The sequence below is a fragment of the Dendropsophus ebraccatus genome, chromosome 1 (genome assembly GCF_027789765.1).
Source record: "Dendropsophus ebraccatus isolate aDenEbr1 chromosome 1, aDenEbr1.pat, whole genome shotgun sequence".
NCBI classification, from domain to species: Eukaryota; Metazoa; Chordata; class Amphibia; order Anura; family Hylidae; genus Dendropsophus; species Dendropsophus ebraccatus.
Window position 1 is genome coordinate 234189635 of NC_091454.1, and position 72089 is coordinate 234261723.

The following is a 72089-nucleotide window of genomic DNA, read 5'->3' on the forward strand; positions in this document are numbered from 1 at the left end:
GTACTATATGTGGTAATACTGTACTATATGTACTATATGTGGTAATACTGTACTATATGTGGCATACTGTACTATATGTACTATATGTGGCATACTGTACTATATGTGGCATACTGTACTATATGTGGCATACTGTACTATATGTGGTATACTGTACTATATGTGGTAATACTGTACTATATGTGGCATACTGTACTATATGTACTATATGTGGCATACTGTACTATATGTGGCATACTGTACTATATGTGGTATACTGTACTATATGTGGCATACTGTACTATATGTACTATATGTGGCATACTGTACTATATGTGCTATATGTGGCATACTGTACTATATGTGGTAATACTGTACTATATGTACTATATGTGGTAATACTGTACTATATGTACTATATGTGGCATACTGTACTATATGTGCTATATGTGGCATACTGTACTATATGTACTATATGTGGCATACTGTACTATATGTGCTATATGTGGCATACTGTACTATATGTGGTAATACTGTACTATATGTACTATATGTGGTAATACTGTACTATATGTGGCATACTGTACTATATGTACTATATGTGGTAATACTGTACTATATGTGGTAATACTGTACTATATGTACTATATGTGGCATACTGTACTATATGTGGTAATACTGTACTATATGTGGCATACTGTACTATATGTGGCATACTGTACTATATGTGCTATATGTGGCATACTGTACTATATGTGGTAATACTGTACTATATGTACTATATGTGGTAATACTGTACTACATGTGGCATACTGTACTATATGTACTATATGTGGCATACTGTACTATATGTGTCATACTATACTATATGTACTATATGTGGTAATACTGTACTATATGTGGCATACTGTACTATATGTACTATATGTGGCATACTGTACTATATGTGGCATACTGTACTATATGTGGCATACTGTACTATATGTACTATATGTGGTAATACTGTACTATATGTGGCATACTGTACTATATGTGGCATACTGTACTATATGTACTATATGTGGTAATACTGTACTATATGTGGAATACTGTACTATATGTACTATATGTGGCATACTGTACTATATGTGGTAATACTGTACTATATGTGGTAATACTGTACTATATGTGGCATACTGTACTATATGTACTATATGTGGCATACTGTACTATATGTGGTATACTGTACTATATGTACTATATGTGGTAATACTGTACTATATGTGGCATACTGTACTATATGTACTATATGTGGCATACTGTACTATATGTGGCATACTGTACTATATGTACTATATGTGGTAATACTGTACTATATGTACTATATGTGGCATACTGTACTATATGTGGTAATACTGTACTATATGTACTATATGTGGTAATACTGTACTATATGTGGCATACTGTACTATATGTGGCATACTGTACTATATGTACTATATGTGGCATACTGTACTATATGTACTATATGTGGTAATACTGTACTATATGTGGTAATACTGTACTATATGTGGTAATACTGTACTATATGTGGCATACTGTACTATATGTACTATATGTGGTAATACTGTACTATATGTGGCATACTGTACTATATGTGGTATACTGTACTATATGTACTATATGTGGCATACTGTACTATATGTACTATATGTGGTAATACTGTACTATATGTGGTAATACTGTACTATATGTGGCATACTGTACTATATGTGCTATATGTGGTAATACTGTACTATATGTGGTAATACTGTACTATATGTGGCATACTGTACTATGTGGCATACTGTACTATATGTACTATATGTGGTAATACTGTACTATATGTGTCATACTGTACTATATGTACTATATGTGGTAATACTGTACTATATGTACTATATGTGGCATACTGTACTATATGTGGCATACTGTACTATATGTACTATATGTGGTAATACTGTACTATATGTGGTAATACTGTACTATATGTGGCATACTGTACTATATGTGGCATACTGTACTATATGTACTATATGTGGTAATACTGTACTATATGTGGCATACTGTACTATATGTACTATATGTGGCATACTGTACTATATGTACTATATGTGGTAATACTGTACTATATGTGGCATACTGTACTATATGTACTATATGTGGCATACTGTACTATATGTGGTAATACTGTACTATATGTGGCATACTGTACTATATGTACTATATGTGGTAATACTGTACTATATGTGGTAATACTGTACTATATGTACTATATGTGGTAATACTGTACTATATGTGGTAATACTGTACTATATGTGGCATACTGTACTATATGTACTATATGTGGTAATACTGTACTATATGTGGTAATACTGTACTATATGTACTATATGTGGTAATACTGTACTATATGTACTATATGTGGCATACTGTACTATATGTACTATATGTGGCATACTGTACTATATGTACTATATGTGGTAATACTGTACTATATGTGGTAATACTGTACTATATGTACTATATGTGGTAATACTGTACTATATGTACTATATGTGGCATACTGTACTATATGTACTATTTGTGGCATACTGTACTATATGTGGTAATACTGTACTATATGTACTATATGTGGTAATACTGTACTATATGTACTATATGTGGTAATACTGTACTATATGTGGCATACTGTACTATATGTGGTAATACTGTACTATATGTGGTAATACTGTACTATATGTGGCATACTGTACTATATGTGGTAATACTGTACTATATGTGGTAATACTGTACTATATGTACTATATGTGGTAATACTGTACTATATGTACTATATGTGGTAATACTGTACTATATGTGGTAATACTGTACTATATGTACTATATGTGGTAATACTGTACTATATGTGGTAATACTGTACTATATGTACTATATGTGGTAATACTGTACTATATGTACTATATGTGGCATACTGTACTATATGTGGCATACTGTACTATATGTGGCATACTGTACTATATGTACTATATGTGGCATACTGTACTATATGTGGCATACTGTACTATATGTACTATATGTGGTAACACTGTACTATATGTGGCATACTGTACTATATGTGGCATACTGTACTATATGTACTATATGTGGCATACTGTACTATATGTGGCATACTGTACTATATGTACTATATGTGGTAATACTGTACTATATGTGGTAATACTGTACTATATGTGGCATACTGTACTATATGTGGCATACTGTACTATATGTACTATATGTGGTAATACTGTACTATATGTGGCATACTGTACTATATGTGGTAATACTGTACTATATGTGGTAATACTGTACTATATGTGGCATACTGTACTATATGTACTATATGTGGTAATACTGTACTATATGTGGCATACTGTACTATATGTTGCATACTGTACTATATGTGGTAATACTGTACTATATGTACTATATGTGGTAATACTGTACTATATGTGGAATACTGTACTATATGTGGCATACTGTACTATATGTGGTATACTGTACTATATGTACTATATGTGGCATACTGTACTATATGTGGCATACTGTACTATATGTACTATATGTGGTAATACTGTACTATATGTGGCATACTGTACTATATGTGGTAATACTGTACTATATGTGGTAATACTGTACTATATGTGGCATACTGTACTATATGTACTATATGTGGTAATACTGTACTATATGTGGCATACTGTACTATATGTACTATATGTGGTAATACTGTACTATATGTGGCATACTGTACTATATGTGGTAATACTGTACTATATGTGGCATACTGTACTATATGTGCTATATGTGGTAATACTGTACTATATGTACTATATGTGGTAATACTGTACTATATGTGGCATACTGTACTATATGTGGTAATACTGTACTATATGTACTATATGTGTTAATACTGTACTATATGTGGCATACTGTACTATATGTGGCATACTGTACTATATGTACTATATGTGGTAATACTGTACTATATGTGGCATACTGTACTATATGTACTATATGTGGCATACTGTACTATATGTGGCATACTGTACTATATGTACTATATGTGGTAATACTGTACTATATGTGGCATACTGTACTATATGTGGCATACTGTACTATATGTACTATATGTGGCATACTGTACTATATGTGGCATACTGTACTATTTGTACTATATGTGGTAATACTGTACTATATGTGGTAATACTGTACTATATGTGGCATACTGTACTATATGTACTATATGTGGTAATACTGTACTATATGTACTATATGTGGCATACTGTATTATATGTGGCATACTGTACTATATGTGGCATACTGTACTATATGTACTATATGTGGTAATACTGTACTATATGTACTATATGTGGTAATACTGTACTATATGTACTATATGTGGCATACTGTACTATATGTGGCATACTGTACTATATGTGGCATACTGTACTATATGTGGCATACTGTACTATATGTACTATATGTGGCATACTGTACTATATGTGGCATACTGTACTATATGTGGTAATACTGTACTATATGTACTATATGTGGCATACTGTACTATATGTGGCATACTGTACTATATGTACTATATGTGGTAATACTGTACTATATGTACTATATGTGGTAATACTGTACTATATGTACTATATGTGGCATACTGTACTATATGTGGTAATACTGTACTATATGTACTATATGTGGCATACTGTACTATATGTGGCATACTGTACTATATGTACTATATGTGGCATACTGTACTATATGTGGTAATACTGTACTATATCTGGTAATACTGTACTATATGTGGCATACTGTACTATATGTACTATATGTGGTAACACTGTACTATATGTGGTAATACTGTACTATATGTGGTAATACTGTACTATATGTGGCATACTGTACTATATGTGGCATACTGTACTATATGTGCTATATGTGGCATACTTTTCTATATGTGGCATACTGTACTATATGTACTATATGTGGTAATACTGTACTATATGTGGCATACTGTACTATATGTGGAATACTGTACTATATGTACTATATGTGGTAATACTGTACTATATGTGGCATACTGTACTATATGTGGTAATACTGTACTATATGTACTATATGTGGTAATACTGTACTATATGTGGCATACTGTACTATATGTGGCATACTGTACTATATGTGGTAATACTGTACTATATGTGGCATACTGTACTATATGTGGCATACTGTACTATATGTACTATATGTGGCATACTGTACTACATGTACTATATGGTAATACTGTACTATATGTGGCATACTGTACTATATGTACTATATGTGGCATACTGTACTATATGTGGTATACTGTACTATATGTACTATATGTGGTAATACTGTACTATATGTGGCATACTGTACTATATGTACTCTATGTGGTAATACTGTACTATATGTGGTAATACTGTACTATATGTGGTAATACTGTACTATATGTGGCATACTGTACTATATGTGCTATATGTGGCATACTGTACTATATGTGGTAATACTGTACTATATGTACTATATGTGGTAATACTGTACTATATGTACTATATGTGGTAATACTGTACTATATGTGGTAATACTGTACTATATGTACTATATGTGGCATACTGTACTATATGTGGTAATACTGTACTATATGTACTATATGTGGCATACTGTACTATATGTGGCATACTGTACTATATGTACTATATGTGGTAATACTGTACTATATGTGGCATACTGTACTATATGTACTATATGTGGTAATACTGTACTATATGTGGCATACTGTACTATATGTGGCATACTGTACTATATGTACTATATGTGGTAATACTGTACTATATGTACTATATGTGGCATACTGTACTATATGTGGTAATACTGTACTATATGTACTATATGTGGCATACTGTACTATATGTGGCATACTGTACTATATGTGGCATACTGTACTATATGTACTATATGTGGTAATACTGTACTATATGTGGCATACTGTACTATATGTACTATATGTGGCATACTGTACTATATGTACTATATGTGGCATACTGTACTATATGTGCTATATGTGGCATACTGTACTATATGTGGTAATACTGTACTATATGTACTATATGTGGTAATACTGTACTATATGTGGTAATACTGTACTATATGTGGCATACTGTACTATATGTGGTAATACTGTACTATATGTGGTAATACTGTACTATATGTGGCATACTGTACTATATGTGGCATACTGTACTATATGTGGTAATACTGTACTATATGTACTATATGTGGTAATACTGTACTATATGTGGTAATACTGTACTATATGTGGCATACTGTACTATATGTGCTATATGTGGCATACTGTACTATATGTGGTAATACTGTACTATATGTACTATATGTGGCATACTGTACTATATGTGCTATATGTGGCATACTGTACTATATGTGCTATATGTTGCATACTGTACTATATGTGGTAATACTGTACTATATGTACTATATGTGGTAATACTGTACTATATGTGTAATACTGTACTATATGTGGCATACTGTACTATATGTGGCATACTGTACTATATGTACTATATGTGGCATACTGTACTATATGTACTATATGTGGCATACTGTACTACATGTACTATATGGTAATACTGTACTATTTGTGGCATACTGAACTATATGTGCTATATGTTGCATACTGTACTATATGTGGCATACTGTACTATATGTGGCATACTGTAATATATGTGCTATATGTGGTAATACTGTAATATATGTGGCATACTGTAATATATGTACTATATGTGGCATACTGTACTATATGTACTATATGTGGCATACTGTACTATATGTGGTAATACTGTACTATATGTACTATATGTGGTAATACTGTACTATATGTACTATATGTGGCATACTGTACTATATGTGGTAATACTGTACTATATGTACTATATGTGGCATACTGTACTATATGTACTATATGTGGTAATACTGTACTATATGTGGTATACTGTACTATATGTGCTATATGTGGCATACTGTACTATATGTGGTAATACTGTACTATATGTACTATATGTGGTAATACTGTACTATATGTACTATATGTGGTAATACTGTACTATATGTGGCATACTGTACTATATGTGGCATACTGTACTATATGTGGCATACTGTACTATATGTACTATATGTGGCATACTGTACTACATGTACTATATGGTAATACTGTACTATATGTACTATATGTGGTAATACTGTACTATATGTGGCATACTGTACTATATGTGGCATACTGTACTATATGTACTATATGTGGTAATACTGTACTATATGTGGCATACTGTACTATATGTACTATTTGTGGCATACTGAACTATATGTGCTATATGTTGCATACTGTACTATATGTGGAATACTGTACTATATGTGGCATACTGTACTATATGTACTATATGTGGCATACTGTACTATATGTGGCATACTGTACTATATGTACTATATGTGGTAATACTGTACTATATGTGGTAATACTGTACTATATGTGGCATACTGTACTATATGTACTATATGTGGTAATACTGTACTATATGTGGTAATACTGTACTATATGTACTATATGTGGCATACTGTACTATATGTGGCATACTGTACTATATGTGGTATACTGTACTATATGTGGCATACTGTACTATATGTACTATATGTGGCATACTGTACTATATGTGCTATATGTGGCATACTGTACTATATGTACTATATGTGGCATACTGTACTATATGTACTATATGTGGCATACTGTACTATATGTACTATATGTGGCATACTGTACTATATGTACTATATGTGGCATACTGTACTATATGTACTATATGTGGTAATACTGTACTATATGTGGCATACTGTAATATATGTGGCATACTGTAATATATGTGCTATATGTGGTAATACTGTAATATATGTGGCATACTGTAATATATGTGCTATATGTGGCATACTGTACTATATGTACTATATGTGGCATACTGTACTATATGTGGCATACTGTACTATATGTACTATATGTGGTAATACTGTACTATATGTGGCATACTGTACTATATGTGGCATACTGTACTATATGTGGCATACTGTACTATATGTACTATATGTGGCATACTGTACTATATGTACTATATGTGGTAATACTGTACTATATGTACTATATGTGGCATACTGTACTATATGTGGCATACTGTACTATATGTGGTATACTGTACTATATGTGGTAATACTGTACTATATGTGGCATACTGTACTATATGTACTATATGTGGCATACTGTACTATATGTGGCATACTGTACTATATGTGGTATACTGTACTATATGTGGCATACTGTACTATATGTACTATATGTGGTAATACTGTACTATATGTGGTATACTGTACTATATGTGGCATACTGTACTATATGTACTATATGTGGCATACTGTACTATATGTGCTATATGTGGCATACTGTACTATATGTGGCATACTGTACTATATGTACTATATGTGGTAATACTGTACTATATGTACTATATGTGGCATACTGTACTATATGTGCTATATGTGGCATACTGTACTATATGTGGTAATACTGTACTATATGTACTATATGTGGTAATACTGTACTATATGTGGCATACTGTACTATATGTACTATATGTGGCATACTGTACTATATGTACTATATGTGGCATACTGTAATATATGTGCTATATGTGGCATACTGTACTATGTACTATATGTGGCATACTGTACTATATGTGGCATACTGTACTATATGTACTATATGTGGCATACTGTACTATATGTGGCATACTGTAATATATGTACTATATGTGGTAATACTGTACTATATGTACTATATTTGGTAATACTGTACTATATGTGGTAACACTGTACTATATGTGGTAATACTGTACTATATGTGGTAATACTGTACTATATGTGGCATACTGTAATATATGTGCTATATGTGGTAATACTGTAATATATGTGGCATACTGTACTATATGTACTATATGTGGCATACTGTACTATATGTACTATATGTGGCATACTGTACTATATGTGGCATACTGTACTATATGTACTATATGTGGTAATACTGTACTATATGTGGCATACTGTACTATGTACTATATGTGGCATACTGTACTATATGTACTATATGTGGCATACTGTACTATATGTGCTATATGTGGCATACTGTACTATATGTGGTAATACTGTACTATATGTACTATATGTGGTAATACTGTACTATATGTACTATATGTGGTAATACTGTACTATATGTGGCATACTGTACTATATGTACTATATGTGGCATACTGTACTATATGTGGCATACTGTACTATATGTGGCATACTGTACTATATGTGGTATACTGTACTATATGTGGTAATACTGTACTATATGTGGCATACTGTACTATATGTAGCATACTGTACTATATGTGGCATACTGTACTATATGTACTATATGTGGCATACTGTACTATATGTACTATATGTGGCATACTGTACTATATGTACTATATGTGGTAATACTGTACTATATGTGGTAATACTGTACTATATGTACTATATGTGGTAATACTGTACTATATGTACTATATGTGGCATACTGTACTATATGTACTATATGTGGCATACTGTACTATATGTACTATATGTGGCATACTGTACTATATGTGCTATATGTGGCATACTGTATTATATGTGGTAATACTGTACTATATGTACTATATGTGGTAATACTGTACTATATGTGGCATACTGTACTATATGTACTATATGTGGTAATACTGTACTATATGTGGTAATACTGTACTATATGTACTATATGTGGCATACTGTACTACATGTGGTAATACTGTACTATATGTGGCATACTGTACTATATGTGGCATACTGTACTATATGTGCTATATGTGGCATACTGTACTATATGTGGTAATACTGTACTATATGTACTATATGTGGTAATACTGTACTATATGTGGCATACTGTACTATATGTACTATATGTGGCATACTGTACTATATGTGGCATACTGTACTATATGTACTATATGTGGTAATACTGTACTATATGTGGCATACTGTACTATATGTGGCATACTGTACTATATGTACTATATGTGGTAATACTATACTATATGTGGCATACTGTACTATATGTGGCATACTGTACTATATGTACTATATGTGGTAATACTGTACTATATGTGGAATACTGTACTATATGTGGCATACTGTACTATATGTACTATATGTGGTAATACTGTACTATATGTGGCATACTGTACTATATGTGGCATACTGTACTATATGTACTATATGTGGTAATACTGTACTATATGTGGCATACTGTACTATATGTGGCATACTGTACTATATGTACTATATGTGGTAATACTGTACTATATGTGGAATACTGTACTATATGTACTATATGTGGCATACTGTACTATATGTGGTAATACTGTACTATATGTGGTAATACTGTACTATATGTGGCATACTGTACTATATGTACTATATGTGGCATACTGTACTATATGTGGTATACTGTACTATATGTACTATATGTGGTAATACTGTACTATATGTGGCATACTGTACTATATGTACTATATGTGGCATACTGTACTATATGTGGCATACTGTACTATATGTACTATATGTGGTAATACTGTACTATATGTGGCATACTGTACTATATGTACTATATGTGGTAATACTGTACTATATGTGGCATACTGTACTATATGTACTATATGTGGTAATACTGTACTATATGTACTATATGTGGCATACTGTACTATATGTGGTAATACTGTACTATATGTACTATATGTGGTAATACTGTACTATATGTGGCATACTGTACTATATGTGGCATACTGTACTATATGTGGCATACTGTACTATATGTACTATATGTGGCATACTGTACTATATGTACTATATGTGGTAATACTGTACTATATGTGGTAATACTGTACTATATGTGGTAATACTGTACTATATGTGGCATACTGTACTATATGTACTATATGTGGTAATACTGTACTATATGTGGCATACTGTACTATATGTGGTAATACTGTACTATATGTACTATATGTGGCATACTGTACTATATGTACTATATGTGGTAATACTGTACTATATGTGGTAATACTGTACTATATGTGGCATACTGTACTATATGTGCTATATGTGGTAATACTGTACTATATGTGCTATATGTGGCATACTGTACTATGTGGCATACTGTACTATATGTACTATATGTGGTAATACTGTACTATATGTGTCATACTGTACTATATGTACTATATGTGGTAATACTGTACTATATGTACTATATGTGGCATACTGTACTATATGTGGCATACTGTACTATATGTACTATATGTGGTAATACTGTACTATATGTGGTAATACTGTACTATATGTGGCATACTGTACTATATGTGGCATACTGTACTATATGTACTATATGTGGTAATACTGTACTATATGTGGCATACTGTACTATATGTACTATATGTGGCATACTGTACTATATGTGGTATACTGTACTATATGTGGCATACTGTACTATATGTACTATATGTGGTAATACTGTACTATATGTGGTAATACTGTACTATATGTGGCATACTGTACTATATGTACTATATGTGGTAATACTGTACTATATGTGGTAATACTGTACTATATGTACTATATGTGGTAATACTGTACTATATGTACTATATGTGGCATACTGTACTATATGTACTATATGTGGCATACTGTACTATATGTGGTAATACTGTACTATATGTACTATATGTGGTAATACTGTACTATATGTACTATATGTGGTAATACTGTACTATATGTGGCATACTGTACTATATGTGGTAATACTGTACTATATGTGGTAATACTGTACTATATGTGGCATACTGTACTATATGTAATAATACTGTACTATATGTGGTAATACTGTACTATATGTACTATATGTGGTAATACTGTACTATATGTACTATATGTGGTAATACTGTACTATATGTGGTAATACTGTACTATATGTACTATATGTGGTAATACTGTACTATATGTGGTAATACTGTACTATATGTACTATATGTGGTAATACTGTACTATATGTACTATATGTGGTAATACTGTACTATATGTACTATATGTGGCATACTGTACTATATGTGGCATACTGTACTATATGTGGCATACTGTACTATATGTACTATATGTGGCATACTGTACTATATGTGGCATACTGTACTATATGTACTATATGTGGTAACACTGTACTATATGTGGCATACTGTACTATATGTGGCATACTGTACTATATGTACTATATGTGGCATACTGTACTATATGTGGCATACTGTACTATATGTACTATATGTGGTAACACTGTACTATATGTGGTAATACTGTACTATATGTGGCATACTGTACTATATGTGGCATACTGTACTATATGTACTATATGTGGTAATACTGTACTATATGTGGCATACTGTACTATATGTGGTAATACTGTACTATATGTGGTAATACTGTACTATATGTGGCATACTGTACTATATGTACTATATGTGGTAATACTGTACTATATGTGGCATACTGTACTATATGTGGCATACTGTACTATATGTGGTAATACTGTACTATATGTACTATATGTGGAATACTGTACTATATGTGGAATACTGTACTATATGTGGCATACTGTACTATATGTGGCATACTGTACTATATGTACTATATGTGGTAATACTGTACTATATGTGGCATACTGTACTATATGTGCTATATGTGGTAATACTGTACTATATGTGGCATACTGTACTATATGTGGTAATACTGTACTATATGTGGCATACTGTACTATATGTACTATATGTGGTAATACTGTACTATATGTGGTAATACTGTACTATATGTACTATATGTGGTAATACTGTACTATATGTGGCATACTGTACTATATGTGGTAATACTCTACTATATGTACTATATGTGTTAATACTGTACTATATGTGGCATACTGTACTATATGTGGCATACTGTACTATATGTACTATATGTGGTAATACTGTACTATATGTGGCATACTGTACTATATGTACTATATGTGGCATACTGTACTATATGTGGCATACTGTACTATATGTACTATATGTGGTAATACTGTACTATATGTGGCATACTGTACTATATGTACTATATGTGGCATACTGTACTATATGTGGCATACTGTACTATTTGTACTATATGTGGTAATACTGTACTATATGTGGTAATACTGTACTATATGTGGCATACTGTACTATATGTACTATATGTGGCATACTGTACTATATGTACTATATGTGGCATACTGTATTATATGTGGCATACTGTACTATATGTGGCATACTGTACTATATGTACTATATGTGGTATACTGTACTATATGTACTATATGTGGTAATACTGTACTATATGTACTATATGTGGCATACTGTACTATATGTGGCATACTGTACTATATGTACTATATGTGGCATACTGTACTATATGTGGCATACTGTACTATATGTGGTAATACTGTACTATATGTACTATATGTGGCATACTGTACTATATGTGGCATACTGTACTATATGTACTATATGTGGTAATACTGTACTATATGTACTATATGTGGTAATACTGTACTATATGTACTATATGTGGCATACTGTACTATATGTGGTAATACTGTACTATATGTACTATATGTGGCATACTGTACTATATGTGGCATACTGTACTATATGTACTATATGTGGCATACTGTACTATATGTGGTAATACTGTACTATAGTCTGGTAATACTGTACTATATGTGGCATACTGTACTATATGTACTATATGTGGTAACACTGTACTATATGTGGTAATACTGTACTATAATGTGGTAATACTGTACTATATGTGGCATACTGTACTATATGTGGCATACTGTACTATATGTGCTATATGTGGCATACTTTTCTATATGTGGCATACTGTACTATATGTACTATATGTGGTAATACTGTACTATATGTGGCATACTGTACTATATGTGGTAATACTGTACTATATGTACTATATGTGGTAATACTGTACTATATGTGGCATACTGTACTATATGTGGTAATACTGTACTATATGTACTATATGTGGTAATACTGTACTATATGTGGGCATACTGTACTATATGTGGATACTGTACTATATGTGGTAATACTGTACTATATGTGGCATACTGTACTATATGTGGCATACTGTACTATATGTACTATATGTGGCATACTGTACTACATGTACTATATGGTAATACTGTACTATATGTGGCATACTGTACTACATGTACTATATGTGGCATACTGTACTATATGTGGTATACTGTACTATAGGTACTATATGTGGTAACACTGTACTATATGTGGCATACTGTACTATATGTGGTAATACTGTACTCTATGTGGTAATACTGTACTATATGTGGTAATACTGTACTATATGTGGCATACTGTACTATATGTGGCATACTGTACTATATGTGCTATATGTGGCATACTGTACTATATGTGGTAATACTGTACTATATGTACTATATGTGGTAATACTGTACTATATGTACTATATGTGGTAATACTGTACTATATGTGGTAATACTGTACTATATGTACTATATGTGGCATACTGTACTATATGTGGTAATACTGTACTATATGTACTATATGTGGCATACTGTACTATATGTGGCATACTGTACTATATGTACTATATGTGGTAATACTGTACTATATGTGGTAATACTGTACTATATGTGGCATACTGTACTATATGTACTATATGTGGTAATACTGTACTATATGTGGCATACTGTACTATATGTGGCATACTGTACTATATGTACTATATGTGGCATACTGTACTATATGTGGCATACTGTACTATATGTGGCATACTGTACTATATGTACTATATGTGGTAATACTGTACTATATGTGGCATACTGTACTATATGTACTATATGTGGCATACTGTACTATATGTACTATATGTGGCATACTGTACTATATGTGCTATATGTGGCATACTGTACTATATGTGGTAATACTGTACTATATGTACTATATGTGGTAATACTGTACTATATGTGGTAATACTGTACTATATGTGGCATACTGTACTATATGTGGTAATACTGTACTATATGTGGTAATACTGTACTATATGTGGCATACTGTACTATATGTGGCATACTGTACTATATGTGGTAATACTGTACTATATGTACTATATGTGGTAATACTGTACTATATGTGGCATACTGTACTATATGTGGCATACTGTACTATATGTGCTATATATGGCATACTGTACTATATGTGGTAATACTGTATTATATGTACTATATGTGGCATACTGTACTATATGTGCTATATGTGGCATACTGTACTATATGTGCTATATGTGGCATACTGTACTATATGTGGTAATACTGTACTATATGTACTATATGTGGTAATACTGTACTATATGTGGCATACTGTACTATATGTGGCATACTGTACTATATGTGGTATACTGTACTATATGTACTATATGTGGCATACTGTACTATATGTACTATATGTGGCATACTGTACTACATGTACTATATGGTAATACTGTACTATTTGTGGCATACTGAACTATATGTGCTATATGTTGCATACTGTACTATATGTGGCATACTGTACTATATGTGGCATACTGTAATATATGTGCTATATGTGGTAATACTGTAATATATGTGGCATACTGTAATATATGTGCTATATGTGGCATACTGTACTATATGTACTATATGTGGCATACTGTACTATATGTGGCATACTGTACTATATGTGGCATACTGTACTATATGTGGCATACTGTACTATGTACTATATGTGGCATACTGTACTATATGTACTATATGTGGTAATACTGTACTATATGTACTCTATGTGGCATACTGTACTATATGTGGCATACTGTACTAAATGTGGTATACTGTACTATATGTGGTAATACTGTACTATATGTGGCATACTGTACTATATGTACTATATGTGGCATACTGTACTATATGTGGCATACTGTACTATATGTGGTATACTGTACTATATGTGGCATACTGTACTATATGTGGTATACTGTACTATATGTGGCATACTGTACTATATGTACTATATGTGGTAATACTGTACTATATGTGCTATATGTGGCATACTGTACTATATGTACTATATGTGGCATACTGTACTATATGTGCTATATGTGGCATACTGTACTATATGTACTATATGTGGCATACTGTACTATATGTGCTATATGTGGCATACTGTACTATATGTGCTATATGTGGCATACTGTACTATATGTGGTAATACTGTACTATATGTGGCATACTGTACTATATGTGGCATACTGTACTATATGTACTATATGTGGCATACTGTACTATATGTGGCATACTGTACTATATGTGGCATACTGTACTATATGTACTATATGTGGTAATACTGTACTATATGTGGCATACTGTACTATATGTACTATATGTGGCATACTGTACTATATGTACTATATGTGGCATACTGAACTATATGTGCTATATGTGGCATACTGTACTATATGTGGTAATACTGTACTATATGTACTATATGTGGTAATACTGTACTATATGTGGTAATACTGTACTATATGTGGCATACTGTACTATATGTGGTAATACTGTACTATATGTGGTAATACTGTACTATATGTGGCATACTGTACTATATGTGGTAATACTGTACTATATGTACTATATGTGGTAATACTGTACTATATGTGGCATACTGTACTATATGTGGCATACTGTACTATATGTGCTATATATGGCATACTGTACTATATGTGGTAATACTGTACTATATGTACTATATGTGGCATACTGTACTATATGTGCTATATGTGGCATACTGTACTATATGTGCTATATGTGGCATACTGTACTATATGTGGTAATACTGTACTATATGTACTATATGTGGTAATACTGTACTATATGTGGCATACTGTACTATATGTGGCATACTGTACTATATGTGGCATACTGTACTATATGTACTATATGTGGCATACTGTACTATATGTACTATATGTGCATACTGTACTACATGTACTATATGGTAATACTGTACTATTTGTGGCATACTGAACTATATGTGCTATATGTTGCATACTGTACTATATGTGGCATACTGTACTATATGTGGCATACTGTAATATATGTGCTATATGTGGTAATACTGTAATATATGTGGCATACTGTAATATATGTGCTATATGTGGCATACTGTACTATATGTACTATATGTGGCATACTGTACTATATGTGGCATACTGTACTATATGTACTATATGTGGCATACTGTACTATATGTGGCATACTGTACTATGTACTATATGTGGCATACTGTACTATATGTACTATATGTGGTAATACTGTACTATATGTACTCTATGTGGCATACTGTACTATATGTGGCATACTGTACTATATGTGGCATACTGTACTAAATGTGGTATACTGTACTATATGTGGTAATACTGTACTATATGTGGCATACTGTACTATATGTGGCATACTGTACTATATGTGGTATACTGTACTATATGTGGCATACTGTACTATATGTGGTATACTGTACTATATGTGGCATACTGTACTATGTACTATATGTGGCATACTGTACTATATGTACTATATGTGGTAATACTGTACTATATGTACTCTATGTGGCATACTGTACTATATGTGGCATACTGTACTATATGTGGCATACTGTACTAAATGTGGTATACTGTACTATATGTGGTAATACTGTACTATATGTGGCATACTGTACTATATGTACTATATGTGGCATACTGTACTATATGTGGCATACTGTACTATATGTGGTATACTGTACTATATGTGGCATACTGTACTATATGTGGTATACTGTACTATATGTGGCATACTGTACTATATGTACTATATGTGGTAATACTGTACTATATGTGGTATACTGTACTATATGTGGCATACTGTACTATATGTACTATATGTGGCATACTGTACTATATGTGCTATATGTGGCATACTGTACTATATGTGCTATATGTGGCATACTGTACTATATGTGGCATACTGTACTATATGTACTATATGTGGCATACTGTACTATATGTGGCATACTGTAATATATGTACTATATGTGGTAATACTGTACTATATGTGGCATACTGTAATATATGTACTATATGTGGTAATACTGTACTATATGTGGCATACTGTACTATATGTACTATATGTGGTAATACTGTACTATATGTGGCATACTGTACTATATGTACTATATGTGGCATACTGTACTATATGTACTATATGTGGCATACTGTACTATATGTGGCATACTGTACTATATGTACTATATGTGGTAATACTGTACTATATGTGGTAATACTGTACTATATGTACTATATGTGGTAATACTGTACTATATGTGGCATACTGTACTATATGTACTATATGTGGCATACTGTACTATATGTACTATATGTGGCATACTGTACTATATGTGGCATACTGTACTATATGTGCTATATGTGGCATACTGTACTATATGTGGCATACTGTACTATATGTGCTATATGTGGTAATACTGTAATATATGTGGCATACTGTACTATATGTGCTATATGTGGTAATACTGTACTATATGTGGAATACTGTACTATATGTACTATATGTGGCATACTGTACTATATGTGGCATACTGTACTATATGTGGTAATACTGTACTATATGTGGCATACTGTACTATATGTGGCATACTGTACTATATGTACTATATGTGGTAATACTGTACTATATGTGGTAATACTGTACTATATGTGGTAATACTGTACTATATGTACTATATGTGGTAATACTGTACTATTTGTGGCATACTGTACTATATGTGGTAATACTCTACTATATGTACTATATGTGGTAATACTGTACTATATGTGGCATACTGTACTATATGTGGCATACTGTACTATATGTACTATATGTGGTAATACTGTACTATATGTGGCATACTGTACTATATGTGGCATACTGTACTATATGTACTATATGTGGTAATACTGTACTATATGTGGCATACTGTACTATATGTGGCATACTGTACTATATGTGGCATACTGTACTATTTGTACTATATGTGGTAATACTGTACTATATGTGGTAATACTGTACTATATGTGGCATACTGTACTATATGTACTATATGTGGTAATACTGTATTATATGTACTATATGTGGCATACTGTATTATATGTGGCATACTGTACTATATGTGGCATACTGTACTATATGTACTATAGGTGGTAATACTGTACTATATGTACTATATGTGGTAATACTGTACTATATGTACTATATGTGGCATACTGTACTATATGTGGATACTGTACTATATGTACTATATGTGGCATACTGTACTATATGTGGCATACTGTACTATATGTACTATATGTGGTAATACTGTACTATATGTACTATATGTGGTAATACTGTACTATATGTACTATATGTGGCATACTGTACTATATGTGGTAATACTGTACTATATGTACTATATGTGGCATACTGTACTATATGTGGTAATACTGTACTATATCTGGTAATACTGTACTATATGTGGCATACTGTACTATATGTACTATATGTGGTAATACTGTACTATATGTGGCATACTGTACTATATGTGCTATATGTGGTAATACTGTACTATATGTGGCATACTGTACTATATGTGGCATACTGTACTATATGTACTATATGTGGCATACTGTACTATATGTGGTATACTGTACTATATGTGGCATACTGTACTATATGTACTATATGTGGCATACTGTACTATATGTGGTAATACTGTACTATATGTACTATATGTGGCATACTGTACTATATGTGGTAATACTGTACTATATGTGGCATACTGTACTATATGTACTATATGTGGCATACTGTACTATATGTGCTATATGTGGCATACTGTACTATATGTGCTATATGTGCATACTGTACTATGTACTATATGTGGCATACTGTACTATATGTGCTATATGTGGCATACTGTACTATATGTGGTAATACTGTACTATATGTACTATATGTGGTAATACTGTACTATATGTGGCATACTGTACTATATGTACTATATGTGGCATACTGTACTATATGTGGCATACTGTAATATATGTGGCATACTGTACTATATGTGCTATATGTGGTAATACTGTAATATATGTGGCATACTGTACTATATGTACTATATGTGGCATACTGTACTATATGTGGCATACTGTACTATATGTACTATATGTGGCATACTGTACTATATGTGGCATACTGTACTATGTACTATATGTGGCATACTGTACTATATGCACTATATGGGAATACTGTACATACATGTCCTCTATGTGGCATACTGTACTATATGTGGCATACTTGCTACTATATGTGGCATACTGTACTATATGTGGTATACTGGTACTGTATGTGGTAATACTGTACTATATGTGGCATACTGTACTATATGTACTATATGTGGCATACTGTACTATATGTGGCATACTGTACTATATGTGGTATACTGTACTATATGTGGCATACTGTATACTATATGTACTATATGTGGCATACTGTACTATATGTGCTATATGTGGCACACTGTACTATATGTGCTATATGTGGCATACTGTACTATATGTACTATATGTGGCATACTGTACTATATGTGTCCATACTGTACTATATGTACTATATGTGGTAATACTGTACTATATGTGGCATACTGTACTATTGTACCATAAGTGGTAATACTGTACTATATGTGGTAATACTGTACTATATGTACTATATGTGGCATACTGTACTATATGTGGCATTACTGTACTATAGGTGGCATACTGTACTATATGTACTATATTGGGTAATACTGTACTATATGTGGCATACTGTACTATATGTGGCATACTGTACTATATGTACTTTATGTGGTAATACTGTACTATATGTGGCATACTGTACTATATGTACTATATGTGGCATACTGTACTATATGTGGCATACTGTACTATATGTACTATATGTGGTAATACTGTACTATATGTGGCATACTGTACTATATGTGGCATACTGTACTATATGTACTATATGTGGCATACTGTACTATATGTGGCATACTGTACTATATGTACTATATGTGGTAATACTGTACTATATGTGGCATACTGTACTATATGTACTATATGTGGTAATACTGTACTATATGTGGTAATACTGTACTATATGTGGCATACTGTACTATATGTACTATATTTGGTAATACTGTACTATATGTACTATATGTGGCATACTGTATTATATGTGGCATACTGTACTATATGTGGCATACTGTACTATATGTACTATATGTGGTAATACTGTACTATATGTACTATATGTGGTAATACTGTACTATATGTACTATATGTGGCATACTGTACTATATGTGGCATACTGTACTATATGTACTATATGTGGCATACTGTACTATATGTGGTAATACTGTACTATATGTACTATATGTGGCATACTGTACTATATGTACTATATGTGGCATACTGTACTATATGTGGCATACTGTACTATATGTACTATATGTGGTAATACTGTACTATATGTACTATATGTGGTAATACTGTACTATATGTACTATATGTGGAATACTGTACTATATGTGGCATACTGTACTATATGTACTATATGTGGTAATACTGTACTATATGTACTATATGTGGTAATACTGTACTATATGTACTATATGTGGCATACTGTACTATATGTGGCATACTGTACTATATGTACTATATGTGGTAATACTGTACTATATGTACTATATGTGGTAATACTGTACTATATGTACTATATGTGGCATACTGTACTATATGTGGTAATACTGTACTATATGTACTATATGTGGCATACTGTACTATATGTGGTATACTGTACTATATGTACTATATGTGGCATACTGTACTATATGTGGCATACTGTACTATATGTACTATATGTGGCATACTGTACTATATGTGGTAATACTGTACTATATCTGGTAATACTGTACTATATGTGGCATACTGTACTATATGTACTATATGTGGTAACACTGTACTATATGTGGTAATACTGTACTATATGTGGTAATACTGTACTATATGTGGCATACTGTACTATATGTGGCATACTGTACTATATGTGCTATATGTGGCATACTTTTCTATATGTGGCATACTGTACTATATGTACTATATGTGGTAATACTGTACTATATGTGGCATACTGTACTATATGTGGTAATACTGTACTATATGTACTATATGTGGTAATACTGTACTATATGTGGCATACTGTACTATATGTGGCATACTGTACTATATGTGGCATACTGTACTATATGTACTATATGTGGCATACTGTACTATATGTACTATATGTGGCATACTGTACTACATGTACTATATGGTAATACTGTACTATATGTACTATTTGTGGCATACTGAACTATATGTGCTATATGTTGCATACTGTACTATATGTGGTAATACTGTACTATATGTGGTAATACTGTACTATATGTGGCATACTGTACTATGTACTATATGTGGTAATACTGTACTATATGTGGTAATACTGTACTATATGTGGCATACTGTACTATATGTGGCATACTGTACTATATGTACTATATGTGGCATACTGTACTATATGTGGCATACTGTACTATATGTGGTAATACTGTACTATATGTACTATATGTGGCATACTGTACTATATGTAGCATACTGTACTATATGTGGCATACTGTACTATATGTACTATTTGTGGCATACTGAACTATATGTGCTATATGTGGCATACTGTACTATATGTGGCATACTGTACTATATGTACTATATGTGGCATACTGTACTATATGTACTATATGTTGCATACTGTACTATATGTGGTAATACTGTACTATATGTACTATATGTGGTAATACTGTACTATATGTGGTAATACTGTACTATATGTGGTAATACTGTACTATATGTGGCATACTGTACTATATGTGGCATACTGTACTATATGTGGCATACTGTAATATATGTGCTATATGTGGTAATACTGTAATATATGTGGCATACTGTACTATATGTGGCATACTGTACTATATGTACTATATGTGGCATACTGTACTATATGTGGCATACTGTACTATATGTGGTATACTGTACTATATGTGGTAATACTGTACTATATGTGGCATACTGTACTATATGTACTATATGTGGCATACTGTACTATATGTGGCATACTGTACTATATGTGGTATACTGTACTATATGTGGCATACTGTACTATATGTACTATATGTGGCATACTGTACTATATGTGCTATATGTGGCATACTGTACTATATGTGCTATATGTTGCATACTGTACTATATGTACTATATGTGGCATACTGTACTATATGTGCTATATGTGGCATACTGTACTATATGTGGTAATACTGTACTATATGTACTATATGTGGTAATACTGTACTATATGTGGCATACTGTACTATGTACTATATGTGGCATACTGTACTATATGTGGCATACTGTACTATATGTACTATATGTGGCATACTGTACTATATGTGGCATACTGTACTATATGTACTATATGTGGCATACTGTACTATATGTGGCATACTGTACTATATGTGGTAATACTGTACTATATGTACTATATGTGGCATACTGTACTATATGTGGCATACTGTACTATATGTGCTATATGTGGTAATACTGTAATATATGTGGCATACTGTACTATATGTACTATATGTGGCATACTGTACTATATGTGGTAATACTGTACTATATGTACTATATGTGGTAATACTGTACTATATGTACTATATGTGGTAATACTGTACTATATGTACTATATGTGGCATACTGTACTATATGTGGCATACTGTACTATATGTGGCATACTGTACTATATGTGGCATACTGTACTATATGTACTATATGTGGTAATACTGTACTATATGTACTATATGTGGTAATACTGTACTATATGTGGCATACTGTACTATATGTACTATATGTGGCATACTGTACTATATGTGGCATACTGTACTATATGTACTATATGTGGTAACACTGTACTATATGTGGCATACTGTACTATATGTACTATATGTGGCATACTGTACTATATGTGGCATACTGTACTATATGTACTATATGTGGTAATACTGTACTATATGTGGCATACTGTACTATATGTGGTAATACTGTACTATATGTGGTAATACTGTACTATATGTGGCATACTGTACTATATGTACTATATGTGGTAATACTGTACTATATGTGGCATACTGTACTATATGTACTATATGTGGTAATACTGTACTATATGTGGCATACTGTACTATATGTGGTAAAACTGTACTATATGTGGTAATACTGTACTATATGTGGCATACTGTACTATATGTACTATATGTGGTAATACTGTACTATATGTGGCATACTGTACTATATGTGCTATATGTGGTAATACTGTACTATATGTGGCATACTGTACTATATGTGCTATATGTGGTAATACTGTACTATATGTGGCATACTGTACTATATGTGGCATACTGTACTATATGTGGTAATACTGTACTATATGTGGCATACTGTACTATATGTGGAATACTGTACTATATGTACTATATGTGGTAATACTGTACTATATGTGGCATACTGTACTATATGTGGCATACTGTACTATATGTACTATATGTGGCATACTGTACTATATGTGGCATACTGTACTATATGTACTATATGTGGTAATACTGTACTATATGTGGCATACTGTACTATGTACTATATGTGGCATACTGTACTATATGTGGCATACTGTACTATATGTACTATATGTGGCATACTGTACTATATGTGGCATACTGTACTATATGTACTATATGTGGCATACTGTACTATATGTGGCATACTGTACTATATGTGGTAATACTGTACTATATGTACTATATGTGGCATACTGTACTATATGTGGCATACTGTACTATATGTGCTATATGTGGTAATACTTTAATATATGTGGCATACTGTACTATATGTACTATATGTGGCATACTGTACTATATGTGGTAATACTGTACTATATGTACTATATGTGGTAATACTGTACTATATGTACTATATGTGGTAATACTGTACTATATGTACTATATGTGGTAATACTGTACTATATGTGGCATACTGTACTATATGTGGCATACTGTACTATATGTACTATATGTGGTAATACTGTACTATATGTACTATATGTGGTAATACTGTACTATATGTACTATATGTGGCATACTGTACTATATGTACTATATGTGGCATACTGTACTATATGTGGCATACTGTACTATATGTACTATATGTGGTAACACTGTACTATATGTGGCATACTGTACTATATGTACTATATGTGGCATACTGTACTATATGTGGCATACTGTACTATATGTACTATATGTGGCATACTGTACTATATGTGGTAATACTGTACTATATGTGGTAATACTGTACTATATGTGGCATACTGTACTATATGTACTATATGTGGTAATACTGTACTATATGTGGCATACTGTACTATATGTACTATATGTGGTAATACTGTACTATATGTGGCATACTGTACTATATGTGGTAAAACTGTACTATATGTGGTAATACTGTACTATATGTGGCATACTGTACTATATGTACTATATGTGGTAATACTGTACTATATGTGGCATACTGTACTATATGTGCTATATGTGGTAATACTGTACTATATGTGGCATACTGTACTATATGTGCTATATGTGGTAATACTGTACTATATGTGGCATACTGTACTATATGTGGCATACTGTACTATATGTGGTAATACTGTACTATATGTGGCATACTGTACTATATGTGGCATACTGTACTATATGTACTATATGTGGTAATACTGTACTATATGTGGTAATACTGTACTATATGTGGTAATACTGTACTATATGTACTATATGTGGTAATACTGTACTATATGTGGCATACTGTACTATATGTGGCATACTGTACTATATGTACTATATGTGGTAATACTGTACTATATGTGGCATACTGTACTATATGTGGTAATACTGTACTATATGTACTATATGTGGCATACTGTACTATATGTGGCATACTGTACTATATGTGGCATACTGTACTATATGTACTATATGTGGCATACTGTACTATATGTGGTAATACTGTACTATATGTGGTAATACTGTACTATATGTACTATATGTGGCATACTGTACTATATGTGGCATACTGTACTATATGTGGCATACTGTACTATATGTACTATATGTGGCATACTGTACTATATGTGGCATACTGTACTATTGTACTATATGTGGGTAATACTGTACTATATGTGGGTAATACTGTACTATATGTGGCATACTGTACTATATGTACTATATGTGGTAATACTGTACTATATGTGGCATACTGTACTATATGTGGCATACTGTACTATATGTACTATATGTGGCATACTGTACTATATGTACTATATGTGGCATACTGTACTATATGTACTATATGTGGTAATACTGTACTATATGTGGTATACTGTACTATATGTGGCATACTGTACTATATGTACTATATGTGGTAATACTGTACTATAGTACTATATTGTGGCACTGTATTATATGTGGCATACTGTACTATATGTGGCATACTGTAAATATGTACTATATGTGGTAATACTGTACTATATGTACTATATGTGGTAATACTGTACTATATGTACTATATGTGGTAATACTGTACTATATGTACCATACTGTACTATATGTGGCATACTGTACTATATGTACTATATGTGGCATACTGTACTATATGTGGCATACTGTACTATATGTACTATATGTGGTAATACTGTACTATATGTACTATATGTGGTATACTGTACTATATGTACTATATGTGGCATACTGTACTATATGTGGTAATACTATACTATATGTACTATATGTGGCATACTGTACTATATGTGGCATACTGTACTATATGTACTATATGTGGCATACTGTACTATATCTGGTAATACTGTACTATATGTGGCATACTGTACTATATGTACTATATGTGGTAACACTGTACTATATGTGGTAATACTGTACTATATGTGGCATACTGTACTATATGTGGCATACTGTACTATATGTGCTATATGTGGCATACTTTTCTATATGTGGCATACTGTACTATATGTACTATATGTGGTAATACTGTACTATATGTGGCATACTGTACTATATGTGGTAATACTGTTACTATATGTACTATATGTGGTAATACCCCCGGACGAAGGCAACGCGCGCGTCTGGTGGTGGGCGTCCTGGAGGATAAACATTGCACATCATTGTAAAAGGTATCACTGTCTGGATCCTTGATTTGATGGGGAATAATATTTTATGAAGGGTGGACAGAGATTTATGAATTATCTGTGGGCTGAGTCATGAATGAATGCACTTGCACTTTACTATTTATCACATGTACTATAATGTCCTAATATGTGAATACATCCCCCTGTTCTGTGACATTTGTTGTCGGTCAGAGATCCCAGCAATATGATTGGTTACTTTAGAAACACCTCCAGGATAGTCACTGTTCTTTTTAATGTTTGGTCTTCTCTCTTTTTTATGTTAGTGGTTTTTATATTTATTCAATAAAGATATATATGGTATTTGCTACGAAAATTCAGCATTTGTTCTCTTTTTTGGTATAATCCGTGTTGCTGTTGCTGTAGTGGCGGTAGAACGGCCGATTGCAATGGACCTTGAATCATTAATATGAGTATTCTATAGGTATACGGCCTTGCCATCTAGACAAAACCGTGAATATATGTGGTAATACTGTACTATATGTGGCATACTGTACTATATGTGTCATACTGTACTATATGTACTATATGTGGCATACTGTACTATATGTACTATATGTGGCATACTGTACTATATGTACTATATGTGGTAATACTGTACTATATGTACTATATGTGGCATACTGTACTATATGTGGCATACTGTACTATATGTACTATATGTGGCATACTGTACTACATGTACTATATGGTAATACTGTACTATATGTGGCATACTGTACTATATGTACTATTTGTGGCATACTGAACTATATGTGCTATATGTTGCATACTGTACTATATGTGGCATACTGTACTATGTACTATATGTGGCATACTGTACTATATGTGGCATACTGTACTATATGTACTATATGTGGTAATACTGTACTATATGTGGCATACTGTACTATGTACTATATGTGGCATACTGTACTATATGTGGCATACTGTACTATATGTTCTATATGTGGTAATACTGTAATATATGTGGCATACTGTAATATATGTGCTATATGTGGCATACTGTACTATATGTACTATATGTGGCATACTGTACTATATGTGGCATACTGTACTATATGTACTATATGTGGCATACTGTACTATATGTGCATACTGTACTATATGTACTATAGTGGTAATACTGTACTATATGTACTCTATGTGGCATACTGTACTATATGTGGCATCTGTACTATATGTGGCATACTGTACTATATGTGGTATACTGTACTATATTACTATATGTGGCATACGTACTATATGTGGCATACTGTACTATAGTGGTAATACTGTACTATATGTGGTAATACTGTACTATATGTACTATATGTGGCATACTGTACTATATGTGCTATATGTGGCATACTGTACTATATGTGCTATATGTGGCATACTGTACTATATGTACTTATGTGGCATACTGTACTATATTGGCATACTTACTATATGTGGTATACTGTACTATATGTGGTAATACTGTACTATATGTGGCATACTGTACTATATGTACTATATGTGGCATAACTGTACTATATGTGGTATACTGACTATATGTGGCATACGTACTATATGTACTATATGTGGCATACTGTACTATATGTGCTATATGTGGCATACTGTACTATATGTGCTATATGTGGCATACTGTACTATATGTACTATATGTGGCAGTACTGTACTATATGTGCTATATGTGGCATACTGTACTATATGTGGTAATACGGTACTATATGTACTATATGTGGTAATACTGTACTATATGTGGCATACTGTACTATATGTACTATATGTGGCATACTGTACTATATGTGGCATACTGTAATATATGTGGCATACTGTACTATAGGTGCTATATGTGGTAATACTGTAATATATTGGCATACTGTAAGATATGTGCTATATGTGGCATACTGTACTATTATGTACTATATGTGGCATACTGTACTATATGTACTATATGTGGTCATACTGTACTATATGTGGCATACTGTACTATATGTACTATATGTGGTAATACTGTACTATATGTACTATATGTGGCATACTGTACTATATGTGGCATACTGTACTATATGTGGCATACTGTACTATATGTACTATATGTGGTAATACTGTACTATATGTGGTAATACTGTACTATATGTGGTAATACTGTACTATATGTACTATATGTGGCATACTGTACTATATGTGGCATACTGTACTATATGTACTATATGTGGCATACTGTACTATATGTACTATATGTGGCATACTGTACTATATGTGCTATATGTGGCATACTGTACTATATGTGGTAATACTGTACTATATGTACTATATGTGGTAATACTGTACTATATGTACTATATGTGGTAATACTGTACTATATGTGGCATACTGTACTATATGTGGCATACTGTACTATGTACTATATGTGGCATACTGTACTATATGTGGTAATACTGTACTATATGTACTATATGTGGTAATACTGTACTATATGTACTATATGTGGTAATACTGTACTATATGTGTCATACTGTACTATATGTACTATATGTGGTAACACTGTACTATATGTGGTAATACTGTACTATATGTGGCATACTGTACTATATGTACTATATGTGGCATACTGTACTATATGTGGTATACTGTACTATATGTACTATATGTGGCATACTGTACTATATGTGGCATACTGTACTATATGTGGTAATACTGTACTATATGTGGTAATACTGTACTATATGTACTATATGTGGCATACTGTACTATATGTGCTATATGTGGCATACTGTACTATATGTGCTATATGTGGCATACTGTACTATATGTACTATATGTGGCATACTGTACTATATGTGCTATATGTGGCATACTGTACTATATGTGGTAATACTGTACTATATGTACTATATGTGGTAATACTGTACTATATGTGGCATACTGTACTATATGTACTATATGTGGCATACTGTACTATATGTACTATATGTGGTAATACTGTACTATATGTGGCATACTGTACTATATGTACTATATGTGGTAATACTGTACTATATGTGGTAATACTGTACTATATGTGGCATACTGTACTATATGTACTATATGTGGCATACTGTACTATATGTGGCATACTGTACTATATGTACTATATGTGGTAATACTGTACTATATGTGGTAATACTGTACTATATGTACTATATGTGGCATACTCTACTATATGTGGTATACTGTACTATATGTACTATATGTGGTAATACTGTACTATATGTGGCATACTGTACTATATGTACTATATGTGGCATACTGTACTATATGTGGCATACTGTACTATATGTACTATATGTGGCATACTGTACTATATGTGGCATACTGTACTATATGTGGCATACTGTACTATATGTACTATATGTGGTAATACTGTACTATATGTACTATATGTGGCATACTGTACTATGTGGTAATACTGTACTATATGTACTATATGGGTAATACTGTACTATAGTGTGGCATACTGTACTATATGTGGCATACTGTACTATATGTACTATATGTGGCATACTGTACTATATGTACTATATGTGGTAATACTGTACTATATGTGGTATACTGTACTATATGTGGCATACTGTACTATATGTACTATATGTGGTAATACTGTACTATATGTACTATATGTGGCATACTGTACTATATGTACTATTTGTGGCATACTGTACTATATGTACTATATGTGGCATACTGTACTATATGTACTATATGTGGTAATACTGTACTATATGTGGTAATACTGTACTATATGTGGTAATACTGTACTATATGTACTATATGTGGTAATACTGTACTATATGTGGTAATACTGTACTATATGTGGCATACTGTACTATATGTACTATATGTGGTAATACTGTACTATATGTGGCATACTGTACTATATGTGGTAATACTGTACTATATGTACTATATGTGGCATACTGTACTATATGTACTATATGTGGTAATACTGTACTATATGTGGTAATACTGTACTATATGTACTATATGTGGTAATACTGTACTATATGTACTATATGTGGCATACTGTACTATATGTGGTAATACTGTACTATATGTGGCATACTGTACTATATGTACTATATGTGGTAATACTGTACTATATGTGGTAATACTGTACTATATGTACTATATGTGGTAATACTGTACTATATGTGGCATACTGTACTATATGTGGCATACTGTACTATATGTGGCATACTGTACTATATGTACTATATGTGGTAATACTGTACTATATGTGGTAATACTGTACTATATGTACTATATGTGGCATACTGTACTATATGTGGTAATACTGTACTATATGTGGTAATACTGTACTATATGTGGTAATACTGTACTATATGTGGCATACTGTACTATATGTACTATATGTGGTAATACTGTACTATATGTGGCATACTGTACTATATGTACTATATGTGGTAATACTGTACTATATGTGGTAATACTGTACTATATGTACTATATGTGGCATACTGTACTATATGTGGTAATACTGTACTATATGTGGCATACTGTACTATATGTACTATATGTGGTAATACTGTACTATATGTACTATATGTGGAATACTGTACTATATGTGGTAATACTGTACTCTATGTGGCATACTGTACTATATGTACTATATGTGGTAATACTGTACTATATGTGGTAATACTGTACTATATGTACTATATGTGGCATACTGTACTATATGTGGTAATACTGTACTATATGTGGCATACTGTACTATATGTGGCATACTGTACTATATGTTGCATACTGTACTATATGTACTATATGTGGTAATACTGTACTATATGTGGCATACTGTACTATATGTACTATATGTGGTAATACTGTACTATATGTACTATATGTGGCATACTGTACTATATGTACTATATGTGGTAATACTGTACTATATGTGGCATACTGTACTGTATGTGGCATACTGTACTATATGTACTATATGTGGTAATACTGTACTTATGTGGCATACTGTACTATATGTGGCATACTGTACTATATGTACTATATGTGGTAATACTGTACTATATGTGGCATACTGTACTATTTGTACTATATGTGGTAATACTGTACTATATGTGGTAATACTGTACTATATGTGGCATACTGTACTATATGTACTATATGTGGTAATACTGTACTATATGTACTATATGTGGCATACTGTATTATATGTGGCATACTGTACTATATGTGGCATACTGTACTATATGTACTATATGTGGTAATACTGTACTATATGTACTATATGTGGCATACTGTACTATATGTGGCATACTGTACTATATGTACTATATGTGGCATACTGTACTATATGTGGCATACTGTACTATATGTGGTAATACTGTACTATATGTACTATATGTGGCATACTGTACTATATGTACTATATGTGGTAATACTGTACTATATGTACTATATGTGGTAATTACTGTACTATATGTACTAATATGTGGCATACTGTACTATATGTGGTAATACTGTACTATATGTACTATATGTGGCATACTGTACTATATGTGGTAATACTGTACTATATGTACTATATGTGGTAATACTGTACTATATGTGGCATACTGTACTATATGTGGCATACTGTACTATATGTGGTAATACTGTACTATATCTGGTAATACTGTACTATATGTGGCATACTGTACTATATGTACTATATGTGGTAACACTGTACTATATGTGGTAATACTGTACTATATGTGGTAATACTGTACTATATGTGGCATACTGTACTATATGTACTATATGTGTTAATACTGTACTATATGTGGTAATACTGTACTATATGTACTATATGTGGCATACTGTACTATATGTGGTAATACTGTACTATATGTACTATATGTGGCATACTGTACTATATGTGGCATACTGTACTATATGTGGTAATACTGTACTATATGTGGTAATACTGTACTATATGTGGCATACTGTACTATATGTGCTATATGTGGCATACTTTTCTATATGTGGCATACTGTACTATATGTGGTATACTGTACTATATGTACTATATGTGGTATACTGTACTATATGTACTATATGTGGCATACTGTACTATATGTGGCATACTGTACTATATGTGGTAATACTGTACTATATGTGGCATACTGTACTATATGTGCTATATGTGGCATACTTTTCTATATGTGGCATACTGTACTATATGTGGTATACTGTACTATATGTACTATATGTGGTAATACTGTACTATATGTGGCATACTGTACTATATGTGGTAATACTGTACTATATGTACTATATGTGGCATACTGTACTATATGTGGCATACTGTACTATATGTACTATATGTGGCATACTGTACTATATGTACTATATGTGGTAATACTGTACTATATGTGGCTTACTGTACTATATGTGGCATACTGTACTATATGTACTATATGTGGCATACTGTACTATATGTGGTAATACTGTATTATATGTACTATATGTGGCATTCTGTACTATATGTACTATATGTGGTAATACTGTACTATATGTACTATATGTGGTAATACTGTACTATATGTGGTAATACTGTACTATATGTACTATATGTGGCATACTGTACTACATGTGGCATACTGTACTATATGTGGCATACTGTACTATATGTACTATATGTGGTAATACTGTACTATATGTGGCATACTGTACTATATGTGGCATACTGTACTATATGTACTATATGTGGCATACTGTACTATATGTGGCATACTGTACTATATGTGACATACTGTACTATATGTACTATATGTGGCATACTGTACTATATGTGGCATACTGTACTACATGTGGCATACTGTACTATATGTGGCATACTGTACTATATGTACTATATGTGGTAATACTGTACTATATGTGGTAATACTGTACTATATGTGGCATACTGTACTATATTTACTATATGTGGCATACTGTACTATATGTGGCATACTGTACTATATGTGGTAATACTGTACTATATGTACTATATATGGCATACTGTACTATATGTGGTAATACTGTACTATATGTACTATATGTGGTAATACTGTACTACATGTGGCATACTGTACTATCAGGGGCGTAGCTAATGTCCTGGTGCGAGAGGTCAACTTGGCCCCCCCCCTTTCACAACCAAGTGATGCTATTGGTATTATATATTACCATATAATATATAGGAAATATTACCGCCACATCACAACCACTACCATCACCTCCATATTGTTACTGACCAAATCCTGTATACTAAATCCAATTAAACATAGTACCAGATAACAAGCAACAAACATCACCACATACTGACTAACACCACCGCTGCTACTGACTAATACCACCACATACTGATTGATACCACCACCGCTGCTACTGCATAAGATAAACTGTACACAGATCACTATCACCTCATCCAGGCAAATAGAGGTAGACCCAGCTGTACACAGGTTCTGTACTCCATATACATTACAGTGCAGTTACATCAGGTGACTCACAGGGGATGTCTTCTCTGATCAGAGTTCTTCCCTTTTCATCATCTTCTCCATCTGTCCTTGGCATCATAAGAACTTCTCCGAGCCACGAATCCACAGAATTTGCCAGACAGACATATTAGGCTCCTCACTCTGTCACCATCCTCATCACTATACACACTGCACATCTGTACTGGCCCCTTTACACCCTCATTTAGTGGGTAGGCTGACTCTATGTGATCCCCCTTATAGTATATGCCCCCTCTGTGTAGCCTCCTTATAGATGGTCCCCCTCTGTGTATCCCATATAGTATATGCCCCCCCCTGTGTATTCCCTCTTATAGATGGCCCCCCTGTGTTGTCCCCCTCATAGAAGGGCCCCCCTGTGTTGTCCCCCTCATAGAAGGCCCCCACATGTTGTCCCCCTTATAAATGGCCACCTATGTTATCCCCCTTATATATCCCCACATGTTGTCCCCCCTTATAGATGGCCCCCTCTCCCCCCTTATAGATGGCTTCCTCTCCCCCCTTATAGATGGCTTCCTCTCCCCCCTTATAGATGGCTTCCTCTCCCCCCTTATAGATGGCTTCCTCTCCCCCCTTATAGATGGCTTCCTCTCCCCCCTTATAGATGGCTTCCTCTCCCCCCTTATAGATGGCCCCCTCTCCCCCCTTATAGATGCTTCCTCTCCCCCTTATAGATGGCCCCCCTCTCCCCCCTTATAGATGGCTTCCTCTCCCCCCTTATAGATGGCCCCCTCTCCCCCCTTATAGATGGCTTCCTCTCCCCCCTTATAGATGGCTTCCTCTCCCCCCTTATAGATGGCTTCCTCTCCCCCCTTATAGATGGCTTCCCTCTCCCCCCTTATAGATGGCTTCCTCTCCCCCCTTATAGATGGCCCCCTCTCCCCCCTTATAGATGGCCCCCTCTCCCCCCCTTATAGATGGCCCCTTCTCCCCCTTATAGATGCACCCCTCTCCCCTTATAGATGGCCCCCTCTCTCCTTCCCCTTATAGATAGCCCCCTCTACCTTTCATAGATGGCCCCCTCATAGCCCCCTCTCCCCTCAAAGATAACCCCCTCTCCCCCCTTCTCTATAGATAGCCCCTTTCCCTCCCTCTCTATAGATGGCCCCCCTCTCCCCTCATAGATAACCCCTCCCCCCCCATAGATGCCCCCCCCCCTTCCCCCCCCCCCCTTATAGATGGCCCCCTCTCCCCTCATTGATAGCCCCCTCTCCCCCCCTCTCAATAGATAGCCCCCTCTCCCTATAGATGCCCCTCTCTACAGATAGCCCCCTCTCTATACATGGCCCCCTCTCCCCTCAGTGCAGACAGATTTAAAAAAACAAACAAAACACACACAACTCACCTTACAACCCGCTCCCCTGTCAATCCTCGCTCCTCCTGCAGCCTCAGTCTCCCCCCCCCCGGCTGATGTGCAGGTGCCGGGGGTGTCCCGTCCTACCCCTGGCAGCGCGCGCATCTAAACTCCTTGTACACTGGGGCTGGGACTTCCGGCACTGGAAGCGAGACGCTCTCTGTACCGGAAGTCAGGGCCCCAGGCGGCACAGGGAGTTCACTTATGCGTGCACTGCCGGGGATAGGACAGGACACCCCCGCCACCTGCACATCAGCCGGGGGGAAGACGGAGTCAGCCTCTTGTGACCGCAAGCAAAACAATGCTTGCGGTCATAAGAGTGATTGACTGGGAGGGGCCTTGGGGGTCCCGCGGGCCCCCCCTCGTGGCGGCCCTGGTAGTTACGCCACTGAAGAGATGTATACTGGAGTATAATATATAAGATGTATACTGGAGTATAATATATAAGAGATGTATACTGGAGTATAATATATAAGAGATGTATACTGGGGTATAATATATAAGAGATGTATACTGGGGTTTAATATATAAGGGATGCTATACTGGGGTATAATATATAAGAGATGTATACTGGGGTATAATATATAAGAGGTGTATACTGGGGTACAATATATAAGAGATGCTATACTGGGGTATAATATATAAGAGATGTATACTGGGGTATAATATATACTAGATGTATACTGGGGTATAATATATAAGAGATGTATACTGGGGTACAATATATAAGAGATGCTATACTGGGGTATAATATATAAGAGATGTATACTGGGGTATAATATATAAGAGATGTATACTGGGGTATAATATATAAGAGATGTATACTGGGGTATAATATATAAGAGATGTATACTGGGGTATAATATATAAGAGATGTATACTGGAGTATAATATATAAGAGATGTATACTGGAGTATAATATATAAGAGATGTATACTGGGGTATAATATATAAGAGATGTATACTGGGGTATAATATATAAGAGATGTATACTGGAGTATAATATATAAGAGATGTATACTGGGGTATAATATATAAGAGATGTATACTGGGGTATAATATATAGGAGATGTATACTGGGGTATAATATATAAGAGATGTATACTGTGGTATAATATATAAGAGATGTATACTGGGGTATAATATATAAGAGATGTATACTGGGGTATAATATATAGGAGATGTATACTGGAGTATAATATATAAGAGATGTATACTGGAGTAAATATATAAGAGATGTATACTGGGGGTATAATATATAAGAGATGTATACTGGGGTTATAATATATAGGAGATGTATACTGGAGTATAATATATAAGAGATGTATACTGGAGTATAATATATAAGAGATGTATACTGGGGTATAATATATAAGAGATGTATACTGGGGGTATAATATATAAGAGATGTATACTGGGGTTATAATATATAAGAGATGCTATACTGGAGTATAATATATAAGAGATGTATACTGGGGTATAATATATAAGAGATGTATACTGGAGTATAATATATAAGAGATGCTATACTGGGGTATAATATATAAGAGGTGTATACTGGGGTACAATATATAAGAGATGCTATACTGGGGTATAATATATAAGAGATGTATACTGGGGTATAATATATACTAGATGTATACTGGGTATAATATATAAGAGATGTATACTGGGGTACATATATAAGAGATGCTATACTGGGGTATAATATATAAGAGATGTATACTGGGGTATAATATATAAGAGATGTATACTGGGGTATAATATATAAGAGATGTATACTGGGGTATAATATATAAGAGATGTATACTGGGGTATAATATATAAGAGATGTATACTGGAGTATAATATATAAGAGATGTATACTGGGGTATAATATATAAAAGATGTATACTGGAGTATAATATATAAGAGATGTATACTGGGGTATAATATATAAGAGATGTATACTGGGGTATAATATATAAGAGATGTATACTGGAGTATAATATATAAGAGATGTATACTGGAGTATAATATATAAGAGATGTATACTGGGGTATAATATATAGGAGATGTATACTGGAGTATAATATATAAGAGATGTATACTGGGGTATAATATATAGGAGATGTATACTGGAGTATAATATATAAGAGATGTATACTGGGGTATAATATATAAGAGATGTATACTGTGGTATAATATATAAGAGATGTATACTGGGGTATAATATATAAGAGATGTATACTGGGGTATAATATATAAGAGATGTATACTGGAGTATAATATATAAGAGATGTATACTGGAGTATAATATATAAGAGATGTATACTGGGGTATAATATATAAGAGATGTATACTGGGGTATAATACACTCACCAGCCACCTTATTAGGTACACCATGCTAGTAACGGGTCGGACCCCCTTTTGCCCTCAGAACTGCCCCAATTCTTGGTGGCATAGATACAACAAGGTGCTGGAAGCTTCCTCAGAGATTTTGGTCCATATTGACATGATGACATCACACTGTTGCCGCAGATTTGTCGGCTGCACATCCATGATGCCTATCTCCCGTTCCACCACATCCCAAAGATGCTCTATTGGATTGAGATCTGGTGACTGTGGAGGCCATTGGAGTACAGTGACCTCATTGTCATGTACAAGAAACCAGTCTGAGATGATTCTAGCTGTATGACATGGCGCATTATCCTGCTGAAAGTAGCCATCAGATGTTGGGTCCATTGTGGTCATAAAGGGATGGACATGGTCAGCAACAATACTCAGGTAGGCTGTGGCGTTCCAACGATGCTCAATTGGTACCAAGGGACCCAAAGAGTGCCAAGAAAATATTCCCCACACCATGACACCACCACCACCAGCCTGAACCGTTGATACAAGGCAGGATGGATCCATGCTTTCATGTTGTTGGCGCCAAATTCTGACCCTGCCATCCGAATGTCGCAGCAGAAATCGAGACTCATCAGACCAGGCAACGTTTTTCCAATCTTCTACTGTCCAATTTCGATGAGCTTGTGCAAATTGTAGCCTCAGTTTCCTGTTCTTAGCTGAGCGGAGTGGCCCCCGGTGTGGTCTTCTGCTGCTGTAGCCCATCTGCCTCAGAGTTGGCCGTACTGTGCGTTCAGAGATGCTCTTCTGCCTACCTTGGCTGTAACGGTTGGCTATTTGAGTCACTGTTGCCTTTCTATCAGCTGGAACCAGTCTGCCCGTTCTCCTTTGACCTCTGGCATCAACAAGGCATTTCCGCCCACAGAACGGCTGCTCACTGGATGGTTTTTCTTTTTCGGACCATTCTCTGTAAACCCTAGAGATGGTTGTGCGTGAAAATCCCAGTAGATCAGCAGTTTCTGAAATACTCAGACCAGCCCTTCTGGCACCAACAACCATGCCACGTTCAAAGGCCTCAAATCACCTTTCTTCCCCATACTGATGCTCGGTTTGAACTGCAGGAGATTGTCTTGACCATGTCTACATGCCTAAATGCACTGAGTTGCCGCCATGTGATTGGCTGATTAGAAATTAAGTGGTAACGTGCAGTTGGACAGGTGTACCTAATAAAGTGGCCGGTGAGTGTATATAAGAGATGTATACTGGGGTATAATATATGAGAGATGCTATACTGGAGTATAATATATAAGAGATGATATACTGGGGTATTATATATAAGAAATGTATACTGGGGTATAATATAGCGAAAATTTTACTCACATAATAAGTCCAAAGGCAGCACAGAAGGGTAATTCAGCTCCTCCTATCCCCAACATAGGAACGCCCACCTAAAAAAACTCAATCTATAGTTAATTCGATACAGGTACAGAGCAGGTGATAAAGAGGCATCACGCCGCCCACCATCTTGTGTAAATGACTAGACTCCGTGATGCTTACAATATTTATTTAGGGCGGGTGTATATGTGCTGCCTTCGGACTCAGAGAAAGTAAAATTATGTGAGTAAAATTTTCACTTTCCACATCGTCCTCAGGCAGCACAGAAGGGAGTTACCTAGCTACCAAGGGTGGGTCAGCTGCCGCAGTTAATACCGCTGTGCTATAGGCTGGACCTCCGCTCTGTATGTCAAGTCGGTAGTGGTTCATGAATGTGGATGAAGACGCCCAGGAAGCTGCATTACAGATCTCTGTGATTGGCACTTGCGCCCTCTCTGCCCACGAGGCGGATGTAGATCTTGTGCTATGCGCTCTCAATTGTGCAGGTGGATCTTCTCCTTGCACTCTGTATGCTTCCTGGATTGCACACTTTAGCCAGGGGGCTAAGGAATCCTTTGACGCCTTTCTTCCTTTATTAGAACCGACAAATTGTAGAAATAGGTTCTCGTCTTGACGGAAGTCACTCACTCTTTCTAGGTAACACTTTAGTGCTCTTGCCACATCTAGAGTGTGTAACTTGTGTTCTTCCTTCGAAGACGGATCGGTTATGAAGTTTTGCAGGAACACTTCTTTGTTCACATTTGCTGTGGATGGCACTTTTGGTAGGAACGATGGCACCGTTCTCAGCAACACCCCATCTGGCACAAACTTTAAGAAGGGCTCTCTGGAAGACAGGGCCTGCATCTCTCCCAGTCTCTTGGCCGATGTTATGGCCACTAAGAATATAACCTTGCAAGATAGCCACTTCAGGTCCGCCTGAGCTAATGGCTCAACAGGTGCTTCCACCAAACCTCTCAGCACTGTCGTCAGGTCCCAGGATGACACAGGCGGTTTCAGTACAGGTCTCAATTTCCTGAACGCCTTGAAGAACCTGATGATAAGAGGATGGCCTGCAAATTCTCCATCTGTAAACGAGTTGATCGCTGTCATATGAACTCGGAGAGTGTTTGCTCTTAGACCTTTTAAGAAGCCATCTTGTAAGAGTGATGGTTGTGTGGTTGTTATCTTGCCTCCAGCTTGAGAACCTTCTCCAGATCTTAGAGTATACTTGATTGGTAGACTCCTTTCTTGCTGCCATGAGTGTTTATGACTTGCTCTGATAGACCTCTCTGTCTGAACTTTCTCCTCTCAAACTCCACGTAGTCAGGTGTAGGTGTGATAGCTGAGGATAGAAGAGACCTTCCTGAATCAGCAGATCTTGGCACTGAGGGAGCTTCCAGTAGACACCCCTGGAGAGACGTAGAAGCAGAGGGAACCAGACCCTCCTGGGCCAGAACGGTGTTACAAGTATAGCTTACGGCTTGTCCATCATAATCTTCTTCAGTACTTTCGGAAGAATAGCTACTGGAGGATAGATGTAAATCCACTTTTCTCTCCAAGAGACTGAGAATGCGTCCAGAACGTCTGGAGCATCGTTTGGATTTAGTAAGGCGAACTTTTCTAGTTTGCGGTTCTTCCTTGCCGCTATCATGTCCCATTGCGGCTCTCCCCACATGGAGACTAGTTGTTGGAAGTACTTGTTGTTGAGCTCCCATTCGTTGGGGCTCAGAGTTCTCTGACTCGGCTAGAATATTCGAGGATCCTCTGATATGCAGAGCTGACAGACCACAGACTGTTGCTTCTGCCCAGTTCATCAGAAGGGCACACTCCTTCTCTAACGCAGGACTCCTGGTTCCACCCTGCTTGTTCACATAGAACACTGTCACGGCGTTGTCCAAACGCACCAGGACCGCCTTGTTTCTCAGGTGAGCATGAAGAAGTGCTAGCCTCACTGCTTTCAGCTCGTTTAGATTTGAAGAGAGCTTCTTCTCTTTCTGAGTCCACATCTTCTGCACCCAGAGGTGATTCAGATGAGCACCCCAGCCCGATGCTGATGCGTCCGTTGTCAGGACTACTGGAACTTCTGGAAGGAAGCGGTTTCCTTGTGTCCGCTTTTCGGCTGATAGCCACCAACGAAGCTGTTGTCTGGTGTGGCTGGAAAGAACTAGTGGCTTCTCTAAAGAGGTAGTGCTTCTGTCCCATCTCATGAGGATCTCTTTCTGTAGAGGTCTCGTCTCATCCTTGCCTTGGCCCAGGGTATCGCCTTAATCGCTGATGTCAGAAGGCCCAATGTACTCATTGCTTGACGCATTGGTATCTGAGGTGATGAAATCAGCTGCTGAATCTGACTCTGAATTGAGGCTACTTTGTCCGCTGGCAGGAACAATTTTATCTGGGCTGAATCTATACAAAAGCCTAAGAACTTCTTGGAAGTTGCTGGTGTCAGATCTGACCTTTTGAGATTCACAAGGAAGCCCACCGACTCTAGGAGCTGCAGCGTTGTCTGTAGCTGACTCATCAGAAGAGAATAAGACTGGGCTACTAGGAGCCAGTCGTCCAAGTACGGCACGATTTGGATGTTCTGAAGTCTCAGATGGGCCACAAGGACTACCACCACTTTTGTGAACACCCTCGGTGAGGATGTTAAAGGGGTATTCCCCCCAAGACCTAAAAAAATGATATGCTCCCAAACCTAGCTGGTCTTACTCACCAAGCCCCCCTGAGAATTTTGAGCCATCTCCAGTCTTTCTAGCTGCTTCCATTCTATAGTTACAAGTTTTTTAAAAAGCTGATCTATATCCAACATGGCGTCGGCCAGAAAACTACATCTCCCATCATGCAATGCTTATGCCTGATTGGTCCATGATGTAGCAAAGTTGAGTGAGTTGCATAGCAGAGTGAATTGTGTGGTTTAGCAGAGAGGAGTTATGGGGGGGCCACAGGTCAGCCGCCAGCCCAAGCGTTACCGAAACTAAACATTCTGCCTAGTGTGCAGCGGTGGACACCACACACCTTCACTGCGCAGGGGGGGACGTTCTGCTGCCGGTGAGTTCCAGGGGCTGGGAGGACACCGACAGCTGCTGCTACTGATCAGTGTCTCCCGACTCCGCCCCCCCTGGGGGAGACAATGGCCGTGTGCTGGAGGTGTATGGGACTCACCCGCGAACCCTGCCCCCCCTCCCCCCAGGGCTTACCCACTGCACCCCCCCGCCCCCGGACTCACCCACGGAACCCCCCCCGGACTCACCCGCGGCACCCCGCACCCCCGGACTCACCCGCGGCACCCCGCACCCCCGGACTCACCGCGGCACCCCGCACCCCCTGCACCCCCGAACTCACCCGCGGCACTAATGTCCCCCGTCCCCCCCCAGAACTCATCCACGGGACTCCGACTTCCTGGGCGATGTGTACTTTAGCAGAGTGGCAGAGCTGCAGCAGAGCTTCGACAGGGATTGCGGCCAGTGAGTTCCGAGTTCTGCCGAAGGCCTGCTGCAGCTCTGCCGCTCTGCTAAAGTACACATCGCCCAGGAAGTCGGAGTCCCGTGGATGAGTTCTGGGGGGCCGCGGGTGAGTCCAGGGGGGAGGGGGGTGCCGCGGGTGAGTCCGGGGGGTGTGTGGGGTGTCGCGGGTGAGTCCAGGGGGGGTGTGGGGTGCCGCGTATGAGGTGGGGTGCCGCGGGTGAGTCTGGGGTGCCGCGGGTGAGTCCGGGGGGGGGGGGGGGGTGCCGCGGGTGAGTCCCGTACACCTCCAGCACATTGGCATTGTCTCCCTGGGGGGGGGTCAACGTCAGGGGCCACAGTTGAGCTCAGGAGAGTTCTGCCGAAGCCCTGCTGCAGCTCTGCCGCTCTGCTAAAGTACACATCGCCCAGGAAGTCGGAGTCCCGTGGATGAGTTCTGGGGTGCCGCGGGTGAGTCCAGGGGGGAGGGGGTGCCGCGGGTGAGTCCAGGGGGTGTGTGGGGTGTCTCGGGTGAGTCCAGGGGGGGTGTGGGGTGCCGCGGGTGAGTCTGGGGTGCCGCGGGTGAGTCCGGGGGGGGGGGTTTGTCGCGGGTGAGTCCCGTACACCTCCAGCACATGGGCATTGTCTCCCCCGGGGGGGGGGGGTCAACGTCAGGGGCCACAGTTGAGCTCAGGCGAGGGGGGGGGGGAGTTGGAGGACATTGATCAGTAGCAGCAGATGTCAGCGTCTCACTGTCCTCCCTCTCTTCAGTGGACTGAGTTAGAAGCGCTAACCCGGCCCATTGAAGAGAGGGAGGACACGTGATGCCGTCTCGGAGGGTGTGGGCCAGGAGCAGGGAGCGGGTTGGACTGAGCTTTGATGATTCTATGCATTCCATGGGGGTGAATGCATCAAGATAACAGCAAAACTGTGCAGAATCTATAATAAATTGATATAGGAAAGATGGAAAGCTAGGGGTGGGCAACGTATTAATGCAATAAAAAATTTTTGGGGAATACCCCTTTAACACCAAATGGCAGGGCACGGAATTGGTAGTGATGGACTGTCGTGTTGTCTTGTACTGCAACTCTGAGGTACTTCCTTGAGTCTGGATGGATGGGTATGTGTAGGTATGCCTCCATGAGGTCTATGGAGACCATGACATCGTTGGGCTGAATCAACGTGAGGGCTGACCTGATGGTCTCCATCCTGAATTTTTCTTTTCTGACATATCTGTTGACATATCTGAGGTCTATTATAAGCCGAGATTTTCCTTCTGGCTTCGGCACTGGCTTCCACTTGTATTAAGGGAATAAACGCCTTCCCCTTCTTCCTCTTAAGGACCTTCTTCCAATACTTGCTTCAGTAGGAAGTCGTTCAGTAGACTTGGTACGAGATCCTCTTTTGGTTTGTTCACCACGAATCTCTCACTTGGTTTTCGGGAAAAGTTTACTTTGTAACCGGACCTTATTATACTCAGGACCAGTCGTCTGTTGAGACCTTCTCCCAGGCTGGCAGGAATCTTAGCAGTCTTGCGCCTACTGGAAGCTGCTGAAGCGGGGGTATGACGTCAGAACTCTGCATTTGACGCACCTCCTTCATTCTGTTTGCCGTTGCCTCGGCCTTTAGATCCTTTCCCGAACTTCTTTTGAGTTCTGTTTTGGAAGGACCTTCGCCTCAAGGTGTTCCTTCCTTTGGGATGAAAAAACTTAAAAGGCGCTTTCTTGGAAGACTGTGGAAACGCTAAACCTTTCCCTTCCTTGGTCGGTTCCAAGATCTTTTCAAGCTGTGCGCCGATCAGTTGACCCGGCTCAAATGGTAGGCTGCAGAATATGGCTTTTGAAGCCGCATCACCGGACCACGGCTTTAACCAGATGGTCTTATAGAGTTAAGCAGCGCCATATTTTTTGCAGACAGCTTCAATATGTCTATGGGGAAGTCGCATAAAAAATCTGCTACAGTCTTTAGATTAGCGACTTGTTGCAGTAGGTCCTCTCTAGGCACCTTCTCCTCAATCTGTCTCCCCAATTGGCTCAGCCAGACCCGCAGGGCTCTCGAGACAGGAACAGTAGACAATGCTGCCTTGCTCAAGTCTGCTGCATGCAGATGCGCTTTCTTCAGCAGGACATCAGATTTTCTGTCCATTGCATCTCTCAATATGGACGAGTCCTCAGCACCCTGGACTTCTTGCGGGGAAAGTAGTATAAGCTTTCCTTGTCTTGTGATGAAGTCTTATCCTTCCTCACCTCAATGATCTCTTTGACAGCTTTTATCAGCTTATCTGCATGCTCCTTCTTAACCCCTTAAGGACGGGGCCACTTTTCGTTTTTGCGTTTTCGTTTTTTCCTCCTTGTGTATATAAGGCCACACATAGCACTTGCATTTTTCCACCTAGAAACCCACATCAGCCCTTATCCTTATTTTTTGTGTCACTAATTGTACTTTGCAATGACGGCGGAATTTTTGCATAAAGTACACTGCAAAAGCAGGAAAAAAATCAATATGTGGGAAAAAAAACGCATTTCTTTTATTTGGGGGGTATTTGTTTGTACGCCATTCACCCTGGGGTAAAACTGACTTGTTATATATGTTCCTCAAGTCGTTACGATTACTATGATATATAACATGTATAACTTATCTTTTATCTGATGGCCTGTAAAAAATTCAAACCATTGTTACTTTCCTTACAATCTCTCCATTCCCAGGCTTATAGCGCTTTTATCCTTTGGTCTATGGGGCTGTGTCAGGTGTCATTCTTTGCGCCATGACGTGATCTTTCTATCGGTACCTTGATTGCGCATATACGACTTTTTGATCGCTTTTTACTGCAATTTTTCTGGATTTGATGCGACCAAAAATGCGCAATTTTGCACTTTGGGATTTTTTGCGCTGACGCCGTTTACCGTGCGAGATCAGGAATGTGATTACTTATTAGTTCGGGCGATTACGCACGCGGCGATAGCAAACATGTTTGTTTATTTACTTTTATTTAAAACCTGGGAAAAGGGGGGGATTCTGACTTTTATTAGGGGAGGGGGCTTTTTACTAATAACATTTTTTTTTTACACATATACTAGAAGTCCCCTTGGGGCTAGGGTTATTCCCCCCTGGGGTTAGGGTTATTCCCCCCTGGGGTTAGGGTTATTCCCCCCTGGGGTTAGGGTTATTCCCCCCTGGGGTTAGGGTTATTCCCCCCTGGGGTTAGGGTTATTCCCCCCTGGGGTTAGGGTTATTCCCCCCTGGGGTTAGGGTTATTCCCCCCCCTGGGGTTAGGGTTATTCCCACTCGGGGTTAGGGTTATTCCCCCTGGGGTTAGGGTTATTCCCCCCTCGGGTTAGGGTTATTCCCCCCTGGGGTTAGGGTTATTCCCCCCCTGGGGTTAGGGTTATTCCCCCCTGGGGTTAGGGTTATTCCCCCCTGGGGGACTTCTAGTATAAGTACACTGATCTCTCATTGAGATCTTTGCTGTATTGTAATACAGCAAAGATCAATGAGATCGCACTCGGATGCTTTCGGCTGCTGCAGCCAAAAGCATCCGAGTGCTGAGCCGGGATCAGCGCCATTTTAGAGCTGACACCTGGCCGGAGCAGGATGTGTGGATCGCTCCACCCCACTAGACACAAGGGAAGTGCTGGGTCTGGTAATCGGATGCAGCTGTCATCTTTGACAGCTGCATCTGATTACTGTATTAGCGGGCACGGTGATCGGACCGTGCCCGCTGATACCTGTGGCCCCGGGCTACAAGCGTCACCTGGGACTGCGGCGGTTCAGAGCGGGGTCGCCGCGCACTCTGAACACCTCTTGCGGACGCATGACGTACGGGTACGTCATGCGTCCTTAAGCGGTTAAAGAGGTAGTAGTCTTCCGCTACTATGTCCTCAGAGTCAGAGGAGGCTGTGTCTTCAGAATCAGCTGAAGAAGCAGATGAGGAAGAAGAGGAGGAGGGTGAGTTTCTCCTTTTAGAAGACTTCTTTCTTTTCTGAGGTGCAGCAGAGGTGGATTGCATGTTAACATTCTGTATGTTAATGTGTTTTCCCTAAGTCCCATCAGTGGCACAATAATGGGGGTATTTTGCCCCTGTGTACTGGGCAGGACAAAGGAATATTTAATAGAACTAGCCAATAAAAAGAAAGGCTCCTCCCCTCCATGAGTATAAAGGCAGTCTACACCCAGTGAATAGTTGAGTTTATTATAAAGACCAAATAATAATACAATATAATATCATATCAGGGCGGGAAGCTTGTGCCGCTGATGGGACTTAGGGAAAACACATTAACATACAGAATTTTAACTTCCCTGACGTCCCACAGCGGCACAATAATGGGGATTAGCACGTACAACACCCATTAAGGGAGGGCCACTTGCATGGCAGATTGTATTACAGAAGAGGAAAAAACAGGAGCGGATAAAGAACTGATCCTGTAGTACTTGAAGAAAGTCTTAGGCGAAGACCATGAAGCCGACAGGCAAATTTGATCCAGAGGAATCAAAGCTTTTTCAGCCCAAGACGAAGCCACTGAACGAGTGGAATGCGCCTTAGTAAACTCTGGAGGATCCAGTCCACTGTGTAAGTAAGACATGTTAATACATTCTGTAATCCACCTGGAAATCGTTGGTTTGGAAGCCTTCATCCCTCTATTTTTCCCCATAAAGGAAATGAATAAATTTTCGGATCTTCTGAATTCTTTAGTGCGCTGTAAGTATGTTTTTAGACATTCTACAATATCCAAGTTCTCCAACGTCTGGTCCCCGGCAATAGCTTCCTGAGATAGGGTAGGTATGGAGATCAGCTGATTCAAGTTGGAAAAAGATGGTACCTTTGGAGCAAAGGTAGGTAAGTATCGCAGTAAGACTTTATCCGGCAAGAAGGTAGTATAAGGCTCAGATGAAGATAGAGCCTGAAGTTCTCCTATTCTCTTGGCTGAAGTAATAGCCAAGAGAAAAACTGTTTTTAAAGTAAGTAATTTAATGGGAATTTTAGATATGGGTTCGAAAGGCTGAGCCGCCAGAACTTTCAGAACTAATGACAGATCCCAGGGGCATACTGGTCTGGATATTCTTGGACGGAGACGAGATATAGCTTTAATAAAATTCTTTACCTCTGTAACTTGCAGAAGTCTCTTCTGTAAGGATACAGAAATGGCGGCAAGTTGAACCTTAAGGGTACTTGGTGAAAGGCCTTTATCCGTCCTGCAAGAATTCTAGTATGTCAGGAATAGATGGATCAGTAGGGTCCTTTTGTCTAGAAGAGCACCAAGTCTGGAAGACTCTTCTGACTCTATCATAAGATTTGTTGGTGGCTTCACTTCTCGTATGAGACAGTGTATCCAACACTCTATTGGAAAAACCTTTGTTCTTTAATAAGGCCCGTTCAATCTCCAAGCTGTCAGGTGGAGAGATTCTAGGTCCTGACACAAGTGAGTGCCCTGAGACACCAGGTTGTGTACCATCGGTAATTTCCAATAGTCTCCCTTGCTCATCGACATGAGCTGGGCAAACCAAGACCTCTTCGGCCAGAATGGTATGACCGCTATCACCGAGGCCTGGTCCTGCCTGATCTTTTTCAGTACTCTGGCGACCATGGCAGTTGGCGGAAATATGTAAGCCAGGTTGAAATCCCACCGTATCGACATCGCATCTGTGGTTTCTGGACGATCTGCTTGATAAAGGGAACAAAATCTTGGAATTTTCGCGTTTATTCGTGTCGCCATTAGGTCTATCTCTGGATGACCCCATCTTTTGGAGATCTGGTTGAAGACGGACCTGTTCAGGGACCACTCTCCCGGAATCGTCATTTGTCTGCTCAAGCGATCCGCCAGTACATTCTGGGTTCCCTTGATATGTACCGCCATGATGCGAGGTATGTTGTTTTCCGCCCAATTCAAGATCTTTCCTACTTCTGAAAGAAGAGGTTTTGATCGGGTGCCTCCCTGCTTGTTGATATAAAAAACAGACGCCATATTGTCTGTCTTTATTTTCACTGCCAATCCCTGAAGTTGTGGGGAGAAGTGCAGCAGGGCTTTGTGAATCGCTCTCAGTTCCTTTTCGTTGGAAGAAAGGGTTCTTTCTAAGGATGACCAACTTCTTTGAACGGTTAGGTCTCGAAGATGTGCTCCCCGACTGAAGAGCTCTCATGTGCCACAAAGCCCAGGGAACCGCCTCCGCTGCTGAGGAAAGAAGACCCAGAAATCGCATCAGTGTTCTGAGGGACACTTGGCGGGGGACTCTCAGATATCGGCACCCTTCCTGAATTCTGTCCTTCCTCTCTGGAGTAAGAGAGATCTGCATTGTTTCGGAATTTATTATAAATCCCAGAAATTTCTTTGTCAATGAGGGTGTTAGATCGGACTTTTCCCAATTGACAACCCATCCTAGAGAGGAGAGAAGGTCTAGCGTTCTTGTCAAATTCTGGTTTAGACACTTGCTTGAACTTGCAAGGAGAAGCCAATCGTCTAGGTAGGGAATGACATTTATTCCTTGTACTCTGAGTACTGCAACGACAGAGGCTACAACCTTCGTAAAAACAAAGGGGGCAGATGTAATCCCGAAAGGGAGGACGCTGAATTGGAGGTGATGTAACTGACCTTGAATGTAAACGGCCACTCTCAGGAATCTTCTGTGGTTCTTGAAGATGGGGATGTGAAAATATGCATCCTTGAGATCCAATGATGCCATGTAATCTCCTTTGTTCAGGAGCAATTTCACCGATTTTATAGTTTCCATCCGGAACCTGTTTTTTGTGATAAATTTGTTCAGAAATCTTAGATCTATTATTAGTCTCCATTTCCCAGAATGTTTTGGAACTAGAAATATGGGAGAATAGACTCCCATACCTCTTTCCGAAAATGGAACTGACTCCAAGGCCTTGATCTTTATTAGGTTCAGGATGGACTCTTCCAGGATGACCTGTTTTTGGGGAGAAAGACGGGAAGACACAAGAAATCGATCTGGAGGCAGGGGGTGAAGAGGTAACACATAGCCTCTCTTTATTATGTTTAGGACCCACACATCTGAAACGGTCCTTTCCCAGGCCGGAAAAAATTGCGCTAGGCGACCCCCCACCTCTAAGATGGCGTCAGAACTCCTTCTTTCTGTTAGGGGACTTTGCTCCCCTGGACTGGCCTCCTTTCCTGTGATTGCCGTACCCTCTGCCTCTGCCTCTGTAGCGGTACTGCCTATACCTTTGGGGAGAACGAGTTTGTCTCCTCCGAAAGGAGCTACGATTGCTTGGTAAAGATTTACCTTTTTTGTCAGACAATTCCTCCATAAGGGTGTCTAACTCAGCACCAAAGAGTTTGCCAGGAGAATATTCCAGACTGCATACGTTGTATTTAGACTGATTATCTCCGGACCAGGGCCTCAACCATAAGGCTCTTCGAGACGCAGATGAGAGAGCCATGGCTCTGGCTCCGAGTCTAGCTTGATGAGAGGCTGAGTCATAAAGATAATCGACTGCTAAGGATTTATTTTTAAAAGACGCTAATATAGTATCCCTATTTATGCCCGAATCTATGTCATCTTGTACTTTTGATAACCATCTTTTAAGTGTTTTGGTAACCTCATGATTGGTCACCGCAATAGCGGTCTGACCAGACCCTGTGGTATAGGATCTCTTTAACGTAGCTTCAATCCTACGGTCCATAGGGTCCTTTAAACTGGACCCGTCTTCAGATGGAACTAATATATTTTTTGACAATTTGGAAATGGCTCTATCCACCTTAGGAGGAGAAATCCAAGATTTAGACTGCTCCTCGTTTAGTGGAAACAGAGACCAAAACTTTTTACTTATCGGTGGCGCTCTGTCCAGCTTTTCCCATTCATAGTTAATGATGTCAGACAGAAATTTATCAATACAGAGCCCCTTAGAGGACCCCAGGCCCTCGGCATAATCATCAGGGTTATCAGTTTGAACAGCCTTTAGTAACTTAGCAGTCTTTTCAGGGTTAAACACAAATTTTTCCTCCTTCCCTTCTCCCTCTTTATGAGAAGGAGAGGAATACACCTCATCAAGCACAGTATAATCGTCTCCAGAAGCAGAAGGAGAGGAAGCATGAGCTCTTCTGGGCTTCTTTTTAGGAATCAACTATTCACTGGGTGTAGACTGCCTTTATACTCCTGGAGGGGAGGAGCCTCTCTTTTTATTGGCTAGTTCTATTAAATATTCCTTTGTCCTGCCCAGTACACAGGGGCAAAATACCCCCATTATTGTGCCGCTGTGGGACGTCAGGGAAGTGATCTTTCACTCAGGAAAAAAATGATCTGGTCTCAGTAAGGAAGGTAGAAGCCTCAGCCTGAGGGGAGGGTTCATTATTAGCATCAGCTGCCTCAGTGTGAACAAGCTCTTACCTCTCTCCATTCCTCTGCAGGTAGAATGGGAGAATACTAGGAGATCCTCCCCTTATGTACACAGGTGCCTGGGGGGGCCTTTTAGGGTCTGGTCTGGTGTCAGCCATGGGTGCGATGTGCAGCCATTTCTGTCTTTTTGGCTTGTGCATATTTTGTGTATTCTGTCCCTTTTTTCATTGTGGCTAGCACTCGTGCTGTGTAAGACCCATGTGATCCAAATTAGCAGGAAGCACCTGTGTACATAAGGGGAGGATCTCCTAGTATTCTCCCATTCTACCTGCAGAGGAATGGAGAGAGGTAAGAGCTTGTTCACACTTGTTCACGGCAGGCTCAGCCAATCAGCGCTGCTTCGTCCGGACCGGAAGAAGATGGTCGCCTGTGGAATGCATGGACGCTGTAACGCACGCGGACACACCGCTGCACAGCGTCTCATGCCTGGGGGAGAAGGGGAAGCCACCATGGGGATCCCTCCGTCCGTCAAGTACCGCACCTGGGACTCAAATCTACCTCCTGCATCTTTAGGTCAGAAGCTCGCTGACCAATGCCTGTAGTGGCCGCATAACGCCCCAGCACCTAAGGCCTGGCAAACTACTACAGCAGCTGCCACATATACCCCAGCACCTAAGGCCTGGCACACTACACCAGCTGCCACATATACCCCAGCACCTAAGGCCTGGCACACTACAGCAGCTGCCACATATACCCCAGCACCTAAGGCCTGGCACACTACACCAGCTGCCACATATACCCCAGCACCTAAGGCCTGGCACACTACACCAGCTGCCACATATACCCCAGCACCTAAGGCCTGGCACACTACACATATACCCCAGCACCTAAGGCCTGGCACACTACAGCAGCTGCCACATATACCCCAGCACCTAAGGCCTGGCACACTACACCAGCTGCCACATATACCCCAGCACCTAAGGCCTGGCACACTACAGCAGCTGCCACATATACCCCAGCACCTAAGGCCTGGCACACTACAGCAGCTGCCACATATACCCCAGCACCTAAGGCCTGGCACACTACAGCAGCTGCCACATATACCCCAGCACCTAAGGCCTGGCACACTACACCAGCTGCCACATATACCCCAGCACCTAAGGCCTGGCACACTACACCAGCTGCCACATATACCCCAGCACCTAAGGCCTGGCACACTACACATATACCCCAGTACCTAAGGCCTGGCACAATACAGCAGCTGCCACATATACCCCAGCACCTAAGGCCTGGCACACTACACCAGCTGCCAAATATACCCCAGCACCTAAGGCCTGGCACACTACAGCAGCTGCCACATATACCCCAGCACCTAAGGCCTGGCACACTACACCAGCTGCCACATATACCCCAGCACCTAAGGCCTGGCACACTACATCAGCTGCCACATATACCCCAGCACCTAAGGCCTGGCACACTACACCAGCTGCCACATATACCCCAGCACCTAAGGCCTGGCACACTACAGCAGCTGCCACATATACCCCAGCACCTAAGGCCTGGCACACTACACCAGCTGCCACATATACCCCAGCACCTAAGGCCTGGCACACTACAGCAGCTGCCACATATACCCCAGCACCTAAGGCCTGGCACACTACAGCAGCTGCCACATATACCCCAGCACCTAAGGCCTGGCACACTACACCAGCTGCCACATATACCCCAGCACCTAAGGCCTGGCACACTACACCAGCTGCCACATATACCCCAGCACCTAAGGCCTGGCACACTACACCAGCTGCCGCATAATGCCCCAGCACCTAAGGCCTGGCACATTACAGCAGCTGCCACATATACCCCAGCACCTAAGGCCTGGCACACTACAGCAGCTGCCACATATACCCCAGCACCTAAGGCCTGGCACACTACACCAGCTGCCACATATACCCCAGCACCTAAGGCCTGGCACACTACAGCAGCTGCCACATATACCCCAGCACCTAAGGCCTGGCACACTACACCAGCTGCCGCATAATGCCCCAGCACCTAAGGCCTGGCACACTACAGCAGCTGCCACATATACCCCAGCACCTAAGGCCTGGCACACTACACCAGCTGCCACATAACGCCCCAGCACCTAAGGCCTGGCACACTACACCAGCTGCCACATATACCCCAGCACCTATGGCCTGGCACACTACACCAGCTGCCACATATACCCCAGCACCTATGGCCTGGCACACTACACCAGCTGCCACATATACCCCAGCACCTATGGCCTGGCACACTACACCAGCTGCCACATATACCCCAGCACCAAGGCCTGGCACACTACACCAGCTGCCACATATACCCCAGCACCTAAGGCCTGGCACACTACAGCAGCAGCTGCCACATATACCCCAGCACCTAAGGCCTGGCACACTACAGCAGCTGCCACATATACCCCAGCACCTAAGGCCTGGCACACTACAGCAGCAGCTGCCACATATACCCCAGCACCTAAGGCCTGGCACACTACAGCAGCTGCCACATATACCCCAGCACCAAGGCCTGGCACACTACACCAGCTGCCACATATACCCCAGCACCTAAGGCCTGGCACACTACAGCAGCAGCTGCCACATATACCCCAGCACCTAAGGCCTGGCACACTACAGCAGCTGCCACATATACCCCAGCACCTAAGGCCTGGCACACTACAGCAGCTGCCACATATACCCCAGCACCTAAGGCCTGGCACACTACAGCAGCAGCTGCCACATATACCCCAGCACCTAAGGCCTGGCACACTACAGCAGCTGCCACATATACCCCAGCACCTAAGGCCTGGCACACTACACCAGCTGCCACATATATCCCAGCACCTAAGGCCTGGCACACTACAGCAGCAGCTGCCACATATACCCCAGCACCTAAGGCCTGGCACACTACACATATACCCCAGCACCTAAGGCCTGGCACACTACAGCAGCTGTATTTAGACTGATTATCTCCGGCCACATATACCCCAGCACCTAAGGCCTGGCACACTACAGCAGCTGCCACATATACCCCAGCACCTAAGGCCTGGCACACTACACCAGCTGCCAAATATACCCCAGCACCTAAGGCCTGGCACACTACAGCAGCAGCCACATATACCCCAGCACCAAGGCCTGGCACACTACAGCAGCTGCCACATATACCCCAGCACCTAAGGCCTGGCATACTACACCAGCTGCCACGTATACCCCAGCACCTAAGGCCTGGCACACTACACCAGCTGCCACATATACCCCAGCACCTAAGGCCTGGCACACTACACCAGCTGCCACATATACCCCAGCACCTAAGGCCTGGCACACTACAGCAGCTGCCACATATACCCCAGCACCTAAGGCCTGGCACACTACTACAGCAGCTGCCACATATACCCCAGCACCTAAGGCCTGGCACACTACACCAGCTGCCACATATACCCCAGCACCTAAGGCCTGGCACACTACACCAGCTGCCGCATATACCCCAGCACCTATGGCCTGGCACACTACACCAGCTGCCGCATAATGCCCCAGCACCTAAGGCCTGGCACACTAGTAGTGCTGGCACTGTGCCCACCGGGGTGATTGACTAGTATGTAACCCCCCCCAGACTATGTAGTGGTGGCACTGCGCCCACTGGGGTGATAGACTAGTATGTAACCCCCCCCCCCAGACTATGTAGTGATGGCACTGCGCCCACTGGGGTGATAGACTAGTATGTAACCCCCCCCCAGACTATGTAGTGATGGCACTGCGCCCACTGGGGTGATAGTCTGGGGGGGGGGGGGTTTACATACTAGTCTATCACCCCGGTGGGCGCAGTGCCATCACTACATAATCTGGGGGGGTTACATACTAGTCTATCACCCTGGTGGGCGCAGTGCCACCACTACATAGTCTGGGGGGGGGGGGGGTTTACATACTAGTCTATGTAGTGGTGGCACTGCGCCCACCAGGGTGATAGACTAGTATGTAACCCCCCCAGATTATGTAGTGATGGCACTGCGCCCACCGGGGTGATAGACTAGTATGTAACCCCCCCAGACTATGTAGTGGTGGCACTGCGCCCAATAGGATGATAGACTAGTATGTAACCCCCCCCCCCCCCAGACTATGTTGTGATGGCACTGCGCCCACTGGGGTGATATAGTATGTAACCCCCCCCCAGACTATGTAGTGGTGGCACTGCGCCCACTGGGGTGATACACTAGTATGTAACCCCCCAGACCATGTAGTGATGGCACTGCGCCCACTGGAGTGATAGACTAGTATGTAACCCCCCCAGACTATGTAGGGATGGCACTGCGCCCACTGGGGTGATAGACTAGTATGTAACCCCCCCCCCCCCAGACTATGTAGTACTGGCACTGCGCCCACTGGGATGATAGACTAGTATGTAACCCCCCAAACTATGTAGTGATGGCACTGCGCCCACTGGGGTGATAGACTAGTATGTAACCCGCCCCCCCCCCCAGACTATGTAGGGATGGCACTGCGCCCACTGGGGTGATAGACTAGTATGTAACCCCCCCCCCCCAGACTATGTAGTACTGGCACTGCGCCCACTGGGATGATAGACTAGTATGTAACCCCCCCAAACTATGTAGTGATGGCACTGCGCCCACTGGGGTGATAGACTAGTATGTAACCCGCCCCCCCCCCCCAGACTATGTAGTGATGGCACTGTGCCCACTGGGGTGATAGACTAGTATGTAACCCCCCCCAGACTATGTAGTGATGGCACTGCGCCCACTGGGGTGATAGACTAGTATGTAACCCGACCAGACTATGTAGTGATGGCACTGTGCCCACTGGGGTGATAGACTAGTATGTAACCCCCCCCCCGACTATGTAGTGATGGCACTGCGCCCACTGGGGTGATAGACTAGTATGTAACCCCCCCAGACTATGTAGTGATGGCACTGCGCCCACTGGGGTGATAGACTAGTATGTAACCCCCCCCCCCCAGACTATGTAGTGATGGCACTGCGCCCACCGGGTGATAGACTAGTATGTAACCCCCCCCAGACTATGTAGTGATGGCACTGCGCCCACTGGGGTGATAGACTAGTATGTAACCCCCCCAGACTATGTAGTGATGGCACTGCGCCCACCGGGGTGATAGACTAGTATGTAACCCCCCCAGACTATGTAGTGATGGCACTGCGCCCACTGGGGTGATAGACTAGTATGTAGCCCCCCCCGACTATGTAGTGATGGCACTGCGCCCACCGGGGTGATAGACTAGTATGTAACCCCCCCCCCCCCCGACTATGTAGTGATGGCACTGCGCCCACTAGGGTGATAGACTAGTATGTAACCCCCCCCCAGACTATGTAGTGATGGCACTGCGCCCACTGGGGTGATAGACTAGTATGTAACCCCCCAGACTATGTAGTGATGGCACTGCGCCCACTGGGGTGATAGACTAGTATGTAACCCCCCAGACTATGTAGTGATGGCACTGCGCCCACTGGGGTGATAGACTAGTATGTAACCCCCCCCCCCCCCGACTATGTAGTGATGGCACTGCGCCCACTAGGGTGATAGACTAGTATGTAACCCCCCCCCCAGACTATGTAGTGATGGCACTGCGCCCACTGGGGTGATAGACTAGTATGTAACCCCCCCAGACTATGTAGTGATGGCACTGCGCCCACTGGGGTGATAGACTAGTATGTAACCCCCCAGACTATGTAGTGATGGCACTGCGCCCACTGGGGTGATAGACTAGTATGTAACCCCCCAGACTATGTAGTGATGGCACTGCGCCCACTGGGGTGATAGACTAGTATGTAACCCCCCCCAGACTATGTAGTGATGGCACTGTGCCCACTGGGGTGATAGACTAGTATGTAACCCCCCCCCAGACTATGTAGTGGTGGCACTGCGCCCACTGGGGTGATAGACTAGTATGTAACCCCCCCAGACTATGTAGTGATGGCATTGTGCCCACTGGGGTGATAGACTAGTATGTAACCCGCCCCCCCCAGACTATGTAGTGGTGGCACTGCGCCCACTGGGGTGATAGACTAGTATGTAACCCCCCCCAGACTATGTAGTGATGGCACTGCGCCCACTGGGGTGATAGACTAGTATGTAACCCCCCCAGACTATGTAGTGACGGCACTGCGCCCACCGGTTGATAGACTAGTATGTAACCCCCCCAGACTATGTAGTGATGGCACTGCGCCCACTGGGTGATAGACTAGTATGTAACCCCCCCAGACTATGTAGGGATGGCACTGCGCCCACTGGGGTGATAGACTAGTATGTAACCCGACCAGACTATGTAGTGATGGCACTGCGCCCACTGGGGTGATAGACTAGTATGTAACCCCCCCAGGCTATGTAGTGATGGCACTGCGCCCACTGGGGTGATACACTAGTATGTAACCCCCCCAGACTATGTAGTGATGGCACTGCGCCCACCGGGGTGATAGACTAGTAAGTAACCCCCCAGACTATGTAGGGATGGCACTGTGCCCACCGGGGTGATAGACTAGTATGTAACCCCCCCCCCCAGACTATGTAGTGGTGGCACTGCGCCCACTGGAGTGATATAGTATGTAACCCCCCCCAGACTATGTAGTGGTGGCACTGCGCCCACTGGGGTGATAGACTAGTATGTGACCCCACAGACTATGTAGTGGTGGCACTCGCCCACTGGGGTGATAGACCAGTATGTAAACCCCCCCCCCCCCCAGACTATGTAGTGGTGGCACTGCGCCCACCAGGGTGATAGACTAGTATGTAACCCCCCCAGACTATGTAGTGGTGGCACTGCGCCCACCAGGGTGATAGACTAGTATGTAACCCCCCCAGACTATGTAGTGATGGCACTGCGCCCACCGGGGTGATAGACTAGTATGTAAACCCCCCCCCCCCCCCAGACTATGTAGTGATGGCACTGCGCCCACTGGGGTGATAGACTAGTATGTAACCCCCCCCCACCCCAGACTATGTAGTGGTGGCACTGCGCCCACCGGGGTGATAGACTAGTATGTAACCCCCCCCCCCAGACTATGTTGTGATGGCACTGCGCCCACTGGGGTGACATAGTATGTAACCCCCCCAGACTATGTAGTGATGGCACTGCGCCCACTGGGGTGATAGACTAGTATGTAACCCCCCCAGACTATGTAGTGGTGGCACTGCGCCCACCGGTTGATAGACTAGTATGTAACCCCCCAGACTATGTAGTGGTGGCACTGCGCCCACTGGGGTGATAGACTAGTATGTAACCCCCCCCCAGACTATGTAGGGATGGCACTGCGCCCACTGGGGTGATACACTAGTATGTAACCCCCCCAGACTATGTAGTGATGGCACTGCGCCCACTGGGGTGATAGACCAGTATGTAGCCCCCCCCCCCCGACTATGTAGTGATGGCACTGCGCCCACTGGGGTGATAGACTAGTATGTAACCCCCCCCCCCAGACTATGTAGTGATGGCACTGCGCCCACCGGGGTGATAGACTAGTATGTAACCCCCCCAGACTATGTAGTGGTGGCACTGCGCCCACTGGGGTGATAGACCAGTATGTAGCCCCCTCCCCGACTATGTAGTGATGGCACTGCGCCCACTGGGATGATAGACTAGTATGTAACCCCCCAGACTATGTAGGGATGGCACTGTGCCCACCGGGGTGATAGACTAGTATGTAACCCCCCCCCCCCCAGACTATGTAGTGGTGGCACTGCGCCCACTGGAGTGATATAGTATGTAACCCCCCCACAGACTATGTAGTGATGGCACTGCGCCCACTGGAGTGATAGACTAGTATGTGACCCCACAGACTATATAGTGGTGGCACTGCGCCCACTGGGGTGATAGACTAGTATGTAACCCCCCCCCCCCCCCAGACTATGTAGGGATGACACTGCGCCCACTGGGGTGATAGACTAGTATGTAACACCCCCCCCCCCAGACTATGTAGGGATGACACTGCGCCCACTGGGGTGATAGACTAGTATGTAACCCCCCCAGACTATGTAGTGGTGGCACTGCGCCCACCGGGTGATAGACTAGTATGTAACCCCCCCCAGACTATGTAGTGGTGGCACTGCGCCCACTGGGGTGATAGACTAGTATGTAACCCCCCCAGACTATGTAGTGGTGGCACTGCGCCCACCGGGTGATAGACTAGTATGTAACCCCCCCCAGACTATGTAGTGATGTCACTGCGCCCACTGGGGTGATAGACTAGTATGTAGCCCCCCTGACTATGTAGTGATGGCACTGCGCCTACTGGGGTGATAGACTAGTATGTAACCCCCCCCCCCCCAGACTATGTAGTGATGGCATTGCGCCCACCGGTTGATAGACTAGTATGTAACCCCCCCAGACTATGTAGGGATGGCACTGCGCCCACCGGGGTGATAGACTAGTATGTAACCCCCCCAGACTATGTAGTGATGGCACTGCGCCCACTGGGGTGATAGACTAGTATGTAACCCCCCCCCCCCCCCCAGACTATGTAGTGATGGCATTGCGCCCACCGGTTGATAGACTAGTATGTAACCCCCCCAGACTATGTAGGGATGGCACTGCGCCCACCGGGGTGATAGACTAGTATGTAACCCCCCCAGACTATGTAGTGATGGCACTGCGCCCACCGGGGTGACAGACTAGTATGTAACCCCCCAGACTATGTAGTGATGGCACTGCGCCCACTGGGGTGATAGACTAGTATGTAACCCCCCTAGACTATGTAGTGATGGCACTGTGCCCACTGGAGTGATAGACTAGTATGTAACCCCCCCCAGACTATGTAGTGATGGCACTGCGCCCACCGGGGGTGATAGACTAGTATGTAACCCCCCCCCCCCAGACTATGTAGTGGTGGCACTGCGCCCACTGGGGTTATAGACTAGTATGTAACCCCCCTAGACTATGTAGTGGTGGCACTGTGCCCACTGGAGTGATAGACTAGTATGTAACCCCCCCCAGACTATGTAGTGGTGGCACTGCGCCCACCGGGGGTGATAGACTCGTATGTAGCCCCCCTGACTATGTAGTGATGGCACTGCGCCCACTGGGGTGATAGACTAGTATGTAGCCCCCCTGACTATGTAGTGATGGCACTGCGCCCACTGGGGTGATAGACTAGTATGTAACCCCCCCAGACTATGTAGTGATGGCACTGCGCCCACTGGGGTGATAGACTAGTATGTAACCCCCCAGACTATGTAGTGATGGCACTGCGCCCACTGGGGTGATAGACTAGTATGTAACCCCCCCAGACTATGTAGTGATGGCACTGCGCCCACTGGGGTGATAGACCAGTATGTAGCCCCCTCCCCGACTATGTAGTGATGGCACTGCGCCCACTGGGATGATAGACTAGTATGTAACCCCCCCCCCCCCCCCCCCCCCGACTATGTAGTGGTGGCACTGCGCCCACTGGAGTGATATAGTATGTAACCCCCCCACAGACTATGTAATGATGGCACTGCGCCCACTGGAGTGATAGACTAGTATGTGACCCCACAGACTATGTAGTGGTGGCACTGCGCCCACTGGGGTGATAGACTAGTATGTAACCCCCCCCCCCCAGACTATGTAGGGATGACACTGCGCCCACTGGGGTGATAGACTAGTATGTAACACCCCCCCCCCCCCCAGACTATGTAGGGATGACACTGCGCCCACTGGGGTGATAGACTAGTATGTAGCCCCCCTGACTATGTAGTGATGGCACTGCGCCCACGGGGGGGATAGACTAGTATGTAACCCCCCCCCCCCCCCCCAGACTATGTAGGGAAGACACTGCGCCCACTGGGGTGATAGACTAGTATGTAACACCCCCCCCCCCCGACTATGTAGGGATGACACTGCGCCCACTGGGGTGATAGACTAGTATGTAACCCCCCCAGACTATGTAGTGGTGGCACTGCGCCCACCGGGTGATAGACTAGTATGTAACCCCCCCCAGACTATGTAGTGGTGGCACTGCGCCCACTGGGGTGATAGACTAGTATGTAACCCCCCAGACTATGTAGTGGTGGCACTGCGCCCACCGGGTGATAGACTAGTATGTAACCCCCCCCAGACTATGTAGTGATGTCACTGCGCCCACTGGGGTGATAGACTAGTATGTAGCCCCCCTGACTATGTAGTGATGGCACTGCGCCTACTGGGGTGATAGACTAGTATGTAACCCCCCCCCCCCAGACTATGTAGTGATGGCATTGCGCCCACCGGTTGATAGACTAGTATGTAACCCCCCCAGACTATGTAGGGATGGCACTGCGCCCACCGGGGTGATAGACTAGTATGTAACCCCCCCAGACTATGTAGTGATGGCACTGCGCCCACTGGGGTGATAGACTAGTATGTAACCCCCCCCCCCCCCCAGACTATGTAGTGATGGCATTGCGCCCACCGGTTGATAGACTAGTATGTAACCCCCCCAGACTATGTAGGGATGGCACTGCGCCCACCGGGGTGATAGACTAGTATGTAAACCCCCCCAGACTATGTAGTGATGGCACTGCGCCCACCGGGGTGACAGACTAGTATGTAACCCCCCAGACTATGTAGTGATGGCACTGCGCCCACTGGGGTGATAGACTAGTATGTAACCCCCCTAGACTATGTAGTGATGGCACTGTGCCCACTGGAGTGATAGACTAGTATGTAACCCCCCCCAGACTATGTAGTGATGGCACTGCGCCCACCGGGGGTGATAGACTAGTATGTAACCCCCCCCCCCCCCCCAGACTATGTAGTGGTGGCACTGCGCCCACTGGGGTTATAGACTAGTATGTAACCCCCCTAGACTATGTAGTGATGGCACTGTGCCCACTGGAGTGATAGACTAGTATGTAACCCCCCCCAGACTATGTAGTGGTGGCACTGCGCCCACCGGGGGTGATAGACTAGTATGTAGCCCCCCTGACTATGTAGTGATGGCACTGCGCCCACTGGGGTGATAGACTAGTATGTAGCCCCCCTGACTATGTAGTGATGGCACTGCGCCCACTGGGGTGATAGACTAGTATGTAACCCCCCCAGAATATGTAGTGATGGCACTGCGCCCACTGGGGTGATAGACTAGTATGTAACCCCCCAGACTATGTAGTGATGGCACTGCGCCCACTGGGGTGATAGACTAGTATGTAACCCCCCCAGACTATGTAGTGATGGCACTGCGCCCACTGGGGTGATAGACCAGTATGTAGCCCCCCCCCCCGACTATGTAGTGATGGCACTGCGCCCACTGGGGTGATAGACTAGTATGTACCCCCCCCCCCCAGACTATGTAGTGATGGCACTGCGCCCACTGGGGTGATAGACCAGTATGTAGCCCCCTCCCCGACTATGTAGTGATGGCACTGCGCCCACTGGGATGATAGACTAGTATGTAACCCCCCAGACTATGTAGGGATGGCACTGTGCCCACCGGGGTGATAGACTAGTATGTAACCCCCCCCCCCCCCCCCCCCGACTATGTAGTGGTGGCACTGCGCCCACTGGAGTGATATAGTATGTAACCCCCCCACAGACTATGTAATGATGGCACTGCGCCCACTGGAGTGATAGACTAGTATGTGACCCCACAGACTATGTAGTGGTGGCACTGCGCCCACTGGGGTGATAGACTAGTATGTAACCCCCCCCCCCCCAGACTATGTAGGGATGACACTGCGCCCACTGGGGTGATAGACTAGTATGTAACACCCCCCCCCCCCAGACTATGTAGGGATGACACTGCGCCCACTGGGGTGATAGACTAGTATGTAGCCCCCCTGACTATGTAGTGATGGCACTGCGCCCACTGGGGTGATAGACTAGTATGTAACCCCCCCCCCCCCAGACTATGTAGTGATGGCATTGCGCCCACCGGGGTAATAGACTAGTATGTAACCCCCCCAGACTATGTAGTGATGGCACTGCACCCACCGGGGTGACAGACTAGTATGTAACCCCCCAGACTATGTAGTGATGGCACTGCGCCCACTGGGGTGATAGACTAGTATGTAACCCCCCCCCCCCCAGACTATGTAGTGGTGGCACTGCGCCCACTGGGGTTATAGACTAGTATGTAACCCCCCTAGACTATGTAGTGATGGCACTGTGCCCACTGGAGTGATAGACTAGTATGTAACCCCCCCCAGACTATGTAGTGGTGGCACTGCGCCCACCGGGGGTGATAGACTAGTATGTAGCCCCCCAGACTATGTAGTGATGGCACTGCGCCCACTGGGGTGATAGACTAGTATGTAGCCCCCCTGACTATGTAGTGATGGCACTGCGCCCAATGGGGTGATAGACTAGTATGTAACCCCCCCAGACTATGTAGTGATGGCACTGCGCCCACTGGGGTGATAGACTAGTATGTAACCCCCCCAGACTATGTAGTGATGGCACTGCGCCCACTGGGGTGATAGACTAGTATGTAACCCCCCCAGACTATGTAGTGATGGCACTGCGCCCACTGGGGTGATAGACTAGTATGTAACCCCCCCCCAGACTATGTAGTAGTGGCACTGCGCCCATCGGGGTGATAGACTAGTATGTAACCCCCCCAGACTATGTAGTGATGGCACGGCGCCCACCGGGGTGACAGACTAGTATGGAACCCCCCAGACTATGTAGTGGTGGCACTGCGCCCACTGGGGTTATAGACTAGTATGTAACCCCCCTAGACTATGTAGTGATGGCACTGTGCCCACTGGAGTGATAGACTAGTATGTAACCCCCCCCCAGACTATGTAGGGATGGCACTGCGCCCACCGGGGTGATAGACTAGTATGTAACCCCCCCAGACTATGTAGTGGTGGCACTGCGCCCACTGGGGTGATAGACTAGTATGTAACCCCCCCCCAGACTATGTAGTGGTGGCACTGCGCCCACTGGGGTGATAGACTAGTATGTAACCCCCCCCCCAGACTATGTAGTGATGGCACTGCGCACACTGGGGTGATAGACTAGTATGTAACCCCCCAGACTATGTAGTGGTGGCACTGCGCCCACTGGGGTGATAGACTAGTATGTAACCCCCCCAGACTATGTAGTGATGGCACTGCGCCCACTGGGGTGATAGACTAGTATGTAACCCCCCCAGACTATGTAGTGATGGCACTGCGCCCACCAGGGTGATAGACTAGTATGTAACCCCCCAGACTATGTAGTGGTGGCACTGCGCCCACTGGGGTGATAGACTAGTATGTAACCCCCCCCAGACTATGTAGTGGTGGCACTGCGCCCACTGGGGTGATAGACTAGTATGTAACCCCCCCCCAGACTATGTAGTGATGGCACTGCGCCCACTGGGGTGATAGACTAGTATGTAACCCCCCCCCCAGACTATGTAGTGATGGCACTGCGCCCACTGGGGTGATAGACTAGTATGTAACCCCCCCAGACTATGTAGTGGTGGCACTGCGCCCACCGGGGTGATAGACTAGTATGTAACCCCCCCCCAGACTATGTAGTGGTGGCACTGCGCCCACCGGGTGATAGACTAGTATGTAACCCCCCCCAGACTATGTAGTGGTGGCACTGCGCCCACTGGGGTGATAGACTAGTATGTAACCCCCCCCCCAGACTATGTAGTGATGGCACTGCGCACACTGGGGTGATAGACTAGTATGTAACCCCCCAGACTATGTAGTGGTGGCACTGCGCCCACTGGGGTGATAGACTAGTATGTAACCCCCCCAGACTATGTAGTGATGGCACTGCGCCCACTGGGGTGATAGACTAGTATGTAACCCCCCCCAGACTATGTAGTGATGGCACTGCGCCCACCAGGGTGATAGACTAGTATGTAACCCCCCAGACTATGTAGTGGTGGCACTGCGCCCACTGGGGTGATAGACTAGTATGTAACCCCCCCCAGACTATGTAGTGATGGCACTGCGCCCACTGGGGTGATAGACTAGTATGTAACCCCCCCCAGACTATGTAGTGATGGCACTGCGCCCACTGGGGTGATAGACTAGTATGTAACCCCCCCCCCCCCCCCAGACTATGTAGTGATGGCACTGCGCCCACTGGGGTGATAGACTAGTATGTAACACCCCCCCAGACTATGTAGTGATGGCACTGCGCCCACTGGGGTGATAGACTAGTATGTAACCCCCCCCCCAGACTATGTAGTGATGGCACTGCGCCCACCGGGGTGATAGACTAGTATGTAACCCCCCCCAGACTATGTAGTGATGGCACTGCGCCCACTGGGGTGATAGACTAGTATGTAACCCCCCCCCCCCCCAGACTATGTAGTGATGGCACTGCGCCCACTGGGGTGATAGACTAGTATGTAACCCCCCCCCCAGACTATGTAGTGATGGCACTGCGCCCACTGGGGTGATAGACTAGTATGTAACCCCCCCCCCCAGACTATGTAGGGATGGCACTGCGCCCACTGGGGTGATAGACTAGTATGTAACCCCCCCAGACTATGTAGTGATGGCACTGCGCCCACTGGGGTGATAGACTAGTATGTAACCCCCCCAGACTATGTAGTGGTGGCACTGCGCCCACCGGGGTGATAGACTAGTATGTAACCCCCCCCAGACTATGTAGTGGTGGCACTGCGCCCACCGGGTGATAGACTAGTATGTAACCCCCCCCCCAGACTATGTAGTGATGGCACTGCGCCCACTGGGGTGATAGACTAGTATGTAACCCCCCCCAGACTATGTAGTGATGGCACTGCGCCCACTGGGGTGATAGACTAGTATGTAACCCCCCCCCCCAGAATATGTAGTGATGGCACTGCGCCCACTGGGGTGATAGACTAGTATGTTACCCCCCCCCCCAGAATATGTAGTGATGGCACTGCACCTACTGGGGTGATAGTCTGGGGGGTTACATACTAGTCTATCACCCCAGTGGGCGCAGTGGCACCACTACATAGTCTAGGGCAGGGGTCCTCAACTGGCGGCCAGCTGTCCGGACCCCGGCTGCGGTGCGGCTCCCTGCACAGTAAGTATCTATGAGGGCTCGTAACGAGCGCTCATAGATACCGAGCGGCAGCGGCAGCACTGACAGAGAGGAAGCCATTGGCTCCCTCCCTGTCAGTCACCTCTCTCTGGCCGCAGCGGTGACAAGAGGCCGCGCTCCCCCTCTGGTGTCAGCGCTCGAGTGACGTTCCTGCGGGGAGAGCGTCCTCTAGTGACTGCTGCAGTGCGGCCACAGGAGAAGTAGAAGAGGTCGCGCAGGAGTCGCGCAGGTGAGTATAAAGTGATTGTTTTTTTTTTATGCTATATGGGAGAGCAGACGGGGGGCTATATTGGGGGAGAGCAAAGCATGGGGGCTATATACTGGGGGAGACCGCACAGAGGGGCTATATACTGTGGGAGACCGCACAGAGGGGCTATATACTGGGGGAGACCGCACAGAGGGGCTATATACTGGGGGAGACCGCACAGGGGGCCATATACTGGGGGAGACCGCACATGGGGGCTATATACTGTGGGAGAGCACACAGAGGGGCTATAAACTGGGGGAGATTGCATAGGGGGGCTATAGACTACTGGGGGAGAGTGCACAGGGGCTATATACTACAGGGGAGAGCACACAGGGGGGCTATATACTACTAGGGGAGCGCACAGGGGGCTATATACTACTGGGGGAGCGCACAGGGGGCTATACACTACTGGGGGAGCGCACAGGGGGCTATATACTACTGGGGGAGCGCACAGGGGGCTATATACTACTGGGGGAGCGCACAGGGGGCTATACACTACTGGGGGAGCGCACAGGGGGCTATACACTACTGGGGGAGCGCACAGGGGGCTATACACTACTGGGGCAGTCACCCCCTTTGTACCTAATTTCAAAGTGCTGGTGAGAGAGAGAAAATGCCAGTTTTCCCGCTAATAAGCAGCAATTCTGTATGTAAATTGTTCAACACCCTTTGTGAAAAGTAACAAAACCCGTTTCCTACTGATGTTCAGCTCGGACCTTCACCTGACAATAGACCCCGGTAAGTGACCTTGACTAAAAGTTGTTGAGTACCCCTGGTCTAGGGGGTTACATACTAGTCTATCACCCCCGGTGGGCGCAGTGACATCACTACATAGTCTGGGGGGGGTTACATACTAGTCTATCACCCCAGTGGGCGCAGTGCCATCACTACATAGTCTGGGGGGGTTACATACTAGTCTATCACCCCAGTGGGCGCAGTGCCACCACTACATAGTCTGGGGGGGGGGGGGGGGTTACATACTAGTCTATCACCCCAGTGGGCGCAGTGCCATCACTACATAGTCTGGGGGGGTTACATACTAGTCTATCACCCCCGGTGGGCGCAGTGACATCACTACATAGTCTGGGGGGGTTACATACTAGTCTATCACCCCAGTGGGTGCAGTGCCATCACTACATAGTCTGGGGGGGGGGGGGGTTACATACTAGTCTATCACCCCAGTGGGCGCAGTGCCATCACTACATAGTCTGGGGGGGGGGTTACATACTAGTCTATCACCCCGGTGGGCGCAGTGCCACCACTACATAGTCTGGGGGGGTTACATACTAGTCTATCACCCGGTGGGCGCAGTGCCATCACTACATAGTCTGGGGGGGGGGGGGGTGGTTACATACTAGTCTATCACCCCAGTGGGCGCAAGTGCCATCACTACATAGTCTGGGGGGGGGGGTTACATACTAGTCTATCACCCCGGTGGGCACAGTGCCACCACTACATAGTCTGGGGGGGGGTTACATACTAGTCTATCACCCCAGTGGGCGCAGTGCCATCCCTACATAGTCTGGGGGGGGGGGGGGTTACATACTAGTCTATCACTCCAGTGGGCGCAGTGCCATCACTACATAGTCTGGGGGGGTTACATACTAGTCTATCACCCCAGTGGGCGCAGTGCCACCACTACATAGTCTGGGGGGGGGGGTTACATACTAGTCTATCACCCCAGTGGGCGCAGTGCCATCGCTACATACTCTGGGGGGGGGGGGTTACATACTAGTCTATCACTCCAGTGGGCGCAGTGCCATCCCTACATAGTCTGGGGGGGGGGGGGGGGGGGGTTACATACTAGTCTATCACTCCAGTGGGCGCAGTGCCATCCCTACATAGTCTGGGGGGGGGTTACATACTAGTCTATCACCCGGTGGGCGCAGTGCCATCACTACATAGTCTGGGGGGGTTACATACTAGTCTATCACCCAGTGGGCGCAGTGCCATCACTACATAGTCTGGGGGGGTTACATACTAGTCTATCACCCCAGTGGGCGCAGTGCCATCACTACATAGGCTGGGGGGGGGGGGGGGGTTACATACTAGTCTATCACCCCAGTGGGCGCAGTGCCACCACTACATAGTCTGGGGGGGGTTACATACTAGTCTATCACCCCTGTGGGCGCAGTGCCATCACTACATAGTCTGGGGGGGGGTTACATACTAGTCTATCACCCCGGTGGGCGTAGTGCCATCCCTACATAGTCTGGGGGGGGGGGTTACATACTAGTCTATCACCCCGGTGGGCGCAGTGCCATCACTACATAGTCTGGGGGGGGGTTACATACTAGTCTATCACCCCCGGTGGGCGCAGTGCCATCACTACATAGTCTGGGGGGGTTACATACTAGTCTATCACCCCAGTGGGCGCAGTGCCATCACTACATAGTCTGGGGGGTTACATACTAGTCTATCACCCCAGTGGGCGCAGTGCCACCACTACATAGTCTGGGGGGGGGGGGGTTACATACTAGTCTATCACCCCAGTGGGCGCAGTGCCACCACTACATAGTCTGGGGGGGGGTTACATACTAGTCTATCACCCCAGTGGGCGCAGTGCCATCACTACATAGTCTGGGGGGGGGTTACATACTAGTCTATCACCCCAGTGGGCGCAGTGCCACCACTACATAGTCTGGGGGGGGGGGGGGTTACATACTAGTCTATCACCCCTGTGGGCGCAGTGCCACCACTACATAGTCTGGGGGGGTTACATACTAGTCTATCACCCCAGTGGGCGCAGTGCCATCACTACATAGTCTGGGGGGGGGGGGTTACATACTAGTCTATCACCCCGGTGGGCGCAGTGCCATCACTACATAGTCTGGGGGGGTTACATACTAGTCTATCACCCCAGTGGGCGCAGTGCCATCACTACATAGTCTGGGGGGGTTACTTACTAGTCTATCACCCCGGTGGGCGCAGTGCCACCACTACATAGTCTGGGGGGGGGGGTTACATACTAGTCTATCACCCCGGTGGGCGCAGTGCCATCACTACATAGTCTGGGGGGGTTACTTACTAGTCTATCACCCCGGTGGGCGCAGTGCCACCACTACATAGTCTGGGGGGGGGGGGGGGTTACATACTAGTCTATCACCCCAGTGGGCGCAGTGCCACCACTACATAGTCTGGGGGGGGGGTTACATACTAGTCTATCACCCCAGTGGGCGCAGTGCCACCACTACATAGTCTGGGGGGGGTTACATACTAGTCTATCACCCCAGTGGGCGCAGTGCCACCACTACATAGTCTGGGGGGGGGGGGGTTACATACTAGTCTATCACCCCTGTGGGCGCAGTGCCATCACTACATAGTCTGGGGGGGGTTACATACTAGTCTATCCCTCCGGTGGGCGCAGTGCCATCACTACATAGTCTGGGGGGGTTACTTACTAGTCTATCACCCCGGTGGGCGCAGTGCCACCACTACATAGTCTGGGGGGGGGTTACATACTAGTCTATCACCCCGGTGGGCGCAGTGCCACCACTACATAGTCTGGGGGGGGGTTACATACTAGTCTATCACCCCGGTGGGCGCAGTGCCACCACTACATAGTCTGGGGGGGGGGGGGGGGGTTACATACTAGTCTATCACCCCAGTGGGCGCAGTGCCACCACTACATAGTCTGGGGGGTTACATACTAGTCTATCACCCCAGTGGGCGCAGTGCCACCACTACATAGTCTGGGGGGGGTTACATACTAGTCTATCACCCCGGTGGGCGCAGTGCCATCACTACATAGTCTGGGGGGGGTTACATACTAGTCTATCACCCCGGTGGGCACAGTGCCACCACTACATAGACTGGGGGGTTACATACTAGTCTATCACCCCAGTGGGCGCAGTGCCACCACTACATAGTCTGGGGGGTTACCTACTAGTCTATCACCCCAGTGGGCGCAGTGCCACAACTACATAGTCTGGGGGGGGGGGGGGTGTACATACTAGTCTATCACCCCAGTGGGCGCAGTGCCATCACTACATAGTCGGGGGGGGGGGGGGGCTACATACTAGTCTATCACCCCGGTGGGCGCAGTGCCATCACTACATAGTCTGGGGGGGGGGTTACATACTAGTCTATCACCCCGGTGGGCGCAGTGCCACCACTACATAGTCTGGGGGGGGGGTTACATACTAGTCTATCACACCGGTGGGCGCAGTGCCATCACTACATAGTCTGGGGGGGTTACATACTAGTCTATCACCCCAGTGGGCGCAGTGCCATCCCTACATAGTCTGGGGGGGGGGCGGGTTACATACTAGTCTATCACCCCAGTGGGCGCAGTGCCACCACTACATAGTCTGGGGGGGGGGCGGGTTACATACTAGTCTATCACCCCAGTGGGCGCAGTGCCACCACTACATAGTCTGGGGGGGTTACATACTAGTCTATCACCCCAGTGGGCGCAGTGCCATCACTACATAGTCTGGGGGGTTACATACTAGTCTATCACCCGGTGGGCGCAGTGCCATCACTACATAGTCTGGGGGGGTTACATACTAGTCTATCACCCCAGTGGGCGCAGTGCCATCACTACATAGTCTGGGGGGGGGGTTACATACTAGTCTATCACCCCGGTGGGCGCAGTGCCACCACTACATAGTCTGGGGGGGGGTTACATACTAGTCTATCACCCCGGTGGGCGCAGTGCCATCACTACATAGTCTGGGGGGGTTACATACTAGTCTATCACCCCAGTGGGCGCAGTGCCATCACTACATAG